This window comes from Rattus rattus, chromosome 2 (assembly GCF_011064425.1).
Source record: "Rattus rattus isolate New Zealand chromosome 2, Rrattus_CSIRO_v1, whole genome shotgun sequence".
In the NCBI taxonomy this organism is placed as follows: domain Eukaryota; kingdom Metazoa; phylum Chordata; class Mammalia; order Rodentia; family Muridae; genus Rattus; species Rattus rattus.
The window spans coordinates 74,618,031-74,686,011 of NC_046155.1; the positions used below are offsets into that span (position 1 = coordinate 74,618,031).

Here is a 67,981-nt window from a genome sequence, read left to right on the forward strand (position 1 = left end):
AGCAAGCTTCCAAGTTGGGGAAAAAACTCAAGGGAAAGAGACAATTCAAGGGTAACATATGGGAAAGAGGAGGTATCTACAAAAGGGTGCTTATAAAAGACAAAATACCAGGATCTGGAAGAAAAAAAAAAAAAAAGACAAAATACCAGGATCTGGAAAGCTGAACCCGCAGTGCAGCAAGAGATGATAAATGGGAGAGGCTATCAGAAGACAAAGTTCCTAAAGTAGATGTGTAACAGACAAGGAAAACATGAAAATCAGGAGGGCCAGCAGCCCTGGGGAGCTCCAGTCACAACGCTGGTGGAAGAAAGAAACCTACCAGCCTGCTCTACAGAGTGATCCAGGACAGCCAGGGCTGTGAGAAAGACTCTCTGTGTGAAAAACCAAAGGAAACAAGAAATGTATCAGAGAATAATGCAAGTGTTCTCAAACTTAGAAAGCTGAACGCGGGCTGGAGACTGCTCAACAGCTAAGACCACTGGCTGCTCTTCAGAGGACCCAGGTGCCGTCCTCAGCATCCACACGGTGGCTCCCAACCATCCGCAGCTCCAGTTCCCAGAGATCTGATGCTCTCTTCGGAACTGAGGGCACCAGGCATATGGATTGTGCATATACATACACGAAGGTAAAACACGCAGACATGTAAAAAGCTAAAAATAAAAAGGGGGTTTCTTGTTTTGGTTTTATTTTTCTTAAGTTGAAAGTAGCAGGGGTAAAGAGATGGCTCAGCGGTTAAGAGTGCTGTCTGCCCTTACAGAGGTCCTGAGTTCAATTCCCAGCATCCACATGGTGGCTCACAACTATTTGTAATGGGATCTGGTGCCTTCTTCTGGTGTGTCTGAAGACAGCTACGGTGCACTTATATAAATAAAAATTAGTTTAAAAAGAGAGAGAGAAACAGAGACAGAGAGACAGAGAGGCAAAAACAATTTTAAAAAGAAAGGAAGGAAATAAGGAGGGAAGAAAGAAAGAGAAAGAAAGACAGACAGACAGACAGAAAGAAAGAAATGAAGGAAGAAAGAAGCTAAGCCTGGTGGTACATACCTGTAATTACAGCACTTGGGAGGTGGAGACAGAAAGATCAAGGGTCCAAAGTCCCCTGTAGGCTTATATTTCTCATAGCCTACTTTAATAAGGGTTCAGCCTCCCTTCTAGCCCACCACCCTACAGCGGTAGTGGAAAAAAAGATTAGGTTACCGGGGAAGTGGACCTGTTTAGAAATACTTCTTCGGGGCAGTTCCAATCTTCATTGTTCTCAGTCCAGCCCACTTGGCAGGCATCACACACAAATCTGCAAGGGCAGTTCAGTCCAGTCGGACCAAGTCTGTGGAACCACAATAAGCCACAGGAATCTCACGGGAAAGTCTTTGATGAGTTTCTCTCTATGAAGTTACCACAAGGAAACCTCAGCAAAGCAATGGAAGGCGAACCAGTGCCTGTAGTCAGCAAGGTGGGGCAAGGCTAACCACTGCTCCAGCTGCCACTGTCTGTGGGTCATATTCACATTCCTCCTACGTCACACATCTTTTCATGTGTCTGCTTTAGCAAGACATCCTTTCACCTGCGTGCCCCAGCACAACGTCATTTGACATGACTGACTTTCCAAAGAAACCAGAAGTTCCACTTCAGTCACCCACATGTGTGTAGAGAGATCCAGACAAGCCAGGGCTATATAAGACCCTGTCTTTAAAAACAACGACAAACAAAACAAAAACAGAAAATGAGTTGAAAATCACATACCTCTTGAATTTCTAGCATACTACATTTTGTCATTACTGTTTGCCTTGAGGCAGGGGTCAGATTTGATAGCCAGAACTACTCTGGAACTCACTATGAATGCTACGATAGCCTTGAACTTGTGGCAATCCTCCTGCTTCAGTTTCTCAGGGACCAAAATTATAGGTTTGAACCGCCATGCCATGCTCTACTTTAGAGACTACTAACTTTTAACTTTTTTAAGTTTTAAATTCCCAGGGTAAAGATCCCAAGTTCAAAGGTGGTCAGAGTTATACAGTGAGATCCTTTCTTAAAACAAAGACATTTTGAAACATGCAAATTATCAAAATGGCTTCATCTCAGACAGACTTTCTCAGGCAACTACTAGAAGGGCTAAGAATGTGTTTCAGTGGTGGAGTGTTTATCTAGTGTGTGTTGGGGCTTGTGTTTAGTTCTCGGCACCATAAAAACCAGACAAGCGGGTCGGAGATATGGCTCAGCGGTGAAGAGCACTGACTGCTCTTCCAGAGGTCCTGAGTTCAATTCCCAGCAACCACACGGTGGCTCCCAACCATCTGTAGAGAGGTCTGATGCCCTCTTCTGGCCTATAGGTGTACATGCAGGTAGAAAACTGTATGATATATACTAAATAAATAAATAAAAACAAAAAAACAAACCCATGGCGGGAGGAGAGGACAGACCCCCTAGAGCTGTCCTCTGACCTGCACTTGTGTGTACGAATGCATACACTCATTCACACTCACTCATTCACACGCCAATAGTAAATATAAACACTTAAAATAAAACAAAATTGCTCCCCAGTATATATAACCTTCAAGAGGACAGGGATAGTCACACCCTCAGACTGATCAGTGCCTGAGTAGGATTCAGAACTGATGGAGGGAAGGGAAGAAGGAAGGAAGGAAGGAAAGAAAGGAAGGAAGGAAGGAAGGAAGGAAGGAAGGAAGGAAGAAAGAAAGAAAGAAAGAAAGAAAAGAAGGAAAAGGAAAGAAAGAGGAAGAAAGGAGGGAAAGAGGGAGGGAGCTTGAGAACCCAACACCCTTTTACATTTTTCTAGTGCTTAAGTCTGGCTGTCTCCTAGCAGTGGAAGCCAGGACCACTTATCCACAAAACAAATATTTGGAGAAGAAATTCAAGTCTTGGACCTGTTTGTCCACTTAAAGGGCCTCCCTGTCTGTCTGTCCATCCATCCTTCTGTCTGTCTCCATCTCTCTCTGGATCTCTTTTGTTTTATGTATATGTGTGTTTTGCCTGCATGTAAGTATGTGCACCCCATGTACGCTTGGGGTCGATGTATAACAGAAGAAGATGTCAGATCCCTTGGAACAGTTGTGAGCCATCATGCGGGTTCTGGAAACCAAACACGGTTGTTCTGCATGAGCAACGAGTGCTCTTAACTACTGAGTCACCTCCCCCACCCCTTAAAGCTCTCATTGGTTCATTTCCCAGACTGCATTTGACAGTGGAAAAGGAAAGAGAAGTGGCTAGAGGCTTGCTCTGGGTGCGTGGGTCCTCTACTTAACCTAGGCAGAGTTAAAGGTTGGTGATAAAGCAGCACCCAAGCCGGCCTTGGGGACAGGCTGGACACACATGTGACAGCAGCAGGTGACAGGGGGAACAGTGTCACACATGGAAATGGAAAAATGGCTCAGTAAGATCGCTGGCTGCTCTTCCAGAGGACCTGAGTTCAGTTCCCAGCACCAACATGGCAGTTCACAGCTGCTATAACTCCAGTTCCAGGGCATCTGATGTCCTTTTCTTACCTCCGTGGATGCAGCAGAAGTTTTGAAAAGCCACTGCACCTAGGGTTTACTCTGGAGTGATGGCCACTTAGCCTTGAAGTAATCTCTTGTAAATATCAGTAATTGTTTTCTGGAACTTATGGGGTTGCTCTTTCTTGGGAATTTCAGAACTTTAGCATAACCTCAGTCATAAGACACTCCTGGCAAATCTGGAATCTTCTAATGCCTGTGTAATGGTTCCTCAGGACGTCTCCCAGCTCTGACAAGATATTGTGGTATGTAGGAATTGAGTTGCTAAACTGCTGTTTGTGTGACAATTAGTAAAGCGTGCTTCTGGGAAGCTCTGGTGCTCATTCAGAACTGATCCCACTCCTGCTGATGAACTCATCCTTCAGTGTCCCTTTTCTGATCTGCCCATGTAACTCATGTGGGCACCAGGCACATGTGTGGTACACAGACAGGCAAACAAAACACTCACAGTTTTTTCAAACAAGCAAGTTGTCCAGGTGGTGTTGCACACCTTTAATCCCAGCATTCAGCACGGCTGAGGCAAACAGATTTCTGGGTTTGAGGCCAGTCTGGTGTACACAGTTCCAGGACAGCCAGGGCTACACACAGAGAAACCCTGTATTGAGAAACAAACAAAAAACAAACAAACAAACAAACCCAGGAACAAACAGGTTCTGGAGGAGAAGAGAGATAAAGAGCAGGGAGAAGATGGTGCTTATAGGAGAATGACGGACAGAACAGAAGGGAAGGCTATGCAAGACAGCCTGGAAAGAGCAGCAGAGAGACGTAGGCCTGGACATGCTTGCCTGACCCAAGCCATACATTGTAAAATATTCATTGGCTTGTGTGGGAGAGTCACCCTGGCTGTGAAAAGACAGTCTCCTGGGAGACTAGGTAGGTAGCCTAGGTCGGCCGCGCTGCCACAGCATGGCTAAGAAGACTGGAGAAAGCCAACTGGATATGAGGGGTGGAGGGAAGGGCTTGGGAATAAGACCAGCTAATGGGGCCACGTGTACACGCACCCCCATTCCATCTGTTTAGGACCAGCCTGTTCTTCAGAGGATGCTGATGTGGACCAAGGACCGTGGATGTTTCTGCCAGGTGCTTTACAAGATAGCTCACTGTGGGCAGGCCCTTGCCCCATAAGCCCATAGACATGAATTCAATTTCTGGGACCCAGAGCGGCAAGAACCAACTCCACAAAGTTGTCCTCCAACCTCCATGTGCCCACTGCAGACCCACTTATAGGTGGGGTCTCCTGGGGAGGATACAGAGATGACCCCTGAGACTCCTCCAGAGGACCTGGGTTTGATTCCCAGTCCCTACATGGCAGCTCACTATTTAAGTCCCTGGTGACCAGACACCCTCTTCTGAGGACCAGCCTGTTCTCAGACATGCAGACAAGACACCTGTATACATTAAATAAATATTGTTTAAAAAACAAAGGAGAAAGATCGACGGAAAGGGGCTTGACTAACAAAGGCTCTTATTACCTTCCAGAAGCTAAATGCTAAAACTGTGCGACTCTGCGACTTAGAAAGTCTTGACCATAATGCCCACTAACCCGCACGCCACTCAATGTAGGAAATATCGTGGGCTTTTTTTTTTTTTTTGGTTCTTTTTTTCGGAGCTGGGGATCGAACCCAGGGCCTTGCGCTTCCTAGGCAAGCACTCTACCACTGAGCTAAATCCCCAACCCCCCGTGGGCTTTTTTTATTTAAGACAAGATCTCACAGCTGGGCAGTCATGGTGCACAGTTTTAATCCCAGAAGGCAAATCTCTGATTTTGAGGCCACCCGGGTTTACAGAGTGAGTTTCAGAACAGCCAGGTATGTTACACAGAGAAACCCTGTCCCCTACCCTACCCCCACAAAAAGTATCTCACTATGTAGCTCAGGCTGGCCACAGACTCACCCTTGCCACAGTGAGATTACAAGTGTGTGGCACAGTGGTGGTACCCCACAAAGCAGGGAACACTGCTCAGACATCGGCTTCAGCCCATAGTCTTTATTAGCCAGCCAGCAACTACACTGGGTGTTCAGGATCCCAGTGTCTGAACTGGAGAGATAGCTCAGTGGTTAAGAGCACTGACTGCTCTTCCAGAGGTCCTGAGTTCAAATCCCAGAAACAACATGGTGGCTCACAACCATCTGTAATGGGATCCTGTGCCTTCTTCTGGTGTGTCTGAAGACAGTGACAGTGTGCTCACATACATGAAATAAATAAATCTTTAAAAAAAAAAAAAAGACTTGTCAGGATCCCAGTGTAGCCCTGAGCCTTTTAATAAATTATCTTCTGAATTGTAGACAATTTCCCAAAATCGAACAGACAAAATGATAAACCATGCCTTGGATGAGTCTCAAAGGCTGCACACCATCCTCTCTATCTGAAGGATGAATCCCCAGAGTGTCCAGTCTTTGTCCAATAACTTGATGGCAAGGTTGTCCAGGGTCACCAACCACACCAGGAGAGCCACTACCACCTCTCATTTGCTGATTCTTTGGGCCACCCAGTCCTGCTGGCGCAGAGGGCAGCGATTGCTCTGTTTCACGCACAGGGACACACAGCAGTTATGGAAGGAATGGTTACATTCTCCTCAGACCACAGCACAGTGCTCCGTTTGTTTTCAGCTTGACAACTAAGACAGGCATCCATCACCTGGACCCTGCAGATGGGGCAGGTATCACCCTCAACGTCCCACACAGCTACTGTGTTCCACTTCTTTTTTTTTTTTAAATTATTTATTTTTATGTATAAATACACTACAGCTGTCTTCGGACACACCAGAAGAGGGCATCAGATCTCATTACAGATGGTTGTGAGCCACCATGTGGTTGCTGGGATTTGAACTCAGGACCTCTGGAAGAGTAGTCGGGTACTCTTAACCACTGAGCCATCTCTCCAGCCCCTGTGTTCCACTTCTTGAGGCAGAACATCTTGTTGCCTCCTGACTTGGAGCCTGCGCTCCCAGAGTGGCAGGTAGGGTGAGCTTTTAAGCACAAGAAAACATATCCTGGGCTGACAGACCTCAGTTAACAAGAACGGTTAGCAAGCAGCAGAACTGCAGAAGCCAAAGAGAAAGGTTAGTACATTTAGAGACTTCCCCAGGTCTATGGACTTTTCCACCAAATTAGGCCTCCGGTTTCAGTTTGGCAGGTGGTACTGTTTACTTGCTAAGTTTTGCAGCCCGAATGGAGTCAGTCATGCTAAGGTCTGGGGGGCCTGTTGCGGTCATCACACCCTGCTAACCCAACTAACCAATCACCTTTCTATTTTAGACAAGTTATGACGTCGCTAGTCTGGACTCACCATTTAGACCAGGCTGGCCTCAAATTTAAAAAAAAAAAAAACATTCACAAAAAAAAAAAAAAAAGGGGGTGGGGGTTTGGGGATTTAGCTCAGTGGTAGAGCGCTTGCCTAGCAAGCGCAAGGTCCTGGGTTCGGTCCCCAGCTCCGGAAAAGAAAAAAAAAAAACATTCACCTGCCTCTGCTTCTTAAATGCTGGGACCAAAAGTGCGCCCCACCATGCCCAGCACCAATCTTTTCACAGAGTTTTTAGTTGTGGTTGTGAGGCAGCGTGGAAGATCAAGTTCAAGGCCTGTGCAGGCGCTGCATGCATGGGTACCAACAACACAGCCTTCAAAGCGAAAGGGAGGAGTTTGGAATCTGGCGTTACTAAGTTACTAATTGTTTAAGTGGCTTAACCTCTCAGTTTCCTTCTCTGTAAAGCAGGGATAACCACATTACCTGCCTCCTAAGGGTTGCCGTGGTTAGATATGTGAACTGCTGGATCTCCTGCTGAGATCCAGTCCATTCCCCAGGCCAATCTTTACCCAGGAGTCATTCTTCTGCCCTCATAACAAATTTTGTTTACTTAGTAAACTGTTCTTTTTTTTTGTTCTGTGTCGCTGAGGCAGGGTCTCAAGTAGCCCAGGCTGGCTTTAAATTGTCTCAGTGTAGCTGAGGCTCACCTTGAACTTCTGATCCTCCCGTCTCAGCCTCCCAGGTGATAAGGATTACAGGAATGCCCCACGCTTGCTTCAGATTCCCTTGCCTTGTTTAAACCAGTTCAGAATTGTTTCTGTGGCTCGCACTCTGGGAACTGCTAACAATGCCCATTGTGTACGCAGCCCTCCTCGCCTCGGTACTGAGAGCTCTCACCTTTCTCACGGCCACAAACAGAACTGCATGACCTTCATGCCTCTGTGTCTTTAGATATATGCACCGGCTTGCCAGAGGCATCTCTCTGTACCAGGGAATCACTACACCTTTGGGATTTATTTAGGAATTTGGTGCTAGAGCTTGACCCAAGGCTTCCTACATGCAAACCTCTACCACTGAGCTACACCCAGCCTCCTCTCTGATCTCAGTGTCTACCATCTGGCTCTTTCTTCCCCGTCCTTTTTCTTTCATTTCTACAAAAATGCAAGCCCTCTCTGAAGTGAAGGATGGGAAGAGTGACTATAATTGACAAACAGCCCTCTGTGCAGCTGGCCGCACACATCAACAGCTGGCGCCGTGCCTGGGGCCTGTAATATCAGTGCTTGGAAGCGAGGCAGGGGGGGGTGGCATGAGTTTGACAGGACCCCGAGCTACGTAGTGAGTTCCAGGGTTAAGGGTGATATCCTGCCTCAAAAACTCAAACCAATCACACCGATAAAACAACCCTTCTTCTTAAGTAACTCCACTCCTGTCATGGTCAGTGACTCCGTGATTGCTCAGATTGGAAAATCTGAAAAGTGTTAGGGTAGCTCTGTGGACCAGGTACAGAACTTGCCTAGCACGGTCAAGTCTCTGGGTTCAATTCTGGAACCCTTAAAAATTGAAAAGGGAGGGCTGGAGAGATGGCTCAGTGGTTAAGAGCACTGGCTGCTCTTCCAGAGGTCCTGAGTTCAGTTCCCAGCAACCACATGGTGGCTCGCAACCATCTGTAATGGGATCCGATGCCCTCTTCTGGTGTCTGAAAACAGCAACAGTACTCACAATAAAAAAAAAAAAAAAAAAAAAAACTTTTTAAAAACGGGAAAGGGAGCACTGTGCTGACAGCTCAGCAGTTGGGAACCTTTGTTACTTGCCTGGCAGTGGTGGCCCACTCGGGAGGCAGAGGTAGGCAGATCTCTGTGAGTTCGAGGCCAGCCTGGTCTACAGTGAGTTCACTGTATAGAATAGTTTTGCTTCTCTTGCTCAGGGATCAGGGTTTCATACCTCAGAACCACTGATAACTCTAGCTTCAGGGGATTCCTTTGCCAACAACTGCACTCATGTGCACACACCCAATGCACATACCCACACATGCACACACATAATCTTTTTGTAGATCTTGAGGAAGAAAAATTTTACCGGTCTGGAAAGGTGGCTCCAAAGATAAGACCACCTGCTCTTGTAGAGGACCACAGTTTTATTCCCAGTTCCCACTGGCATTTCACAGCTGTCTGCAACTTCAGTTCCAGGGGATCTAACATCTTCTTCTGGATGCCCTGGGGACCAGGCACACAAGTGGTCCAAAGACATACTTGGAAACACACACACACACACACACACACACACACACACAGAGAGAGAGAGAGAGAGAGAGAGAGAGAGAGAGAGAGAGGGGGTAAGGGGGGGAGGGAGAAAGAGACAGAAGGGGGGGAGAGAGAGAGAGAGAGAGAATAAAAAACAAGTCTTTTAAAAAGTCTTTAAAAGGGGCTGGAGAGATGGCTCAGTGGTTAAGAGCACCGACTGCTCTTCCTGAGGTCCTGAGTTCAAATCCCAGCAACCACATGGTGGCTCACAACCATCTGTAATGGGATCCTGTGCCTTCTTCTGGTGTGTCTAAAGACAGCTACAGGGTACTCAAACAAAACAAAATAAATCTTTTAAAAAATGCTTCAAAAACTAGCCTATGTAAACGAGTTTGGTGTCCTCTTGTGCATTGTGTAAGGCTGTTATAGTCACCCATGGGGCAGCGGCCATACCTTATCTACCTGCCACCAATTGCGGTGTCATGTATTCTATGCTGTAGGTAAAGAGGAGGAATGTCTTCCTCTCCCTGTAGGACAAAGATGGATCAATTGCTTCCAATCATTGGAATCCACTGGGGTAGGACGCTGAAATGGGTTACAAAGCCTGGATTCTCCTCCTCTCTAGAAGCCTGCACTTTTTCTCATCAACCTTTTTCAAATTGTGTGAAGACTGGAACCTTAAACAGCGTAACTAAGTGGCCACGCACAAGCTGTAGGGTTTTTGCTCTGAGTGGACCCGCCTCCTCCGCGTCTGCTATTTCACTTTGGCGCCGTCTGGCGCCCATTAAGCAAACAACGTCACATTAGGCTTCTGTTCTGTCTCTTTCCCAGATTGATTTCCTACCTTTCCCTTTAAGAGTTTCGCCTGGCCGAAAGAACTCGAGGGCACCGAAAATACACTTGAAACTCCCTTCAGATTGGTCCAGGCCGGAGAAGAGGCGGTGCGTAGCAAAAATCCGTTTATATGATTGGGTCCCCCTCCGGCTCCGCCCCGGGGACGCAACAGAGAAACCGTGATTGGTCGGAACCCTAGAGGCGGCTCTGAACGTGGCGCGGAGTTTGCTCCCGCGCGGCTGGGACTGGTGGGCGGAATGTCCCAAGCTGGTACCGGTGCGTGCGGTAATGGGGGGCAAGAAGACTCTGCTGCTGCCGGCCCGTTCAGCTTCAGCCCAGAGCCCACGCTTGAGGACATGTAAGCAGTCCTTATCCAGCCTCGGTTGGAGATATTGACCTTTTTGTTGTAGTGGGGAGGGTCCCTCCACGTGGTCCACAAGAAGAACGACATACCCATGTCCACCCAGGCCCTCCTGGCAGTTCTCTGGAGAGCCCAGCCAAACCTTATGTGTACAGTGCGCACTTGAAGCCAGGGAAATTGGGTGACGCCCCTGGGCATGTTAGTACCAATTTTTAGTACAACCTTGGAGAGGTAACAGAGGTCGGATAGTACCTCTGCACCCCAGGAGTGATGGGCAGTTGAACAGGGGAAGCTGAAGCATAGAAATGTTTTATTTTTTTTTTCCTTGCAGAATGTCAAGGAAGGCCCCAGTGGGCAATGTCTCAAAATTACATCCAATGATTTAGTTAGACCTAGGTGTGCGGGAATAGGGGCGTTAAGGTTGAGTACCAGAAGAACTAGCAGTAAAAAAAAAAATGGAATAATAAAGGGTGTTGTTGCTAAATTTGACTTGAGGGTAAAATCTGTACAGGGGCACGTTTATTTCCCGACAATAAGAAAGTCTTATTAAAAGGTAGTAACTTTGGGTTCGGTCCCCAGCCCTGAAAAAAAAAAAAAAAAAAAAAAAAGGTAGTAACTTGGGGCTGGAGAGATGGCTCAGTGGTTAAGAGCACTGGTTGCTCTTCCAGAGGTCCTGAGTTCAATTCCCAGCACCCACATGGTGGCTCACAACCATCTGCAATGGGATCCAATGTCCTCTCCTGGTGTGTCTGAAGACAGCTATAGTGTACTCACATAAAATAAATAAATCTTTAAATAAAAAAAAAAAAAAAGGTAGTAACTTAAGGACATCCAAGAAATTGACTGTTAAGATTCCTAGGCCTGTGTCCTTATAGATGTAGGCTGGGTACCTGCATCTTGTCCTCTAACCCTGAAACTTGAACCTCTACTCCTTTATTCCAGCCGACGCCTCCATGCAGAGTTTGCTGCTGAGCGGGACTGGGAGCAGTTCCACCAGCCTCGGAACCTGCTCCTAGCCTTGGTGGGAGAAGTGGGCGAGCTGGCAGAACTCTTGTGAGTAGATGGGAGGCTTCCTGGAAGAGGCTCTTTGGGGGTGGAGAGAGAATGTATTTGAGCCTCAAAAACTGGGGTTTGTTTTATTTTCCTTACAGCTGTATTCTGTGCTGCTGCTGAAGTCACAAGGGCGACAGTCCCTGTAGGGTGCCAGGAAGTTTCCAGGGAGAGAATGAAAGTGTAGAACAGTGAGGTAGACTGAGGTCTAAGAACAGTCAGCAGGGCTGTAGTGGTGTGCAGCATGAGTCAGGCAGGCAGTGGATATGTAAGTTTGAGGCCAGCCTGCTCTACAGCGGATTTCAAGACGCTGGGGCTATGCAGAGAAACCCTGTCTCAAAGGAAAAAGAGTGAGTGTGTGTGTGTGTTGGGGGTGGCAGACAGTTGTCACAAGCATTTTACCTCTGTGTAGAGCTGAAATAAGGAATTTTAAAAGGTAGCCTGCCAGACAGGGAACTTCCTTTGCAGAGGCAGTGGGGCTGCTGAGATTTCTCAGGGCTTAAGAGCACTTCCTGCCCTTGCAGAAGTGCGAGTTCAGTTCCCAGCACCCCTGTGCCAGGTTACAACCTCCTATAACACCAGTTTCACGGGATCCCACACTCTCTTCTGGCCGTGGAGGCTCTGCATATACATAGTGCCCATACAAACAGGCACTTACATCTATCTGCAGAATAAATAAATCTGTCCTTAAAAAAGTAGTAGTGAGGTGAGAAAGGGCAAGTTAGATTCTGGGAGAATCTAATTCAAAATTAGCTTTCCCAAGAAAAGGGGGCGTTTTGTATCTGTTTTTGTTCTCTTTGTGGCCCAAGTATCTAGCCCACTGTAGGCGTTACATAGAAGTGGGAACTGTGGAAGATAGAGTGTGAGGCAAGCCCAGGCGGATAAGATTGGAGTTAGAAGGTGTTGGAGTTCAGGCAGAAGGCCTGGTCTAACCTCAGTAGCAGAAAGATTTCTGTGCCTGCAGGGCAGATTGGACACCTGAAAATTGGATTAGAGCAGGCTAGTGAGCAGGCTGGTGTGGACCTAACTCTGGGCAGCCATTGTGGGATGAAGACTAGAGGGCATATAAAATGCACTTGAGGGTGGGCCATTCCTTTTGTACAGATGAATTAGCATCAGTTGTGAGCTAGGTCATCTGTAACAAAGGCTGGGAAGCCGTGGACCACACAGCCTCCACTCCTGGTAGAAGAAGAGTAAGGACACAGTTTTAAGTGATCTGGAACTCTGACAAGGGCTAAGGGGAAATCAAGTCAGATGTGGTGGTGTGTGATGTAACCCCAGGGCTTGAGAGGCAGAGGCTGAGGGGCTGGGGAGGTAGGTGGTCGTCCTCGGCCACAGGGAGACTGAAACCTTAGGTACACAGGAGCCAGTCTCGGGAAGGGGATAAGCAGATGAGAGAGTAAGGGTTTCTGAGATGGTAAGCTGTGAATTGAGACCGAAGTATCAAGAAAGGGAAATCTAGGAGGATGGGGGGTGACGTTCATAGTAGAAGGAACAGTGACCACAAACAGAAGAGGTAATGGTGGCTTTGGGTGGGAGAGCAAGTGGGTAGAGAGGAGTTAACAGGAAGGTGAATTCCTGCACTGATCAGGTCCGGGGTTTAGTATGGAGTGACAGCAGCTAGCACTAGTGAAAAGTAGATCTGAACCTCGGAGTGTCTCAGCAAGTGTTCTCTTGGTCACTCTGTGGCTGAGGTAGAGTCATGGGGGGTCTGGCTGTTATCCGTTAACACACATGGTTCTGCCCAGGGCCCAGGCAAGTAGATTATCCCTGGAGAGATTTTTCTGGGCTGTGGTAGTGTGAAACTTTATAGACAGGCCCAAGAAACTAGTAAGCTTGTATGTCTGTCCTGTTCTCTTCCCAGTCAGTGGAAGTCTGACACAGAGCCTGGTCCTCAGGCATGGCTGCTAAAGGAGTGAACAGGCCTTGAGGAGGAGCTTAATGATGTCCTCATCTACCTGGTGGCTTTAGCAGCCCATTGTCATGTGGACTTACCTTGAGCAGTAATCTCCAAAATGGACACCAACCGACGTTACCCAGTCCATCTGTCCCTAGGTTCTGCCTGTAAGTATACAGACTTGCCCTGTGGGACCTTTCTGAAAACCAGGCTATGGGGGCTGGAGACCCTGACTCTGAGTTGAGAAACCAGGCTTCTACCTAGAAACACAGTGCTAGTCTGGTCTTTTTTAAGTCATAGATCTGGGCCTGGTGTTTTCTCTCTCATTAAAATAACGTAAGGCAACAATGTTTGGATTTTTCTTGAGAACCTAGACAAAATATCTCAAATCCTGCAGAGAAGCAGGGCTCTGTCCAGTGTAACTCACAGTTGCTGTTCTGCCTTTTCATAATTTAAAACTTGCAAAAGCAGAGAGCAGGAAGTAAATATGGGCTGCAAGTCTTTGATAAGTACAGAATACAGCTTCCGTTCCTTGGTCCCTGTGTACAAGGAAAGACCACCCACCTCTCTAACCTGGCCAATCTCTGTTCTTCCTTTCTAGCTAGATGGTGTTGAGTGAACAGTTGATATGGTGTGTGAGCACATTATGTCCCCTGAGGCACCTAAGAGTCCTCCCAGAAAGTGAGGTAATGATGAGAAACCACGATGTGGTGATTGTCTGCCTCCTTCTCTAATGACCCTTCATGCCTTCCCAGGTAAAAGAATTCTTCTGATTAAAAATGGCTGTTTTACATTCCTGCCCATTGAATATTATAACATTTAATTTTATCTTTTATCCCCTCCTTTGTCCCTGTATTTGATCAAATCTGTAACCCCCCTCACTGATTTTCTCTGGAGCTCCAGCTCCTTTTCCTTCTCCGAGACAAATCTTAAGAAATCTTCTGGGGACTGGAGAGATTGCTCAGCACTTAAGTGCACTTCCTGGTCTTTTTTTTTTCTTCCTTGTCTTTGTTAAGACAAGGTCTCTACATATTGTTGGCTAACCTGGAACTTGCTATGTAGACCAGGCTGGCCTTGGACTCACAGAGATCCATCTGCCTCTGCCTCCCAAGTGCCGAGATTAAAAGCATGCACTGTCACACTTAGCACTTAATGCTTTTGCAGAGGCAGCTTACAAATGCCTTAACCCTAGCTCCAAATCTTCCTGATTTGGCTGGCGCCTGCATTCATTTATACAAATCCACACACTTATCAAATATTACTTCCAGGCTTATGAGATGGCCCAATGACCAGTGTCCCAACTCTATCCCAGAGATCCACATGATAGAGGGAGAAAACCAATTCCTGCAAGTTGCCCTCTAACCTCCACACATAACCATGGCTCATGCCCCCCATCCCATTTCCTAATTTTTAAAATTACTTTGGGGCATGGTGTTGGATACTGTGACACCTGTGACCCCAGCATTAAGGAGGCGGAGACAGAAGAACATAAGTTTGAGGATAGCTTGGGCCACAAACCAAAACTATTTTTTGTGTGTATGTTTTGCCAATAATGTGTCTGTGTACCAGGTCAGAAGTCAGGGCTTTGGGTCCCCTAGAACTGGAGTTATGGATGGCTGTTAAGCCACATGGGTGCTTAGGATGGAGCCCAGATCCTCTGCAAGTGGTTTTTTTTTTTTTTCCCCTAAATCCTGTGATCATCAGTTTCCTTGACCAATGGTCTATTTCCTGCTGTACCATTCACTAGCTGTCTGCAAAAGTGGAGATGAGGTTTGGAGCTAGCTGTGGTGGTGCAAGGTGCACGCTTGTAACCCCAGAATTCAGAAAGAAGATCCCTGAAAATGCAAGCCTGGTGTATATAGTGAGTACTGGGTCAGCTTAAGGTTAATTAAATAGGGCTGGAGAGATGGCTCAGTGGTTAAGTGCACTGACTGCTCTTCCAGAGGTCCTGAGTTCAAGTACCAGCAACCACTGGGTAGCTCACAACCATCTGTAGTGAGATCTGATGCTCTCTTCTTGTGTGACTGAAGACAGATAATAAATCTTTTAAAAAAAATTAAATGGGGCTGGAGAGATGGCTCAGTGGTTAGGAGCACCAACTGCTCTTCCAGAGGTCCTGAGTTCAATTCCCAGCAACCACATGGGGGCTCACAACCCTCTGTAATGGGATCTGATGCCCTCTTCTGGTATGGCTTGTGGATGGCTATAGTGTACTCATAAAAATAAATCTTAAAAAAAAAAAAAAAAATTAAATGGTGGTGGGGCACTAGTGTATTTACATAAGGAAGTACTTAAACCTCTTTACACAGCCCCATTTCTCTCCTTTGCCACACCGACCCTCAAGGACTGCAAAACACAATAATCTAGTCAAGAACATGTCCTGTTTATGCCTCTTTTCAGAACTGAGATTGAGGCACAGCCAGCCAGGTATGTGTGTCTCCGAGTTCCAGGCTATTTTATAGCCCCATTTGGTTCCATACCTAGTGTTCCCCTTCCCACCCACCTCACTTAACAGGCATCGTGAGGTGAGGATAGAATACTTTATTCACTCAGAAGGGCCAAGGAAATGTAGCTGGGGACGAGGCATGGTTCTAGGGATCCCCGGTGGGACATTCCCTATCGCCCAGTCCCAGAGCACCCCCGACCCAGGTGCAGGCATGGAAGGAACAATTCAGGTGCAAGTCCCAAGTGCCCCTCGCTTCCCCGCCGTGGCTCAGCTGCCCTCGCACTCCGGGCAGCGCTCGGTGGGCGTGGCGGCTGTGGCACTGGCGGGTAGCTTGAAGTCTCGGCCGCAGCCCGCGCAGATGTAGAGACGGCGCCGCATGTGCGCGCGACGGTGGCGGATGAAGTGTGAGCTGAGGCGGAAGCGCCGGCCGCACTCCGTGCACGGGTAGGGCCGCTCGCCCGTATGCGTGCGCGCATGCTCCGCCAGGTTGGAACGGTGGCCGAAGCGCCGGCCGCACACGGCGCAGCGGTGCGGCTTCTCGCCCGTGTGCACGCGCCGGTGCTTGGCCAGCGCCGAGCTCTGAGCGAAGCGCGTGCCGCAGTCGGCGCATGCGTACGGGCGCTCGCCCGTGTGCGTGCGTCGGTGGCGCGCCAGGCACGAACTTCCGCCGAAGGCTCGTCCGCAGTCCGGGCACGCGTAAGGCTTCTCGCCCGTGTGCACGCGCAGATGCTGCGCGTAATTGGAGCTCTGCGCGAAGCGCCGCCCGCAGTGTGCGCATGCGTACGGCTTCTCTCCCGTGTGACGCCGCCGATGCTGCCGCAGGTTCGAGGCGGCGGAGAAGCGCTTGTCGCATTCCGGGCACTGGTAGGGTCGCTCGCCTGTATGGGTGCGACCGTGCTTGGTCAGTGCCGACTTCTGCGAGAAGCACCGGCCGCACTCCGTGCACGCAAAGGGGCGCTCGCCCGTGTGCGTGCGCGCATGTTTGGCTAGTGTGGAGCGGCGCGCGAAGGCGCGGCCGCAGTCTGGGCACGCGTGGGGGCGCGCCGGGTCGGCCGACGGCGCTGGCATCTGGCTGGCAACCTGCAGGCAAAGGGAGGATAGGTCAGCCTTAAAAGGCCCCTGCAAACTGCAAACTCTTTGAGCCTCAGTTCATCTGTGAAACAGGGAACTGTGCCTGCCTCCGTGATGGTGCGCCTTACAAGACTTAATACATCACTTCCAGCTGACATTACAGTTACCTGTATTAATTCACAAAATTTATTGGGCACGTTATAGGTTATATAGTTAGAGACACTGGGGATTTGATATTAGATATAAAGTACCAGGTATCTGTAATACTGGCATCGTAGAGGTGAGACAGGCAGATCAAGAGATCCAGGCCAACTTAGGCTACATATGGAGACCCTGTCTCAAAACCCAAGTGCTGGTAATGTAGTAGTGACAGAGAGCTTGCCTACAAATTTCCTCAGCCCTGGAGAAATCCTACCTACTACCAGAGTAATGGGTTAATGCAGGTATTGCTGGAATGCTGCAGATACACATAGGGCTGGGAAGACACTGTTGTGATGGCGTAAGGTATTGGGGGGAGGGGAAGGAAACAGGAGGTCATAGTCAAGGACCTGGGAAGGAGGACTTCAGCTTTCAGTATAAATGAGATAGAGAAGCACTATGAGGGATTTCTGAGAATTCTGATGAGGAAAATGACGATCACACATTCTAAAGGCTCTTTGGGAACCCAAATGAAGGAGAAGAAAAGACAGAATGAGGAGGCTACTGATTCATCTGATGGAAGACTAGTTGGTCTAAGCCCAGGAAGCAAGTAGAAGTAGAGCCAGTGAGATGTTGGTTTCTTTCTCCACTTTACAGGTTGAGATAAGAGATGGCAACAAACTGGCTTCCAGGTATGAAGACTCAAAATGACTATCGGATTAAAGGTGTGGGCCACCATCCCAGACCCCAAGTAACTAAGGTTCAGAAACTGCCCAGATGGGAGTTGCCATGTACAGAGGGGAAACAGGTAAGAAGTAAGATCTGGGGCTGGAGAGATGGCTCAGAGGTTAGGAGCACTGCCCTTCTAGAGTTCAATTCCCAGCAACCACATGGTAGCTCGTAACCATCTGTAATGACAACTGGTGCCCTCTTCTGGCCTGCAGGTGTACATGCAGGCGGAACAGTGTATTCAGGCATGATAAATAAATCTTTTAAAAAGGAAAAAAAAAAAAAAAAAAAGATATGCTTGGGGCTGGCTGGCTGGAGCTCAGAAGGAGCCAGGGTGGAGATGAGAGGTGTTCGGCCTATAAATGGTCATTAAAGCCTAGAGACAGAAGAGGTCTCCCAGGGAATTGCAGAAGGAAGCTGGAGCAAGCAGCCAGTTGGCAAGTGTGGGCGGAAGCCCAGACTCTTCAGGTTTTCGAGCAAGCACTTTAAGCTGTGCAGAAAAAGCCAAAATGTTGCTCTGAGTCTTGAAGTTCTGAAGCTTGAGTCAGTCTGGACTTCTAGAGATAAACTCAGGAAAAGGAAGAATGCTGTGTAAGAAGCAGGTGAAGGGGAAACATTTTGAACTAAGTGATGAGGAATATTAAAGGCACATTACCCTCTTCTCATAAAAGGAGAAATGCCATGTTTACATAGCTGAGAGCATGGCACAACTTTCTATCCATGAAGGAAGTTTGTGAATGAGGTGCAGTTTCCTTTCTGAAGGTGAGGAGGACTGGGGGAAACAGGTGGGGGTGGGGTGGTCAGTGAAGTGATCCCCTAGTAAAACGGATGAGTACTGTCAACCAAGCAGTTAAGAACATTAATTCATTCTGGGTGTGGTGGTGCAGACCTTTAATCCTGGCACTTGGGAGGCAGAGGTAGAAGGATCTCTGTGAGTTTAAGGCCAGCCTGGTTTATAAAGCAAATTTCAGGACAGTCAGGATTACAAAGACCTCTAAAAATAAACAAACACACACAAACAAACAAACAAACAAAAACATTAATTCATGACTAAAAAACCACCTGACACACAGGACAAGACACATGCTGCCTCTCCTGTATTCAGTCCAACACCGTCCTTTTACAGAGAAGGACATACCACCGGAAAACGTTAAGTGACAAAGAGTAGGACCTTCCCTTTCAGGAGCTGTCGAGCACCTTGAAGGCCATCAGCCCTTTGTCATAAGAGACTGGCTCTGGGGCCAGGTAGGTGGTACATTACTTTAATCTCTGCACTCAGCAGGCAGAGGCAGGTAGGTGCATCTCTTGTGGATTTAAGGACAACCTCGTCTACATAGAGTTCCAGGCCAGCCAGGGTTGCATAGTGAGAGCCTATCTCAAAACAAAACAAAAAACAAATCAAAAAGAAAGTGGCTTTGAACTAGAAGATATAACAATTTGGGAAATTAGCAATCAGCCCAGAAAACTCTGGTTCTAATAATAATAATAATCTTCCCTTAACTGTGCCTTGATTTCAACTGCCAGCTGCCATGGTCTGAAAATATTAAATGGAAAATTCCAGAAATAAACAATTTGTAAGTTTAAAACAACTTTTATTACAGCATATAGTTATGGTTCTATTTTATTACTGTTAAATTCTTACTGTGCCGCCTAATTTAGAAATTAAATTATAAGTATATACCTAAAGGAAAAAAATACAGTCTAGGTGTAACTACATGCCTATTATCCCAGCACTCAGACTGAAGCAGGAGGATCACAAGTTCTCAACCAGCTTAGAGAATATAGCAAGAACCTGTCTCAACAACAACATAATTAAAATATGTGTGTATGTATGTATGTGTGTGTGTATGTATGTGTATGTGTGTGTATGTATGTAGTGTATGTGTATGTGTGTATGTATGTATGTGTGTATGTATGTATGTGTGTGTACATGTATATATGTGTGTATATATGTATGTGTGTATATGTATGTATATATGTATAAATATGTGTACATGTATATATGTGTGTATATGTGTGTGTGTGTGTATGTATGTATGTGTGTATGTATGGAATTGTTTTATGTATGCTATTAGTCAGGTGGGACAGTATCTTAATGTTTAGCTCAGGTTAGCCTTATACTTACAGACAATCCAGCCTCTGCCACCTGACTGCTAGATTAAAAGTGTGTTCCACTACACAGGATTATTCTGTTTTTGCTTTTTTGTTTTGTTTTCAGAGTTTCTTACCTTGCCATAATAGCCCAGGCTAGCCTGGAACTTGAAATCCTCCTACCTCTGCCTGCTGAGTACAGGGATCACAGGGTTATCTCCAGACAGCAGAGAACTCCAAGGCTTAGAGAGACTGAGTTGACAAAGCATAACAAGGTGCAACTTTCCCCTGAATTCAGAGCAGGGGGGACAGAAGCTCCTCTCTAAGTCTCTATCTTTCTCCAAGAAAGCCTCCCCATTAAAGTAGATACTGTGGGGAGGTCCAGTCTGAAGTACTCCAAGGCCACACTTTCTCCCTTGCCCTGGTTGTGACATCTCTGAGTCTGTTCAACACAACACCACAGTGGAGATGACCTTTCTTGTAGACCCTTCCCCAGCACCTTCTCTAAGTTGTCACTGCCCAGCCTGGAGACCTCCTCACACTGGCTTCACTGACTTCTGAGAAAGAAATCCTTCCCCTTGGTCATCCCCATTGTCTCCAGCCCAGGAGAAGGGGTCTTAGGCACTTGGAGAAGAATCTTGGTAATGGTCTGAGTCTAGCAGCCCCCAGACATGGATAAGGCCAGGGTAGTGATCAGCATCCTAGCATTTGGGTAGCTGAGGCAAGAGGATCATGACCTTGAGACCAGCCTGGGCTGTATAGAGAGACCCCACCTCAAAATAAGCAAATGAAAACTTCACAATCCTTTGTGTTAAGTGGTCCAGCCACTTAGATGAAGAAATAAGACACAGACATCAACTGATTACCTGAGCCCATACAGCTAATAAATGGCAGAACCAAGGACTGAACTTGTCTGTTATGATGCAACTGTAGCCATGGGTGTGAGGTCACATGGCGAACTTGTCTCCTCCCCAAACCTTCACCAATCCTCACCTTTTCTTACAGAATATAAAACACAACCTCCGAGAGTGAGCTCTCTACAAGACTAGCCACATCAGAACCCCTGGGCACTTGTGAAAGACAGGCAGTCTCAGGTTGGGGCTGTAGCTCAGCTGGCACAGTGGTTCCTTAGCGTACAGGAATCCTAGGCCTAATCTCCAGCCCTGCATGGGCCAGCCATGGTGGCATGCAACTGTAAGCCCAGCACTCGGAGGTAGACACAGAAAGCAGAAATTCAAGGTCAGACTCCACTAGATAGTGAGTTCCAGCCAGCTCCAAGTCTATAATTTCAGCACTTGTGAGGCAGAGGCAGGAGAATCAGGAATTCTAGTTCTTCAGTTATATAGGGTTCAAGGACAGTGTGAATATCATGCCTCACTCAAGATTTATTGTGCTATAATCCTTTTAGAGGTCAAAGAGATTGCTCTGTGGTTAAGCGTGTTGGCCACTGTAGCACAGGACCTAGAATGAGTTCCTAGAACCACATGGTAGTTCACAAGTATCTAAAACCTCAATTTCAGGAGTTCCAACACCCTCTTTTGGCCTCTATGGGGACACACATATGTGGTACACATATCTTGCAGGCAAAACACTTGTCCACATAAAAGTAAATCTCTTTTTGGTTTTAGTTTTGTTGTTTGTTGTTGTTTTTAAGAAAGGGTTTCTCTGTGTTTCCCTGACTGGACCTTACTATGTAGACCAGGCTGGCCTCAAACTCAAAGATCCACCTGCGGGCTGGAGAGATGGCTCAGCGGTTAAAAGCACTGACTGCTCTTCCAGAGGTCCTGAGTTCAAATCCCAGCAACCACATGGTGGCTCACAACCATATGTAATGAGATCTGATGCCTTCTTCTGATGTGCCGGAACAGCTACAGTGTACTTATATATAATAAATAAATACATCAAAAAAAAAAAAAAAAAAAAAGATCCACCTGCCTCTGCCTCCCAAGCACTGGGATTAAAGGCTGTGCCACCACTGCCTCGCAATGAAAATAAATCCTAAGAATTTTTAAAATTTCATCTTATGTTGGTGATATAGCTTAGTGGTACCCTAAGTTTAATCTCCAGCATTGCAGAAACAAAAACTTTTACTTTATCAAGTTCCCAATGATCTGCCTGCATGTTTAACATTAAGTCCATCCCCCTGTGGTGGAGAGTGGCAGCGCACTCCTGCAAGCCTCACAATCTGGAAGCTGAAGCAGGAGGATCACAAGTCCAGAGTCAGTCTAAGCACCATACATAAGGAAGAGACCCCATCTCAATAAACAAGAAGTGTAAAGTGAAGCCGTCCGGTCTGCAGGTGAGAAGAGCTACACCAGAGAGAGCAGGTGCACAGCGGACAAAAGTTTGTGGGCTGGGGCTGGAGAGATGGCTCAAGGGTTAAGAGCACTGTCTGCTCTTCCAGAGGTCCTGAGTTCAATTCCCAGCAACCACATGGTGGCTCACAACCATCTGTAATGAGATCTGGTGCCTTCTTCTGGCCTGCAGGCATACGTGCAGGCAGAATGCTGTATACATAATAAATAAATAAATCTTTAAAAAAAAATAAAAGTTTGTGGGCTGAACCACAGTTTGGTTCAGGGTCATGTGTTTCTGAAGCTGAGCATGAGGTGGCTGTCAGGCTGGTGAGGGCACTTGGTGCTAAGTTTGATGACTTGAGTCTAATCCCTAAGACCCACCCTGGTAGAAGGAAAGTTGTCCACTGGGCGCCACAGGTGCCATGATAACCCCATACCATGGCAATCACTGTACCCCATACTCAAACTCAAATACATATAATTGAAAGTTCAGACAGATCATAGTTTGACAGGCAGACAAAGCCTACTCCACACTCTGAGTGTAGCATCACTAGAGACCATTTTCCTCTAGGCCTGGGAACTGAACCACACAGTAAGGCCAGCTTTACCCATGAGCTATACCCACAGCCCCTTGACGCCTATTCTTAACAAAGAACAGCCACTGTTGACACTGTCAATGCTGTAATAATCACCATCTACTGGTACTGGATGTCACAACCCAGACAGGCACTTGCCATGTAGACCATGCTGGCCTGGAACTTGTAGTCCTCCTACAGGAATGCAGTACGATGCTGGCTGGAAGGCACTTTTGAGATAGTTAACATGTGCATGGACAAAAGAGGCTAAGGGAAGCCACGAGGCAGGTCATTGTGCTATTTTGTTGGCCGAGGGCCAACTGTGCCTGTCTATAACCTCCAACTGGTTCACCCTCCTCCATATCCACTTACTCAGATTCCAGATTGACGCTTTCATCTGTCTGTCTCAGACAGAGGCTGTCTATACAGTCTTGGGTGTCCTAGAATTTGATGCATAGACCAGGCTGGCCTTAAACTCAGACAGCGTCCTGTCTCTGCCTCCTGAGTGCTGGCACTAAAGGTGTGCATCATCACCGTGCCAGCACACTCTGTGCTCACTACTGAAGAAGCTGAGGCAAAGTTGGTAGAGCTAGGATTTGCTCACTACCTGATACTATACCATCTGACCCAACAGAGCTCTGATGACTTTCACGATGAACCTTCTCTTTATCCCTCTGTTTAATCTGTTTCAGTGGGGGTGTCCAAACACCTCTCTCTCTTACTGCTGCTACTTCAAAGCAAGCCACTAACCTTCAAAACTGTTGTTGTTGTTGGGCTTTTCATTGGTTGGGGGTTTTGTTGTTATCTTTGATACAGGGTTTCAGGTAGCCTAAGCTGGTCTCAAACCCACTACATAACTGAGGATAACTTAGACCTTAAAAAAAAAATTCTGGGCTGGAGAAATGGCTCAGTGGTCAAGAGCACTGACTAGTCTTCTAGAGGTCCTGAGTTCAATTCCCAGCAACCACATGGTGGCTCACAACCATCTGTAATGACCTCTTCTGGTGTTTAAAGACAGCAACAGTATGTTCCTACATTAAATAAATAAATAAAAACAATTCATGATGTGTATGAATATTTTGCCTATATGCTTGGTGTCCCTGGAGGCCAGAAGAGGGCGCTGGATCTCAGAACTGGAGTTACAGGTATTGTGAGCCATCATATGGGTGCTAGGAATTGAACCTGGGTCCTCTGGAAGAGCAGCAAGTGCTCTTAACTCCAGAGCCATCTCCGTGGTCCCTACCCCAAATTCCTAATCTTCCTTCCTCTACATCCCTAGTCCTGAGACCACTGTCTATGCCACCATGCCTGATGACGTGGCCCTGGGACCAGCACTTTCTGCATGCAACTGCTCTACAGACAATACATCCCTGGCTCCCTGCCAGGGGTTCTTTTAAACAGAAAATCTAATCATTTTTATCAGTTGGCTTAAGACTTCCTATGTCACAAGACAGAACACAGTATGCCCAAATTGCTACCCTGTCCTGCTTAACAGCCTTTCACACTCTGGCCCCAACGAAACCTTCTAGCATTACCTTCTGTGAGCCTTGGCTCTTGCCTGCCCTTCCTCACCTCTACCAGCCACCTCCCTCCCCACACAAGCCTTCAAGGTCCACACTGAATGCCCTCACTGAGAGAGCCTGGCAAGGGAAGAAGGTGGACAGTACTGGAGCGGGTGCCTGCTGTCCCTGCCCAGCTTCAGCACAGGTAGGTTCACATATTCACATATACCACAAACCCACAGGGACAAAGACAAAATGGAACTACTTACACACTGCTATGTGCAAGGCATAGCTCTAACTCACTCAATCCTTACATCTCCAAGAGGAAGTGCTGCTATGCTGGCCTTTGACGAATGAGGAAACTGAGGCACAGAGACGATACGAAGCCAAGTGGCTTTGCTCAAGCCTGAGACCCACTCAATTAATAGGAAGGCCAAGGTCAAAGGACAGCCTGCCTGAACCATAGAATAAGTTCTAGACCCACATGGGCAGCTTGGCTGAGACCTGTCTCAATAGAAAAGGCTTGGCTATCGTACATAAAGCCTTGGTCTGATCCTTAGTACTGCAAGAAGAATTAACAAGGCCAAAACGTTGTCAGCTGACAGGGAGGTGATGGGAATGGAAGTCCATCTTAATTAAGCTCTAGAGCACTAGGTCCTTAGTGTTCAAACCAAAGGGTACACAGGGTCTGAAAGTCAAGCTGGGTGAAGATGACAAGACAAGAAGGCTGAGAAGAATGGGACTTCACAGTTAAGAGTGCAAGAGGCCTAGCAAGGTCTCCTTTCCCCAACAACTCATCAAGTCCACTAGGGGGAGCTAGGCTTTAATCCCCTGAGGTGTAGGCCCTAAAACCCAAGGCAGCCAGAACCCTCCGGCTGAACTCAAGTCTACTGACACAGGGACGGTCCAGGGTTCTGACAGCTCTGGGAAGTAAAATAGCTGGTGATAGTTAAGGTCTCAAAAGGCAGGCTCTAATTCATTCTGATGTCCTGAAAACCTTCAGAAGAAAACCCAGATTCCAGCATGGTCTGCCAACCAACCTGCCTGGAGCTGGGCAGCAGTATGAGAGAATGGAGCTGGGCAGCAGTATGAGAGAATTGCTGTCCCATAGCTCCCGACTGACAAAGCCATTCTTTCTGTCTGGGGCAGTCACTTAGGTCAGTTACCAAATGTCTTAAGACTCAGTTCCTCACCTATAAAATGGAGTGAATACTACCTACAAACTAGACTGAGGTGCTTGGCATCAGGCACACGGTAAACTATGCATAAGGTAGCTGTTGTTATTGTCGCCTGACCTCGTCTTCCCTGACCTCTGGCCTTTGCTACTCCTATATCTGGACTCAGGATACAGGATTGTGAGTTTACAGACATCAAGCTGCATAGAGACTGAAACCACTCAGCACGGTGCCTCAAGCAGGACTCAGCATGGTGTCTGGCTTTCACGGTGGGCCAAACGTCTATCCAATCAGGTCGGAGGGTAGAGGGCACAAGGATGGGCCAATTCTGAGTTTCTAGATCTCGGATCCAGGAGAAGACGGGGCAGGATTTCTGACTTCTGTCTGAGGGACCGTGAACCTAGTACAGGTTCGAGGGTGGGGGTGGGATCAGGGTATAACACGTACCTCCTTGTTGTCCACAGGGCTCTTGAGTTTCACCACCTCATACTTCTCCTCACCCTCCTCCTCCTCACCCTTCACCAGCAGCACCATCTCCTCCTGCATCTCTTCCTCCTCCTCCTCCTCTGCCTGCTGTTCGCCAGGCATCTTGGTGTCCTGAGGCGGGGCGCTGGATCAGAGGCTCAGGACCCGCCCCCCACCCCCACCCCCACCCCCACTGTGGCCCCGGCCCAGACAAGGCGGTGCAGCCGTGGCTTCCCCCGCCCTGCCCAGGCTCGGAGTCTAGTCCTCTCCCATCCACCCTAACCCAGCCCCACGCTCCGGCACTGCCCAGGGCCCAGCTCGGAAGACACCCGTTCACCCCACTCATCCCGACATTCAGGGCCCTGAACAGTTCGAATCTCCAGCTCCCGCGAGTTGCCACCCTCCTCGCGCTGAGTCACTCCCCGGAGCCTGGGTCGGCGACCCGAGCGCTAAGGGACCGGCTGAAGGCCCGCTGGAGCTGAGGCCCTGGGGTGGAGTGCGCACTCACCAGCCCGAGGTTCGGTGCTCGTGCGGCCCCGGGCCTGGGCGAGGGGCGGTTGGGTGCTCTGCGAAGGCCGCGGCTCCGGAGGCGGGGGCGGGGCGGGGCCCCAGGGGCGGCCATTCATTGGCTCGAGCGTCTGGCCACGCCCCTAGGGGAGAGGCCTGAGGCCTGGGCTTCTGTGCCTAACCGCCCCGGGAGGGGGAGCCGGGACTCTGAGGTATCGGCGACCCGGAAACTCCTAACGAACAGAAGATGCCTAACCCGGCCTTCAAGGCCCTGCAACCAAGTTCTAACCACCCTCAGTCGGACTCCGCCGCTGCTGGGTCTCGACGCCCCACCGAGATTGCTGTGCCCGCGTAGGCCACGTGCGCTCCCGCGGGTCTGGGCCTCTCGCTGGCACCCGGCCTGGAGAGTGGGCCCTGTCGCCTCCTCTCTTCTTTCCCCTCCTTTTTCCTTCTTCGTTCTTTCTCGCGTCGCCTTCCCGTCCACTGGCCTTCCTGGCAGCTTGCTGTTTGCCCGCTTGCGGCCCAGCTCCACCACCGCCCAATCTGTCGCTTTCGTTTACCGTTTGTTTTTTCTGACTTGAGTCAAAGGTTCACTAGATGTAAACCTAGCTCTAGTTCTGCACCCCCACCCTCAATCCCGAGGTATAGGCAGGAGTTGCCACGCCTGGCTTGGGTACCTGTTCTTGTAAGTTTACTGTTTTACACACTTGCACATTTGCTCAGCACAAAGGATCACGGCCTCACTTTACATACGCGCTTCAAGATAGTTCAGAGAGGACTGATTTGCCTAAATTATACAGTAAGGAAACCTTTCCGACAACTGGTAGTGTGGGTGGAAATAGCCCAAGGTCAAATCCACTCAATATTACCGTACTATCTTGCCTATCACTCTATTTTTAATGGGCATGGTGCCACTCAGCATAGGGAAGGCAGAAGCAGGTGGATTTCTGTAAGTTGAGGCCAGGCAGGCTTGCGTAGTGAGACTCTATATAATTTTTTTTTAATAAAAAAATAGTAAGGGGGGGGGGATTTAGCTCAGGGGTAGAGTGCTTGCCTAGGAAGCGCAAGGCCCTGGGTTCGGTCCCCAGCTCTGGGGAAAAAAAAAAAAAAAAAAGAAAAAAAAAAAGAAAAAAAAATAGTAAAGGAGCTGGAGAGATGGCTCAGCAGTTAAGAGCACTGACTGCTCTTCCAGAGGTCCTGAGTTCAAATCCCAACCACCACATGGTGACTCACAACCATCTGTAATGGGATCTGATGCCCTCTTCTGGTGTGCACAAAGACAGCAACAGTGTACGCATATACATAAATAAAATCTTTAAAAATAAAATTAAAAAAAGAAAAAAGAGGGCAGGAAGATAAAAGCAGAGAGGACAGTTTGTGTTCATAAGACACACTTCTGATACTACCAATAGTGTCTAGTGACTCCCTCCCATGGGTATCAGCTCCAGATAGAACTGGGAACAGAAATTTGAAGTTAGATGTGGTGGCTCACATCTGGAATCCAAGCTACTTCGGAGGATCCTGAGTTCAAAGCCGCCTGGGCAAAAGATAAAAACTTCCATTTCAAAAGGAAAGAGTTGGAGGACTAAACAGACTGCGTAGGGGAGCAGGGCATGAGGTAGCAGAAGAGGCTTGGAACTGCCTTCTGATGGTCAGAACCTCCTTTGCAGTTAGATGCTTTAAGGTTATTGTTTTTTTAAACAATACATGTCTATGTGTGCCCACATGCTTGCAGATGCCCAAATAGGCTGAAAGAAGATGTCTGACCTCCTGAGGCGGACTCTAGAGCAATTGTGAGGAATGCACATGCACGTGGGTGCTGGGAACCAAACTCTGTGCCTCTGACAGAGCAGCTAGCCTTCTGGCTTGCTTTTTTTTTTTTTTTTTTAAGATTTATTTATTCTATATAAGTACACTGTTGCTCTCTTCAGACACACCAGAGAAGGGCATCAGATCTCATTACAGATGGTTGTGAACCACCATGTGGTTGCTGGGAATTGAACTCAGGACCTCTGGAAGAGCAGTCAGTGCTCTTAACCACTGAACCATCTCTCCAATCCCACTCCAGCTTCTTAAAATGTCTTTTTTTTTTTTTTTAATGTGTATCTGTGCACACCTGAATACATGTTTGTGTGCCACATTCCTGCAGGAGCTCCACGAAGTTAGGAGAGACATCAGATCTGGAGCTGGAGTAACAGATGGTTGTAAGCCATCATATGGGTGCTGGGAACCAAACCAAATCTTCGGCAAGAGCTGTAAATGCTCTTATCGATTGAGCCCTCTTTCCAACTCTAGTTAAATATTCTTAAAGTGGCAGTTAGGGTTTGGTTTATAAGAAACTATAGCCCTACAGCACTTTGCCATCCATATGCACCAAGGAACGTCTGCCTTCTCAAAGACTCCTTCATTACTGTGGCTTTGATTCCTCCCCCCTCCCTGTTTGTGGGCTTTTCAAGAGTTACATGGAAAGAAATAACCTAAAAGGATCTGATCTGTTGAGGCTTGTCCCCTCCCCAGCAGAGCTGCAGCCATTTTGTTCCATGCCTGCCAACTATTTCATATTGCTGCTGTAATATGCCTGCCAGTCATTGACACAGAGAAATAACTCACAGCAAGGTTGTGCTGATCACGTATCTGTTATGTTCTGTATGAGGTTGTTAACCTTGAGGGATTCCACAAAGCTTTACGCAGGACCCATCAAATCAAAGGTCCATATGAACTCTTCTGTCTAAAGTGGCTTGAGTCAGAGCTGACCACTGGGTAGCCCTTCCTGCACCTGCATATGGACCCATTGTGGGTTTTGCAGTTTTAGCCTTTGTAAGTTGAGAGAGAAAAATCAGTTTGAGGGTGTGCGTTCAACCAACCATCCCTGTCTTTGAGGTCAGTGTCCGTGTGGTTTGTGGGCATCAGCTCCTGATAGGACTGAGAACAGAAATTTGAAGATTGGGCGTGGTGGCTCATCTCTGGAATCCAAGTTACTCTGGAGGGACTTCTGAACCCCAACATGACTCATCCTAGGGAAGGGAGAGAGGGAGACGTCTTACACCCATAAATATAATACACCTTCCACCTCAGAATCTTCCTTAAAACTTAAAAATCCACAAGACAGGACACAATGGGCTGTTTATCTCAGTTGTTTTGGATCAGTCCTCTTCAAATCTCTGAGTCTTTAACTGTCTCAGCTGAATTCTCAGCCTTTTTACTCTGTAAAAAGCGATGTTAGTGGAAGGCCTAAGGCTAACGGGCGTTGATGAACCAGCTGCCTCCATCCTAGGCTTGAAAGCCATTGTAAAGACAAAACTAGGCTCATTCCTGATTATGATTAAATCTGTTTCCCAAGGACTGGGCCACCTGTAACCTTAACTACAAATGGTTCTGCACTGCCTGTTCCAGGAAATGGCAACTATGTCTTTGTTGCAAAAAAAATTGCTTATCACCATTTTGGAACCCTACCTTTGTTTCAAAAGGTTGTTATGACTACCTGGAGTTATGACTACTACCCTGCCTCCACTTTAGGCTTAAAAGTCATTTTATAGTGAAGACAAACTAGATCCATTCCTGCTTTTGATTAAACCTGTTTTTCAAGGATTCAGCTGCTTCACCTGTAACCTTAACTACAAATGGTTCTGTACTGCCTGTTCCAGGAACGGCAATCATGCCTGTTTCAAAAGGTTGTAGGACACCTATGACCACCTTGTTTCTTTGGTTCAAGAGGTCCTTAAGGACTTCTTATGCTTCTGTAATGCTTCTGTGACCCCACCCATTTACCTGCCAAATCCTCCATTTGGAAACCCCTTACTCCTGAACTATGAAACCTCGTCTTCCTCACATCCTGCCTTAGGGGGAGGCAACCCATGTACACAAATAAAAGCTTTGCTTGCTTGAATTTGGCCACAGTGATCTGGGTTGATGGTCTTCCTCCTCTAGTCTTTGGAATTAGCATAGGTTTCCATCTTTTAAAAAGAAATATTTCGGGGTTGGGGATTTAGCTCAGTGGTAGAGCGCTTGCCTAGGAAGCACAAGGCCGTGGGTTCGATCCCCAGCTCCGAAAAAAAGAACCAAAAAAAAAAAAAAAAAAAAAATATTTCAAAATTTTGTGTGTATGTTTGCGTGTATCTACACACACCACATGCATGTCTGGTGCAACAGAATTGAGGGTGCCAGGTCCCGAATGGAGCTACGGCTGGTGTGTAAGCCACTGTATGGGTGCTGGAGACAGACAGGTCCTCTTCAGCACTGAGCCACCCATCTGGCCCAGGACTTGTGCTTTACACAGTGTGTATGTAAGCAGCAAGTTTTCAGTGGAACAGTCAAGTGGCACGGCCTAACAGAAATTCACAAAGTTCACTGGGGTTAGAGAAAGGAGACAAAGCATCAGGGAGAACCTTCCTAAAGTCCCTCAAAGGGCTCCATTCAGGGCCAACAGGATGCCCATGCACTGACATACACAAGTCTCTAAGGCCCCTTGGACAAAGTTCCAGGATTTCAGGGATGCATTCAGCTTCGCAAGGGCCTGATTTCTGGGGAGAACGCCTGTGACTTCCTGAACAATTAGCTGAGTTACCAGGTCTGGCACGAACTTGCCAAACAAGATGACTGGAGCTAATGATTTCTGCTATTGGCCAATTAGGTCGCTCCTTTCCCTGCCTAGACAGGAACCTGCTTCCTGCTCCTGAGAAAGCTCCTCTTCTGGGGAAATAGTTGACTTTTTAAAGGTCTGGGGTCTCCCAACATCCCTTGCTGATGAATTAGCATCGCTTTGCCAGGCTCACTGATCACCAGTCTCCCGCTTCCCAGTCACTGGTCCTCCCTCCTTGGCACCTACCTTACAACCTTTTCAAGGGTCCATATTGTAGCTAGGTTCTTATGGGTGACCAGACCTTGGCTTAGGGAATCAGTTGACAGACCTGAAGACTACCCAGCCTGTCTCAGACCCCAGTGATCCTCCTGCCTCATCCTCCTAAATTCTGGGACTACAGGTATGACCCCTGACACTTTCTTCCAATGAAAGCAGTTTAGTTGTCTAAGACAATCTCTTTTATTTAACAGACTTAAGGCATGGGACCCATTTAAATATCATGGCTGAGGGCTTTGCCTATGGCAGCCTCTATACCTATTTCAGCCTCCTGGACTTTGTACTCACCCACGTACACCATATATATACACTCATGCACAGCAAACCTCAGACAAGGGGCTATTTATTAATAAGGAGACAGACAGACACTTAGCCGTGGAGACTTGAAGCTTCTCTGGCCTGCACTGGCCCTGCCCTTGCTCAGCAGGCTGGTCTTTGCAGATGTCCAAGATGACCTAGGCTTTGCATCCAGACTGGAATCTCAGAGTGCTCCTGCTGGCTCTTGTTTCATCAGTGTCCCAGTGTCTGAGTGGGAAGGACCCTCAAAAGCATCCAGGTATAAGCTCTTTCCCAAAGTGCCCTTCTTGGATAAAACCATGTCCTGTGACCCACAGCAGAGGTGAAAACTGCTTTCTCCACAGCAATACCTCGCCCTCAGGGGCGTCAAGATGCCTCTGCCTTGCCTTGACACCTAAAATTCCAACAATCTGTTCTCCCAGACTGAGGCTGGAGGATCAAGGTTTTTGTTTTCTGTTTCACCATGAAGTTCTGGCCTACCTGGAACTCTCTAGATCAGCCTGGCCATGAATTCAAGAGATCTGCCTGCCTTTGCCTCTTGAGTTCTAGAACTAAAGTTTGGACACAAATCTGTCCAGCTGAGGGGTGTGTTCTTAACAGGAGGCAGTAGGATTTTAGAATTGAGGCCAGCTTATCAATTTTACAACGATCAAGGGCCTAATCTGTGCTAGAAGCTGTGACACAGCTCATACTGGCAAGGTCCCAACACCTAACACAGTTTCCTGAGCATGAAAGTTATGTAGTCTCTAATCTGTTTCTAGCTACTCACGTCCTCCTCACCCCCCACGGTAACCCTGGGCTTCTATCCTCCCTACCCTCCCCGTCACTCCATTCCTGCTGGTGACTCCTCCTGAAGGGGCATTGGCAGACCATCCCCTACCCCAAAGGGCCTTAAGGCCAGATGCCCACGCTGGTGCTTTATCCGAGCAGAGCTGTCACCGAAGCCCTTGCCACACTCGGCACATTTGTATGGCTTCTCCCCAGTATGTGTACGCCTGTGTTTGACTAAATCTGAGCTCCGGGGGAACTCTTTCCCACAGAAGCCACACACATGAAGCTGGCTGGGTCCGGAGGGCTGGCCCCGCACGCGAGACTGAGGGACTATGGGTACAGAACCAGGTGGATTATGAGGCCGCAGGAGAGTAGGTGGTGGTGGTGGTCTAGTGCGCTCGCCCTGGTGGGTACGGAGGTGCTTGACTCGGGCAGAACTGTCAGCAAAACCCTTGCCGCACTCAGGACAGAGGTAGGGTTTCTCCCCTGTGTGAACACGATGGTGTTTCACCAGATCAGAGCTTCGGCGGAAACCTTTGCCACACTCAGGACACTTGTGGGGCTTGTCACCTGCCAGTGGTGGGGGTGGTTCCCCAGCCTGCGGGCCCCCAGGCTCTGGTTCCAAGCCAGGCAGGCCGAAAGGCCCATCGCTGGACTGTGAGGGGCTTCGAGGCGTCAGTGAGGGGCTAGTGCCAAGAGGAGGCGGAGGTGGGCTAGGGATGAGCGGGGCTACTGGGTAGGCTGAGAAACTGAAGTCCTGGGGCTCCATGTGGGTGAGGCGGTGCCGGAGGAGAGTGGAGCTGAGGCTAAAGCTGCGGTTACATTCTGGGCAGGCGTGAGGCCTCTGGCCACTGTGGGTGCGGAGGTGCTTCACCCGGGCAGAGCTGTCAGCAAAGCCCTTGCCACACTCAGGGCACAGGTAGGGCTTCTCGCCCGTGTGTACCCGCAGATGCTTCACCAGGTCCGAGCCCCGTGCAAACTCCTTTCCACATACATCACACCCGAAGGGTTTGGGTCCTAAGTGACTGCGTTGGTGGCTCAGTAGGCTGCAGCTTAGCACAAACCTCTTGCCACAGTCAGTGCAGATATATGGCTTGTCCTGGGCCTTAGGTCTGTGTGTAGCTTCTGGAGCTGCCTGAGAGGTCTGCCGTCGGGGAACCACTGGCCGGGGGAGCTGGTCTCCTCTGTGTGTTCGCTGGTGCTTTATTCGGGCAGAACTGTCACCAAAGCCCTTGCCACAGATGCCACACTTGTAGGGCTTCTCTCCTGTGTGTGTCCGCTGGTGTTTTACCAGGTCAGAGCTCTGCCGGAAGCTCTTGCCACATTCACCACAGATAGTGGGGCGTTCACCAGCAGGAATCCGAGACCGAGGCGTCTTGGGAGGACCTGGGGCTGGTGGCCGAACCCTATAGGGCTTCTCACCAGTGTGAGTTCGTTGATGTTTGATTCGGGCTGAGCTATCCCCAAAGCCCTTGCCACAGACACCACACTTGTAGGGCTTCTCCCCTGTGTGAGTCCTCTGGTGTTTTACCAAATCGGACATCTGCCTGAAGCTCTTGCCACACTCACCACACACCGCAGCTCGGTCATTACTGCCCTGTCCCCATCTGGGTTCTCCCAGGACCCGGGGAACCGCATCTCGAGGCTGATGCTTTCCAAGACCCTCTCTGCGGACCCATAAGTCATCCCAGCTCTCAATGCCTTCAGGTTTTAGAGAAGCATTTCCTACTTCATGACCCGGGCCTAACTGCTCCTCTTCCTTGAACTCTGGGCCATCCCTCTCCTGTGGTGTATGTTCAAACTCATCCACTGGAGAAGCCTCCATATTCTCAGATCCTAGAATGAGAGAAAGAAAACAGAATTATAAATCTCACCCTTTGGCTCAACCTCACCTTTCCTTTTATTTTATTGCCTTTGGAGCACTACCCCTAGTGGCAACCTCCAGTAACTTCCCCAGTAGGACTTCTTTAATGATGCATGACCTCCTGAATTTTCTCCCTCCGCTGAACTTAGGAGCACGATTATCTGTCTCCCACTCCTCCTATGTACTGCTGTGCTGCAATCCTCAGCTGAGACAGGGGCGTTGATAACTTGCCCAGGCTGGCCTTCAACTCTCAGTTGCCCCACGCCATGGCACATGCTTTTAATCACAACACTGGGGAGGCAGAGGCAAGTGGATCTGACTTCAAGGTCAGCTACATAGTAACAACCTGTCTCAAAGTTTTCTGAGCCTACCAAGTCCTGGGACACTAGGTATGCACCAGCATCCTGGCTTACAGTTTTTAACCAATAATCAGTAAACGAAACAATAAGGGACCTTCAAAGTCCTAGTAGTAATATTAGTCTCTTTGTTTAACACTCATGGAAACAAAGAATTAAAGCAATTTTTTTTCTTTCTTTTTTTTTTTTTTTTTCTCCAAAAACAAGGTTTTTCTGTGTAGAGAAACTGTCCTGGAACTCTGTAGACCAGGATGACCTAGAACTCATAGAGGTGGGCCTGCCTCTGCTTCCTGAGTGCTAGGATTAAAGACATGCCACCACCACATGAAAGTTAGAAAATGGGGGTTGGGGATTTAGCTCAGTGGTAGGCGCTTGCCTAGGAAGCGCAAGGCCCTGGGTTCGGTCCCCAGCTCGAAAAAAAAAAAAAAAAAAAAAAGAACCGAAAGTTAGAAAATGACCAAGCTTCTAATTCCTATCTACCCAAGCCTATATTACAGTATCTCTATTTAGAAAACCTTGTATGTGGTCTTTTGATTGAATTTCCGTGGTTTTTTTTTTCTCCAGTTTTTGAGACTGTCTTACTCTGCTGCCCAGACTCTGAATTCTCCACCCCACTGACTCTATTCTGTCCCAGTAACTTCAACGATCTTGTATGTACTTATTTCCCTACAGATATACAGATATGGAGTGTAGGAGAAAAGACAAAGTAGCAATGATTCTAACTGTGGATTCCGAGCAACCCTGCTGTCACAAGAGGCAAGCGATAAGAAGTCAAGGACCGGCATTACTCTGCAGCAAAAACAAAACTAAGGGAAGGATCGCGGGTATTTGGAAAAGGATACTGAGACTAGTCTGCGCACGCAAGGTCTGTACTTAACACTAGGTTCACAAAAGCTTTTAAATAATAAAAATAAGAAAGCTAAGGAAGGTTTTGAGAAGGGAGCCAGTATTAGAGCTGGATTATACCAGACTGGCTGCAGAACGACGCTGAGGAAAGAGCACCGGAGGTTACCACAATTGAGCCTGGAGGCCTGCAGTAGGGCTGAGTGAAGGGGGAGGGGAGAGCGTTAGGGAGGATGCCCCTCACGGCCTGGCACACAGTAGGTGCTCAGAAACGTTGGCTTCTTCCCTTCGGATTTGGCGCCCGCGCCCCTTCGCCCATGTCCGACTTTCCGGAGTCCCCAAGCATCCATTACCTATCAGCGCGGCGCCGCCCGCCGCCCTCACCTGTGCCGCTGGCTCTCGGCCGCTCCAAGTCCGCTGCGCCGCGAAGCTCGGCGCCCCAGGGCTGTGTAGCGCGCTGCACCGTCCGCCCACGACCGGGACGCGGCCCCGGTGACTCCGAGGGCACCCGCTGCCCTGTTCCCTGCAGTACAACAGGGACCCAGCAGCCAGCGGCTCGGGTACAGGCTCCACGCCACGCCGGGAGGGGGCTCGGCCCACGTCCCGGGCGCCGCGGGGCGGGACGGGAAGCGGAAGCACGGGCCTCGGCGAACCGCTCTAGGACCCGGAGGAGCCGGGGGCTCGGCGGCGGTGGCAGCGGCGGCGAGCACCAGTTCTAGCCGTGCCCTGCGGCGTTAGCGGCGTGCCTCCTCGGCTGGTCAACTGGCGCGGCGGGGTCCGACTGCCCGCGTGGGACAACGGGGAAAGAGCCTAGGGATGGAGTGGGAGAGACCGAGGCAGACAAAGGGAAACGGAGGGCCGGCGGGCGGGGCGGGGCGCCGAGGCGGGGGAAACAAAGCACAGCTCGGAGTGGGGGCGGGGCTGGGCTGGGGGCACGCAGGTCGAGCTGGAGCCTGCCAAGTTCTAGCCTGAGAGCCACGAGTCAGGGCACTGTCGGCGAGCGACGATGCGCAGGGACAGGACCAAGAAACTGAGTACCAGAGACAAAGAGATATAGAAACAGATAAGAAAGGTCAAGTCACCCAAGCGGAGTCAGGGGCCCTAAGAGGCGGAGATCCTGGAGAGAAACAGGCGGGAGACAGAACAAAGGACGACAGGCGGAGACAAAGGTAGAGAAACAAAGACAGGCTGCCAGCTTTGCAAAGGCCATGCCCAGGGAGGGACTGAAGAATAAAACCCTGCCTCCATCTTGGTGGGGCCATGTTCCAAGGGTCCCAGGCCCTAGAACCATAATCCAGGGATTTTATGTTGTAGGCAGATTTTCCTTTATAGAGGTGAGTACCCAGAGTCTTCAGTCCACTAAAGCGAGGGCTATCGGGGTTTTTATTAACCCCGATTATTAGCGTCTCACATTAAAGCAGAAGTTAAGAGATAAAATTTAAACACGCATCGTCTGTCTCTTGAGTGCTGTCAGTTTTAAAGAAAAGCATACAAATCATTAGACATAGAGAATCGGGCCAATGATATGCCTCGGTGGGGAAAGGTGGTTGTCACCAAGCTTGACAACCTGAGTTCTATCCAAGGAACCCATGTGGTGGAAGGAAAGTGCACGTTGTCCTCTGACCTCCACATGCACTGGTGCACTGCGCCCCCTCCCCGTTGCTCCAAATTTTAACTGGAAAAAAAAAAAGAAGAAGAAAGAAAAGAAAAGAAAAAAGATTGCGGGTCCTGTTAATCCCAAAGCTGGGAGAAAAACCACTGACCCAAATCATCATGGCCAAATTAATTAAAGCAAGCTTTTTTATTCGTGTACTCGGGATGCCTCCTAAGATGGATTCAAGAGGTCAGCATTGGACTAGGGAAGATGAGATTTTTATAGCTCCGGGTGTGGGGGGGTGTCCAAATGGGGGATTTGGTGAGCAAGTAGGTGGAGTTGCAAGTAGGTGGAGTTACGGAAGTGAACGTAACAAGGTGGTCATAACAACAGGTGGCTAATCATTTGAAACAAGTGTAAGCTTGCCAGATGGTCCTAACTTTTTAGAACAAAGACACGGTTGCTGTTTTCTGGAACAGGCAGTATAGTACCATCTGTAGTCGAGGTCACAGGTGGGACGTGTGTTAGGAACTGCCCACATTCCAGAACCAGGGGTGCCCTCAGCGATGTGTTTATGAAAAGATAAAGAGAGAGGAGATATGGAGTTGTTCCATGGAGGTGTGGGGGTAGGGGATGCCTCTGCACACCCATGCTGAGGCATTCCCTTCCCCTGAGGGACCAGCCATACTGTGATAGAATAGAGTTTATTCAGGGCATGGGGAGGGGAGTTAAGAGTTTAGTAGGGGCAGAGAGAGAGGAGTAGAGGCCAGTCATGAGCACTTGGAGAGAGAGGGGAAGGGAATAGAGAGCGGGGGCAGGAAGGCAAGAGCAAGAGAGGAGGGGGCAAGTAGCCCCTTTTACTGTGTCATGCACATCTGGTTATTGCCAGTTAACTGTGGGGCAGAGCATACCTCGCTGTTGCCAAGTAACTATGAGGGTGGAGCTTGGACAGAATGCTAACACTCAGCCTGCCTTCAGCAACCCAGCACCAGCAGCCCTGTCATCACCAGCTGCCGTACCCTTTATAAAGTCCATGCCATCGATGGTTCATTTTCTTGCTCTCATTCCTGCTCAGAATCAGCCTTTTTGTGCCCTCCAATAAATCTCATTATTATAGGTCGATTATGTGGTGTGTTCTCTGCACATTCCTTGGCCCCATCCACCAAGATAAATACAAAAAACCCTAACATTGGAACCCCTTTCAGGGATCAAAGCCACTCTGGGTCCTTACCCACCAGCTCTACCTGCAGCAGATCCACCTTCTAGCCCACTGATGCTTGGCCCTACTATCCCCGGTGATTGGTAGATGATCCCTCTCTGTTGGCATAAATGCTTCACCAAATATCTGGTATTCCTGGAGGCAGAAGTACCTATCCTGCTTTGAACCCTTTCCCTTTGGGTCAGGCTTTATTTCTGAGCTCCCCATTTCTGCCTTGTGGGTTCCCTCAAAAGTGTGGTACTATTCTCAGGGTTTTAACCCTTGCCCCATTCAGTGAGATCATGAGCCACTGGACAGCTGTCTCCCAGTTCTGTCTTCCTTGTATACTGAGGATACTTTGAACTTCAGGCCTAGGACCTCCCCCTCTTCCTCACCCATGGGAATAGCTCTGCATACCTCTTGGCTCGCCTTTGGGATGCCTCTTGCCAAACATCTGACCTCTCCTTACCTGGCCCCTGAAGGACTCCAAACATACTGGCTTTTGCATATCCCTTAGTCAATCCAAGTGCAGCCAACCAGTGGTATCCTAGACCTCAGTATTCAAACACTGCAAGCAATGGAGGGGAGTAGAAAAGAGAGTCCTTCCCTGTTTCTCTGTTCTCTGCTCCAAGCCTGTTGTTTTGGTCTAGTCTCCCCTACACGCTGTGTAAATGTCCTGTCTCTAAGTTACAGCTGATGGGTCTATAGATCTTCATCTGCTGCTTCCTCTACCCACTGTGCCCCTCTGGTGGGTACCTCTCTCTGGCTCCCACAGCCTGCTATGACTCTAGCCTGCTACGCCCACGTGGACATCTTCCTTTTCCCCTCTACTCGGAGCTACCTGGTCTATTTTTTTTCTTTTTTTTAAATTATTCTTTTAAAGATTTATTTATTTAATGTATATGAGTACACTGTCTCTGTCTTCAGACACACCAGAAGAGGGTGCCAGATGCCATTACAGATGGTTGTGAGCCACCATGTGGTTGCTGGGAATTGAACTCAGGACCTCTGGAAGAGCAATCAGTGCTCTTAACCACTGAGCCATCTCTCCAGCCCTACTTGGTCTTTCTTTATGCCTTCCTGGGCCTATAGTTTGCAAATTTCCTTGTCTTCCCTAGGAGCTGCCTGTTAAGTCTTGCAGCTTCTCCTCACCCTTGTGGTTTCTGTGATGTTGGAACCCTTCCTTTCTGGAGTCCCTGCTTGTTTCTCCCTTACCCTTAACTGATCCACTTCTGATCTACATCGTAAGTGTCTCTCAGGATCCTGGAGCCTGCCATGCCCTTGGGGTGCTCACCACTGGACATCAACTTTTTCTCCGCTCTGGCCTGCTACATCCGTCTGGTTCTTTTTACTGAAGTACTAGTTCACTTTCCCCCTGCACTCTAGGCTGTCTCTCCTTCCAGCCCATAGCCCCTCAGCTTCATCTCTCTGCTCCCTCTTGGAGTTTATAGGAACACCCCAACCCACGCCCACACAGAGAAGCCCTAGCAAACAAAAGTATTTCAGACAGACTGGCTTTCAGACTCTGTTCTTACACCAGTGCTCTAGACCACAGGTCCTTAGGTGTTTAGCTTGGTTCTGGGGCCAGGCTGTTGCTGTTGGACTGAGCGATGCTACTGGCACACACAGTCTCCAAAAGCCAGTCTTGGGACTCTAATGGAAAGCTGAGCCAATTCAGTTGAATCCCCAAGCTACAATGACAGATTTGGAGTTGGGTGGAATTAAAGTCTGGAAAGTTTCAGAATGCTAACCTTCAGAATGCAGATGATTCTCTGGGTGAAGTGCCCAGAGTTCAAACATTAAGACTTGGGTTTAGGGGCTTGGGGATTTAGCTCAGTGGTAGAGCGCTTGCTTAGCAAGCGCAAGGCCCTGGGTTCGGTCTCCAGCTCTGAAAAAAAGAAAAAAAAAAAGAAAAAGAAGACTTGGGTTTAGGTCCCAGCAACCATGGTAAATCCAGGAGCGGCAGCACATCTCTAACCCAAGTGTTGACAGAGAGACAGGCAGCTACCAGATGCTGGGGGCCCACTGACCAGCCAGCCTAATTAAAGCTGCGTTCTCCTGGTTCAGTGAGACCCTGTCTCAAAAAGTAAGGTAAGAATGGTTGAAGAGGGGCTGGAGAGATGGTTAAGCATTCTTCCAAAGGTCCTGGGGTTCAATTTCCAGCATCCACTTGGCAGCTCACAACTGTAACTCGAGCTCCAGAGGATCTGACAGCCTCATACAGACATACATACAGGTAAAACACTAATGCAGGGTTAAAAAAAAGTTTGAGGAAGACATCCATGGTTATTTGGGGCATCCGTCATGTATCTGCACTGTGGTTTGGTCATGTATCTGCACAGGGGAGTGCACACAATCAGCACATAGATAAGAAAATCATTCAGCCCAAAGCATTTGGTAGGAGATGCAGATAATACAGCAAAAAGGAATACTTTCACCTTAAAAATGCAACACTGTAGGGGTTGGGATTTAGCTCAGTGGTAGAGCGCTTGCCTAGGAAGCGCAAGGCCCTGGGTTCGGTCCCCAGCTCCGAAAAAAAAACAAAAAAAAAAAAAAAAAAAAAAAAAAGGCAACACTGTGGGCCACAAGATGAGTCATCAGGTAAAGATACTGACCACCAAGTCCAACAACCGGAATTTGATCCCTGGTACTACCACATGGTGGCAGCAGAGAGCTGACTCTGACAAGTTGGTTCCCCCCCACCCCCTTCCTTTTACTGTGCCTTGCACACACCCCACGATAAATAAAAATAAATAAACGGGGAAGGGCAGTGATGGCACACACCTTTAATATTAGCACTCAGCAGACAGAGGCAGGTCTCTTAGTTCCATCCCAGCCTGGTTCCAAGCCAGCCAGGGTTACATAGAGAAACCCTGTCTTGAAAAAAACCAAATAAGTAAATAAATATTTTAACAGAAAGAAACAAGGCAGTCATGTTAGTTCCTTCCTGTAATCGTGAGCAACAGAGGCAGGGAGATCTCTGTGACTTCTAGGCTAGCCTGGTCTGTATAGAATGAGCTCTGGGCCAGCCAGATACACTCGGTGAGACACTGTCTCAAAAAGCAAAACAAAAGCTGAGTGGTGATGGCACACACCTTTAATTCCAGCACTGAGGAGTCAGAGGCAGGCAGATCTCTGAGTTCGAGTCCAGCCTGGTCTACACAGAGAAGCTCTATCTCAAACAAACAAAAAATAGAACAATAACAACAACAATAAACAATAAATACCTATGTATAGACAAAGGAAAAAATCTAGAAGAATACATAGTAAAATGGTATTATATTAATACAAGATATTAGATTAATATCTGATAGTGTATAAGCTGACAGGTTCTGTACTGACTGGTTTTGTGTGTCAACTTGACACAAGCGGAAGTTATCACAGAGAAAGGAACCTCAGTTGAGGAAAAGCCTTCATGAGACCCAGCTGTAAGGCATTTTCTCAACTAATGATCAAGGAGGACTCAGCCCATTGTGGACGGTGCTGTCCCTGGACGTGTAGACTCGGGTTCTGTAAGAACTCAAGCTGACCCTCCCCCTCCCTTCCCTTCCCCTCCCACCTTCCCCTTCCCCCTCCCTGTCTTCTCCCCATCATTGCTTTCTCCCCACCTGATCCTGGGCCAGTCTCTTCTCTTCCTTCTCTCTCTCTCTCTCTCTCTCTCTCTCTCTCTCTCTCTCTCTCTCTCTGTCCCTTTCTTTCTCTGCCTCTACTCCCTCTCCCAGACCCTCTTCTCATGTCTTAAATAAACTTCATTTTATACTAGCCCCCCACCCCCACAAAAGAAAGAAAGAAAGAAAGAAAGAGAGAGAGAGAGAGAGAGAGAGAGAGAGAGAGAAAGCTGAGCAAGCCAGGGGAAGCAAGCCAGTAAGAAACATCCCTCGTTGGTCTCTGCATCAGCTCCTGCTTCCTGACCTGTGTGAGTTCCAGTACTGACTTCCTTTGGTGATGAATAGCAATGTGGAAGTGTAAGCTGAATAAACCCTTTCCTCCCCAACTTGCTTCTTGGTCGTGATGTTTGTGCAAGAATAGAAGCCCTGACTAAGACAGGTTCCTAATGGTATTTTATACACTTCATTGGTGGATTCTCTTACATATTCACCGTCTCTTCTCCTAGTGCCCCTCCCCCTTTGACTCCAGTGCCCTCCTTCCGCTTTAATAGCTCATGTATTCCATCAGCTTTCCACCCTCTTGCTTTTTAGAAACAATTTTATTTACTTTGGATTTATTAGACAGGGTCTCTCTACAAAGCCCTGGCTGTCCTGGAACTTACTCTGTAGACCAGGCTGGTTTTGAATTCACAGAGATCCACCGGCCTCTCCCTCCCAAGTGCTGAGATTAAGGCGTTCGCCACCATGCGAGGTGAAAAGATGTTATTGTTATTATTATTATTATTATTATTATTATTATTATTATTATTATTATTATATTGTTATTTAATTAGGTGTGTATATGTGCATCTCTGTGTGGGTTTGTGATATGACTACCACAGAGGCCAGGAGAGGGTGAGGGATTCCCCTGGAGCTATAGTTACAGGCATTTGTAAGTCACCCTGTGTGAGTGCTAGAACCTATTCTTTTTTTTTTTTTTAAAGATTTATTCATTTATTATATATAATTACACTGTAGTTGTCTTCAGATACACCAGAAGAGGGCACCAGATCTCTTTACAGATGGTTGTGAGCCACCATGTGGTTGCTGGGAATTGAACTCAGGACCTCTGGAAGAGCAGTCGGGTGCTCTTAACCGCTGAGCCATCTCTCCAGCCCGCTAGAACCTATTCTTAGGGCCTCAACAAAAACAATGAGTGTTCTTAACGGCTGAGCCACCTCTCCCGCCCCAGCCCTTCCCTTAAAACCGTTTCCCCTCATCTCCTGGATCCATTCCTACCTTCCTGGCCTTCACCCACTCATCCAGATACACACATTTAACAATTAGAAGCTAGGATCTACATGGGAGAGAACAAATGGTGTTTGTCTTTCTGAGTCTGGCTTTCCTCCATTATGTAATGTCTCCAGTTCTGTCCCTCATTCCTGAAACTTTCATGGCTCCATTTTTCTTTTTTATTTATTTTTTTTTTTATTTTTTTTTCCAGAGCTGAGGACAGAACCCAGGGCCTTGTGCTTGCTAGGCAACCATTTTTCTTTAGAGCTGCATAAAACACCATTGTGTATAAGCCCCACACTCCCATTGCCCGTTCACCGTCCAACCTCATTCCCCACGTGTAAAGACAGCGTGCAGGGAGCAGGTATCCCTGTTCTTGGTTGGATTTTGTCTTCTCAGAATGCAGCCATGAGTGGTGCAGCTGGGACGTAGGTGGGATCTTTGTTCTTGGTTTGTTTTGAGACAGGGTCTGTCTATGATATACATACTAGAGTTGTCCCACCTGGCCTGGACCTTGGTACATAGACCAGGCTCATCTAGAATCCACAGAGATCTCTGTGCCTCTGCCTTCCTAATGCTCTGAGTAAAGACATTGGTTACCACATGTAAGACTCAAGAAAAGCCCACTGAGTCCTGTGTCCAGGATGTCCCACTCACAGACACAGAGACGGAGATCGATGTAACAAACAAGAGGTTTTCCTAGTCCAGTACACTAGGGTTGTTCTGCAACCGAGGCAGAGGCGACCCCCGGGAACAAAGGCACATACATTTTATACCATTTTAGGGGTACAAATTACATCAGTAAGGTTACAGTCTAAACTTATTGGCTTAGCATATTGACCTTTAAATCTATTGGCTAGTAAGTATGACATACATTCAAGCTCCGGCAGGGAGACATCTTTGGCCCTGTAGGGGGGGTAGTGGGAGATCCCGCCCCTATTGTGGTTGTGGCACTTCTAGAATGGGGTGTTTACTCAGCAAATTCTTGTGGGGCTCCCCCAGAAGTGCCCAACACCTGATGTTTTCTAAGATAGCTTTTGTCTGCTTGACCTCCACATTACACACACACACACACACACACACACACACACACGTGCTATCTTTAGGGTTTAAAAGGAATTTATCACTTTATTTACATGAGTGTTTTGCCTGTATATACATCTGTGCACTACGGGTATGCCCGGTGTGCTCAGAAGCCCACCGTAGACTCCCTAGATTCAGAATTAGTGATGGTTGGGCACCACCCGTGTGGGTGTTGGGAACTGAACTTGGGTCCTCTGCAAGAGCAGTGAGTGCTCTTAACCACTGCACCATCTCTCCAGCCTCTATTTTTAGTTTTTTTGAGACATCTCTACACTGATTTCCATAGTGGCTGTACCAGTTCACACTCTCCGTTTCTCGATGATAACCATCTGACTGGGGTGAAATGAAATATCTGTTAATTTATTGGTGTGTGTGTGTGTGTGTGTGTGTGTGTGTGTGTGTGTGTGTGTGTGTGTGTGATGGAAAGGACACGCCAAGGCATGCTGGGAACTCAGAGGACAACTTTACGGAGTTGTCTTTCTCCACTCATATTTTTGTGGGTCCCAGGGGTTGAACTCCCTGCGAGCAGCGAGTATCACTCTCCTGCCCTCCTCCAAGCAGCTTTCATTTGCGTTTCCTTGATGGCTAGGATGCTGGGCACTTTTAAGAGTATTTATTAGTGGGGTTGGGGATTTAGCTCAGTGGTAGAGCACTTGCCTAGCAAGCGCAAGGCCCTGAGTTCGGTGCCCCAGCTCCGGAAAAAAAAAAAAAAAAAAAAAAAAAGAGTATTTATTGGCATTTGTATTTCTTCTTTTGAGAACAGCCTGCTTAGTGCATTCTTCTGTGTGTTGACTGGCAGTTTTGGGGCTTAATATTTAGAGTGCTCTGTCTCTATAACCGGATCGTCTCTGAGGTGCCAGCTCTCGAATAATGACATGGAGATCTTTTATAAATTATGAAAGCTTGGCCTTAGGTTGTTCCTAACTAGCTCTTATAATGTAGTTAACCCGTTTACTCTAAGTTCTGGTTACCTCTCCTTTAGTCCCAATGTTTGCTTCTCCCTCCGTGTCTTACTGGCAAATCTCCTGCCTTAGACTCTCAAGAGTTCCTAGCTCTGCCTGGAAGTCCCGCCCATTCTCTCCTGCTTTGCTATAGGCTGTTCAGCTCTTGATTAAACCAATCAGAAGGTGATGGAGAAAGTTTACAAAACACTGCGGCAGGTGATGCTTCATACTAATACAAAGACAGCCTTTACTCAGTGCTGAAAGAGATCACCCTAACTTCCTCTCTCCCACCCTCACTTTCTCTGTCCCTCCGTCCCTCCCCTCCATCGTCCCCACTACACTCCATAGGTGTGCGTGCATGCCTTCCTCTGTGGCTCTCTGCCCTACTCTTTTGAGACATGCTCTCTGATTGAACCTAGAATGTGCCGTTTGCCAGCCAGCCAGCCTCAGTGATCTTCCTGTCTCTGCCCTGCCCTCTCTCCAGCACTGTGTGTGTGTGTGTGTGTGTGTGTGTGTGTGTGTGTGTGTGTGTGTGTGCGCGTGTGCGCGCGCGCTTGCTTTCCACCTACTGTTGGAACGGAGGCTTTTACCTACTAGACCATTTTGCCAGTCCAAAAAGCACACGAGTGCCACCAATCTGAACTCTGGTCCTCATGCTTGCACAACAAATGTTTTAACCACGGAGCCGTCTCCCTGTCTGCCTCCAGAGTGCTGGTATTAAAGGTGTACCATTTCCTATTGTTTGTCTTGTTTTATTTTGAGACAGGGTCTCACTATATAGCTGTCCTGGAACTCACTATGTACACCAGTCTGACCACAAGATCTGTCTGGGTCCTCTGGGAGAGCAACTGGTTTTTGTTTTTAAGATTTATTTATTAAATATAGGTATACTGTAGCTGTCTTCGGACACACCAGAAGAGGGCATCAGATCCCATTACAGATGGTAGTGAGCCACCATGTGGCTGCTGGGATTTGAACTCAGGACCTCTGGAAGAGCAGTCAGTGCTCTTAACCACTGAGCCATCTCTCCAGCCCTAAGCTGGTGTTCTTAACCTCTGACCCATCTCTTCCACCTCATGATTTTTTTTTTTTTTTGAGATAGTGTTGTATAACTTCAGCTAGTCTGGTATTCACTATGTATCCCAGGCTAGTCTCAAATTTTGGACAATCTCCCTGCCTCAGCCTGCCCAGTGCTCAGATTATAGGTGCAAGACACTGCAACCGGCTACATTTTGCTTTTTGAAACTATTGAATCCCTCACTGAGGAAAGGAGACCTGCTTATATAAAGGATAGCTGGGACTTGGAAATCAGCTGGACATATTCATGGAGGATGAGAATAAGAAGAGTCTAGATTTCTTTCTTTACTTCTCTCACTCTCTATAATTTAATTTAATTTAATCTAAAGACAGGTCTCATATGCACCTCAGATTGGCTGGGGACTTGAAATGCCCTGGCCTCAGCATCCCTAAGTACTAGGATTGCACACAAGTACAGACATTCATAGCCTGTTCTTTCCACTTTCTGTCTCTCCCTTCCTCCCTTCCTCCCTTCCCTCTCAGTGCCAGGAATAGAATCCAGGGTGTCACGCTTCACACTCCAGCTCCCCACAAGTCTGCTCTGTCTGATAAGAAATAAAGGGGAGGGATAGCGGTGTCGCGTGGAAGGATATAATTACCCCTTTTTTTTTTTTTTTTTTTTTAAAGATGGAAGGATATAAGTACACTGTAGCTGTCTTCAGATTCGGATCCTTTTACAGATGGTTTGAGCCACCATGTGGTTCTAATTGAACTCATGACCTCTTGAAGAGCAGTCGGGTGCTCTTAACCGCTGAGCCATCTCTCCAGCCCTAATTACCCCTTTCTTTTACTTGCATCTAAGTACGGTTTCTCTGCCAACACTGTCATCATGGCTGCTGCAAGTCACGCTCACGGCTGTCTCTCTCCTCAATGACTGTGATGCTAACTTAATTCCCGCTTTGTTGTCTGGGACGTCAGAGGTTCTCACAGAAGAGCAGTTCCTAGCTGTAGCTGATACCCCACTGTACCGCTGAGCTTGTGAGAGAATGAGCGACTTCTGTGAACTCATATCATACCCTAGGCACTGTTCTGAGCGTTTCATGTGTGCACTAGCCTATATGCTAACAATTTCATTAAGCGTGGTCTTGTTTTGTTTTGTTTTTCTCCAAGACAGGGTTTCTCTATGTAGCCCTCGATGTCATGAAACTCATTCTATAGACCAGGCTGACCCTGAACTTAGAAATCCACCTGCCTCTGCCTTCAGAGTGCTGGGATTAAAGGGATGTGACACCACCACCCAGTTTTCATTATGTCTTTATGGGGGGCAATTATTAATGAACCCACTGAATAGATATAGAAATGGAGTCACTGAGGTGTTACAGAAAGATGTCCAGGGTGACACAGCCCTGAATGACCAGTTTTGCCTTCATCGTATTGGCCTGTAGGTGAGTCTGTTGGGGTATATTCTTGATAATGATTGATGTGGAAGGATAGGAGGGCCTGAGGAACTGTCTTACTGTTCTATTGCTGTGAAGAGATACCTTGACCAAGGTAACTGATAAAAGAGAGAATTCAGCTTTGTGGATTCTGTTCATGGCCATCATGGTGTGTAGTGTGTTGCCTGCCAGCCAGCCAGGCATGGCACTGGAGCAGTAACTTAGAGTTTACATTTGATCCACAAGCAGCAAATTGGCCTGGCCAGGGCTTTCAAAATCTCAGAACTCACTTTCATTGACACACCTCCTCCCACAAGACCACACCTCTTCCCACAAGGCCACACCTACTCCCACAAGGCCACACCTCCTAATCCTTCCTTAATAGTCCACCAACTGGGAACCAAACATACAGATATATGAGTTTATTGGGGTCCTTCTTATTCAAACCACCAGAGGTGTATCAGATAGCAAGCTGTGCCTTTAGTCCCTGCACTCAGGAGGCAGGGGCAGGTAGATGTGTGTGATTTCAAGGCCAGCTTGGCCTGCATAGTGAGTTTCAGGATGCCAGAGCTCCATAGAGAGACCCTGTCTTAAATTCAAAATCAAAACAAAAGTGAAGACACAGAAACAGCAAAAGGAAAAGAAAGGAAAGAAAAACAAACAAACTGAGTGAGCCTGGAGCGGCTTCTCCACGGCCTCTGCTTCAGCTCCTGCCTTCCAGCCCTGCCCTGTGTGAGTTCCTGACTTGACCTCCCTCAAAGGTGGCTGTGGTTGGGACATACAAGCCAAATTCACAGCCCAGGACCTGTGTCCTGTGAATATGGCAAGAGTCTTCAATCCCGTTGACAGGTAAGGAGCAAAGAGCTCCTTCCTCTCTCTGTGTGTGTGTGTGTGTGTGTGTGTGTGTGTGTGTGTGTATGCCTACAATCACATGCGTGTGCATGGGAATTGAACCAGGGTCCTCACTAATACTAAACAAGAAACCCCATCATTAGCCAGGTGTGGTAGCACCTATCCCAGCACCCAGGAATCAAGGCAGGAGGTTAATGGTTTCTCCATAGCGAGACTGAGCAGTGACTCTGTTGTGCTGTACCTGCTACCCTGAGGCGGTTTTTCTAAGGTTATGTAAGGAGAATAGTGCCAGATAGGTGGCTGCACTAGTAATTGGGTATGCACAGGATAGCTGAGGATGCAACTCCATCATAAGGAACTGCAATGCCCAGCATCCACAAGACTCTGGAATCCATCCCAGAACCCTCCCCAACCCTCTAAAATCATTATGTGTCTTTGAGATGTGTGTACATGAATGTGCAGGTGTGGGTACCCACGTGTGTGTGCAGAGGCCAGACCTGGTGTGTCCTTATTGCTCTCACATTATTGCCTTGAGACAGGGTCTGACACTGAACTGGATCCTTGCCCCCGCTGGCTAACAGACTCCGAGGACTCACTTGTCTCCACTGCCCAGAGTTGCTATGATGCCAAATCCCGAAGCCCGAAGCACTGGGTCTTTGACACAGAGTGCCCGTATCAACAGGACACGTTCACACAGGACTCCACTTACTCTTTACGCATTCATTCGAGGCTCCCCGTACTCCGCACAGCATTGGGGCATACCTGTGATCCAAGAATTTGAGAGGCAGAGGATCACAGCAAGCCTGAGGCCAGGCTGGGCTACATACTGATATCCTATCTCACATAAGACAACCACCGCAACAAAATACCAAAATAAAACAAACAACAAACCCATCAATATGCACAGCCACAACAACTGAAAAGAAAGACACTTTGAACATGCTATTGAGGCCACCTTAGACACGGATAGGGGACGGAGGGAGCTGAATGGTAGACAGGCTCCTGGAGACTGTCTCAGTCACTGTTCTACTGCTGTGAGGAGACACCATGACCAAGGCAACTCTTATAAAAGAAAACATTGGGGCTGGAGAAAGGGCTCAGTGGTTAAGAGCACTGACTGCTCTTCCAAAGGTCCTGAGTTCAATTCCCAGCAACTACATGGTGGCTCACAACCATCTGTAATGGGATCTGATGCCCTCTTCTGGTGAGTAAAGGACAATGCAGTCATATACATTAAATCTTTAAGAAAAAAAAAAAGAAAACATTGAACTGGGTCCTGGCTTACAGTTTCAGAGGTTCAGTCCATTGTCATCCTGGCAGGAAACCTGGAGGCAGGCAAGGTACTGGAGAAGAAGCTGACAGCTACATCCTGATCCACAGAGAGAGAGTGATGCTCTGCATAGTGTGGGCTTTTTTACCCTCATTAGCCCACCCCCAGTAACACACTTCCTCCAACAAGGCCACACCTTCTAATCCTTCTCAAATAGTGCCACTCTCTGAGGACTAAGCATTCGACTATATGAGCCTATGGAGGCCATGCTTAGTCAAACCACCACACTTTATAACAGGAAATCACAGACCGGGTGGCATAAACAACAGACGCTTATATTCTCATAGTTCTTCAGATTGGAATTCCAAGATCAAGGTGTAAGCAGGGTCAGTATCTAGTGAGGCTCACTCCTTGAGTTGCAGATAGCCACTTTCCTGCTATAGCTTTACCGAGTCTTTCTATGTACATGGGTGGGGAGGAGCATATTTTCCCCTCTTATAAGGACATTAGTTCTATTTGATTAAGCCACCAAACTTGGGCTGGAGAGATGGCTCAGAGGTTAAGAGCACCCGACTACTCTTCCAGAGGTCCTGAGTTCAATTCCCAGCAACCACATGGTGGCTAACAACCATCTGTAAAGAGATCTGATGCCCTCTTCTGGTGTGTCTGAAGACAGCTACAGTGTACTTATATATAATAAATAAATAAATAAATAAAGCCACCAAACTTAATCACCTCTTTTCTTACTCTATATGCAAATATAGTCACATAGGGCTTCAATGTATAAATGGGGGAGAGGAGCAGAGTCATAAAGTCCAGTCCATAGTTAGAGACTAAAAAGGAATATAGTAAATAAAGCAAAAAGAAATAGAGAAGCCAGGCTAGACTACACAGGCCTGTAATCCCAGCATTAAGAATATGGAGACAAGAGAATGGGAAGTTGGGCTGGAGAGATGGCTCAGTGGTTAAGAACACTGTTCTTCCTAGAGGTCCTGAGTTCAATTCCCAGCAACCACATGGTAGCTCATCACCATCTGTAGTCAGATCTGGTGCCCTCTTCTGGCCTTCAGGTATACATGCATTTATTTTAAAAAATAGGGGTTGGGGATTTATCTCAGTGGTAGATCACTTAAGGCCCTGGGTTCGGTTCCCAGCTCCAAAGGAAAAAATAAATAAAATAAATACTTTTTTAAAAAAGAGAAAGAGAGAACAACGGAAAGTTCTAGGCCATCCTGGGATACTTAGGGAGACACTAAAATAGTATTAAATTGGAGGGTGAGCAGGTTCCAGATCATAGGGTCTTGTAGACTATAAGATGACTAGTTTTTAAAGTTCAGAGGAGTTTATTTCCATGCCCAAGGTCACCCAGCTCAAATGTTACGAAGTTTATAGGTCATAGACAACCTGGAATGGTCCTGAGGACTTGCTAAAATACACGTGGTGTATTTCCTTTTACCTTGAGAAAGCTGGAGTTGAGAGAGGTCAAATGACTTGCTCAAGGTCACACAGCAAGACAGGGGTACATCTGGACTTTGTGGGGGCTTCCTTCTGACCCCAAAGCAAAAGTCTTTATTTATGTTCAGCAGACTTTTAGCCTTCATTCTGCCTAACTTCATTTATTCATTCTTTTTTGTTTTGTCTTTTTCAAGACAGGGTTTTTCTGTGTAGCCCTGGCTGTTCTGGACCTCACTCTGTAGATGAGGCTGGCCTCAAACTCAGAGATCCACCTGCCTCTGCCTCCTGAGTGCTGGGATTAAAGGAGTGAGCCACCATCCAGCCCATTTATTCATCTCCTGTGCACATGCGCCTAAGAAACAAAGTGTTATGGAGCACCCAGAACGTACAAATTAGGAAGACATAGCCCCTATTCCCAGGGCATCAGACACAGACACCTACCTAGGCCAATGTGAGCATGGAGGGGCCTGAGAAAGATGTTAGTTTAAAACAGAAAAGGCTCTGTCCAAGTCAGTGGAGGAAGGTTTCACTGCAGAACTGGTGCAGAGGAAGAAGTTAGAGCTGATAGTATAGCTCAGTGGTAGAGCCCTGCCTGGTGTGCTGGCTTGAATTAAAATGTCATCCATGAGCGTTTGCCCCAGTCGCACTGCTTGGGGAGGTGGGGCAACCTTGCTAGAGGAAGTACATCTAGACGGCTCCAGAGGTGGGCTTTGGATGTCTGTAGCCTGTCCCAACTTCCAATTCACTCTCTTTGTTTTTCAGTGGTTGAAAGTGTGATTTCTTAGCTTCTTGCCCTGGCTAACCGCTACCATACCCTTAATGATAGTCTCTTATCCCCCCGGAACCATGAAACAAAATAAAAATCCTTTCCTCTATAAAGTACTCTTGGTCATACAGTTTTGATCACAGCAACAGAAAGTGGCTGATACACTCGACCTGCTCAGGATTCCAGCCCCAGCCCTGCCAGGGTGAAGGTGGAAGCTTAGAGGCTGGAGAGACAGCCCAGTGGTTACGAGCACTGGTTGCTCTTCTGGAGGACCTGGGTTCAATTCCTACCAGCCACATGGTAGCTCACAGCTGTTTGTAACTCCAGTTCCAGGGCATCTGAAGTCCCTTCTGGCTTCCGTGGGCACCTATGTGGTCATTACATGCTTGTGGTACACGGACATATGTGCAAGCAAATACCTATACAAATAAAACAATAAAATAAAAGACCCTTTAAAAGGGCTTCAGAGATGGCTCAGCGGTTAACAGCACTGGCTGCTCTCCCAGAGGTTCTGAGTTCAAATCCCAGCAACCACACGGTGGCTCACAACCATCTGTAATGGGAACCGATGCCCTCTTCTGGATGTGTGTCAAGACAGATCACTCATATACATCATATACATAAAAATAAATAAATTAATTAAATTTCAGCCACAGATGCTTGAAGAGTGAGTGAGATAGGTCATCAGGCAAAGAAGGGCAAACCTTGCCCACCAGGCCAGAGTACAGACTGTATTCTGGTATCACCAGCCTAGTGGGGCGGCAGAGGTGGGGTGGGGGGCTCTTGAGTTTGAGTTGGGACTTCCTGGGTCTGGACCTTGAGGGTCTTTCTGATAGTTATAACCCGATACCAGCGGTGGTGGCACACACCCGTAATCCCAGCACTGGACAACCAGAGAGGAAGGCAGGGCAAGGCAGATAACGAGCTAAAGGCCATCCTAGACTGCAAAGTGAGTTTGAAGCCAGCCTAGGCTACGCGAGATCCAGTCTCAAAAACAAAACAACTACAATTCAGGTTCCCTGACACAGGCCTGTAATCCTAGGTTTCAGGAGGCCAAAGTGGTAGGTTTGCAAATTCAAGGCCTGTCTGGATAGGCAGTAAGACCGGTCCTGTCTCAAAATATCCAAAATCCGTTGGGAGCTGGGAGTGCAGAGGATTTAAGCATGGCCGTACCCATGACTTGACTTCAGTTCAGGTATTCCCACCCTCCAAAAGGGAGCTGGGAGCTGTTAGTCAGGGCTACCTCCAATCCTACCATTTTTATTTTTTTGCTCACACCCCGGGAGCTTTTTTTTCTTCTTTCAAATCATCTTGCTAAACCCTTATCAGACGTGCAAAGGAGAGCACCTTGCTTCCTTTCTTTCTGTCCATACCCACCTCTCCCCATGATGATGGGGGCTGTGCTGGGGCTCGGCTTGTGGAGAATGAAGGGGCTGAGGCTGCGTACAGGGCGATAAGAAGAGGTGCATCAGGGCTGTGCGCTGGCTTATCAATTAAGACTGTGCTACTCTTACAGAGGACCTCAATTCAGTTCCCATCGTCTATGTCAAGCAGTGCACGGCTACCTGTGACTCCAGGGCCAGGGGATCAGATGCCCTGCTCTGGCCTCCACTCGTGCACACAAATTCCTGCTCCCCAAATAATTAAAAATAAAATCTTTGAACTAAAAGAAAAGGGATGCGCCTGGGTTTCTCACCTCTCTTTGAGCAGCTCAGCTTCCTGCACTGCCCCCTCCCTCACTTCACCCCCCCTTTGTTTGACACATTCAACTTCCTGCCCTACCAGAGGAAGTGGGGAGCAATACCAGGTGCAACGACAACCAGCAGAGCCATGGTGAGTTCTCTGAGATCTTGGGCCCAGGATCTAGGCATCTGGGGCCAGCCTTCTCCCCGAGGGCCCCCAATTCAAAGTTAACCCACAGTAAGTGGACTTGCTAGCTTTTGGGCTCCAGTGGTACTGGGGCGTTCCCTGCCGCGCCCAGGAACCTCATACTGTCTCTCTTTACCCCCACAGGACAAGGAATATGTGGGCTTTGCTGCCCTACCCAACCAGCTGCATCGAAAGTCTGTCAAGAAGGGGTTTGACTTCACACTCATGGTGGCAGGTCTGTGGGTTCTGGAGAGAGACTCAGAGGGTGGTGATGTTCTCATGGCCGCCCCCCCGTCTGACCAGTGGGCCTGTTCTGTGCACAGGGGAGTCAGGCCTGGGGAAATCCACCCTCATCAACAGCTTGTTCCTCACCAACCTCTATGAGGATCGTCAGGTGCCAGATGCCAGTGGTAAATCTACTCCTTGCCTCCTCCCCTGCAGGCTGCCCACTCATTGCTGTCCTGGTCATCCCTCTATCGTGTCCCAGGCCTCTTCCTGTGTCATCAGGCTGTGTTCTTTTTCTTTCTATCTGGGGACTTTGATGGTCACTGGTTTTCTCTGAGACTGTTTCCTCCCCTGAAAAACACATGGGGGCAGCTGCGGCACGAGGAATGGAATCCTGCTTCAGAGCCTCATGCAGCCAACTTCTGTCTCCATAGCTCGCACCACACAAACTCTGACCATTGAGCGCCGGGGTGTGGAGATTGAGGAGGGAGGTATCAAGGTGAAGTTGACCTTGGTGGACACACCTGGCTTCGGGGACTCTGTGGACTGCTCAGACTGGTGAGGAGGGGAGGGAGAGGAGCTAAGCCTCTCTTCCACTATGGAAGAGCAGGGGTCAGTTGTAGGTTGTCATATAGGCACTTGACTTTAAAGGAGGTGCCTGTTTCTGGTAACAATCTGGCCCAAAGTATCCAGTGTTTCTTGTTTTGAGACAAAGTTTCTCTATGTCCCTCAGGGACCTCAAATTCACTGTGTAGCGCAGACTGTCCTGAAGCTCAAAGTCCTCCTCATGGGATTACAAGTTTATGCATGCCTGGCTTATTCAGTGCTTCTGTTGTCATCGTGGCTTGTTTTGTTTTGTTTGTTTTCTGTTTTTGTTTTTTTGTTTGTTTGTTTGTTTTTTTTGAGATGGTGTCATATTAGCCCAAACTGGCCTGGAACTCACTATGTAGGCCATGTTGGCCTCAAATGTGGCAATCCTCCTGCTTCAGCTTCCTGAGTGCTAAGATTACAGGTGTGCAGCCACCACATTTCTTGATGTTCCGTTGCCAGCTGTCCCTGATGGCTTTGGTTAGGAACAAAGAAATTACTTTGCGCTGCACAGCCCTGGCTAGCTTCATCCTGTCCCCTGCCCTGTGATCTCAGACTACATATCTCCTCTCCACACTGCAGCTGGCTGCCTGTGGTTCGCTTCATCGAGGAGCAGTTTGAGCAGTACCTCAGGGACGAGAGTGGCTTGAACAGGAAGAACATCCAAGATTCTAGAGTCCACTGCTGCCTCTACTTCATCTCACCCTTCGGCAGGGGGTCTGGATAGCATCCTGGGAAGTGGGATGGTGCGGAGGCTGGAGAAAGCTCAGTACTTGAAACTCAGTCCTGACCAATCAATTCCTGATACAGGCTCCGGCCCCTAGATGTGGCTTTCCTCCGGGCCGTGCACGAGAAAGTCAATATCATCCCGGTCATCGGCAAAGCAGATGCCCTGTTGCCTAGGGAAACTCAGGTCCTTAAGCAGAAGGTATGGCTGACTGTGTGAGTGACTGGCAAGGACCACTAAGTGACATCAAATACCATGTCGGAATCTCATCTGTCTTGACTTTTTTTTTTTTTAATCTTGGAGTGGCCTTTTAAGAGCAGGAGTCATTAGGCTAGATAGGGGTGGAGTGAGCAAAGTTGTGTATGAACGTGCCACAAGCAGCCATGTCCCTAACAGCTCAGAACAGAATGATCATATAGCCCTAGAACTAGATGTTTGACTCTGAGGAAAGGGGGAAGGCCACCCCAACTCCTGCCATCTCTTTGTGATAGTGACGATTGCCTGTATCACTGTCTTTAAAGTGCTTCCCCACTGTACCACTCCCTAGGATCTTGATATTTGTCCTATCTGAGTTTCTCACCATCACATTTCTGAGGCTTTGATTTTGGTCATCTTGTGTGACCATTTCTCAACATCATATCATTCTTTCTTCCTGATCACCCCACTATACCCCACTGTCTCTGGCCATGCAATGTCTGAGGGTCATACCTCCGTTTTTCCCTCTATCTGCTCTGAGATCCGGGACCAGTTGAAGGAGGAGGAGATCAACATCTATCAGTTTCCAGAATGTGACTCTGATGAAGACGAAGAATTCAAGAAGCAAAATGAAGAAATGAAGGTTTGACAGGTGGCGGTGGAAAGGGCAAGGAAGCAGGAAGTGGAGGTGAAAGCTGAGAAAGAGGGTTAAGCCCAGGATGAGCCAACGTGACTCTGACTCCCGTCCCTTAGGAAAACATCCCTTTCGCAGTCGTTGGTTCGAGTGAAGTGGTGAGGGACGGAACCCGACCAGTGAGGGGACGCCGCTATTCCTGGGGTACCGTGGAGGGTAAGGCCAGGCATGCTTTGAGAGCAGCGAGGGAGCTCAGTCTGCATCCATATGTGAAGCTTGAGGCTCTAGTCTTGGGAGTTCCTAGAAGCCACAAGAAGGGTCCTTGGGCTGCAAATCGTGGGTCCCTCACTAGAATAGCGAAGTACTCCCAGAGAGCAGACCATAAGGGTGGAGTTGAACCAAAAGCTACCTGTTCCGCCCTCTAGTGGAGAACCCACATCACTGCGATTTCCTGAACCTGAGGCGGATGTTGGTGCAGACACACCTTCAGGATTTGAAAGAGGTGACCCACGATCTGCTCTACGAGGGCTACCGGGCTCGCTGCCTACAGAGTCTGGCTCGACCTGGGGCCCGGGATCGAGCCAGTCGCAGGTGAGAGCAGGGCTATTTTGGTGCTTCCATGGCGCCACCGTTTGGGCAAGCCTTGGTCCTGCTACCTTCTTAAGTCAGTTTCCCAGGTCCAACTAAGCCACTCCCACTTTGTCCCTAACCTCAGGGACAAGGCCCCGCCTCCTACACGCAGAATTGACCCTAAGGCTAGACTCATAATATCAGACCTCACCCTGTTTTCTGCACGCACACAATTTCTCCTTCTATCCTTTTAGCAAGCTTTCCAGGCAGAGTGCCACAGAGATCCCGCTGCCCATGTTGCCCCTGGCCGACACTGAGAAGTTGATTCGCGAGAAGGACGAAGAGGTGAGCAAGCACTTCTCTTTCCCTTTAATCAGTGCCCTAGAACGTCTTCTAGATCCCATTCCGGCCTTGCCGGGTCCCACAGCCTGCAATCTTGCTCCGCACAGCTGCGCCGCATGCAAGAAATGCTGGAGAAGATGCAAGCCCAGATGCAGCAGAGCCAGGCTCAGGGCGAGCAATCAGATGTGCTGTGAGATGCTCACCGCCGCCTATCCTAGCGTCTGCTCACCGCTAATCTGTCTCATCCCGGCTCTAGACTGCCCAGCGCCCAATCCGAAGACCCAGAGGGTAGGCCGGCCCTTGTACTTAAATCAGGTGCCTCCAATCCGGAAGTTTAAGGCCCAGCGAACTCCGCCTTCTATACTGTTCTGAGAGGACTGCCCTCCAAACGCCTAACGGCAGGTTCCACTTGGGTTTTAGCGTTCCTCCAAGTTCTCCATCTAATAAAACTGCTCCCTGCTTCCCCCCAGTTGCCCGAGTCTTCTTCCCAGCAGGAATGGAACTGCACTTTGGAGGCCTCCTGGCCACTAGTCATTCCACCTGTTAGCCACTCCTGTCTTGCTGGGCGGTGCTTCGGCCTCCCACCTGAGTTCGCGCGTGAACCCACTGAAATTGCCACCAATAAGAAACAAAGACCAGTTGAGTTTTATTGGGGGGTCAGGGTGAGAGTTGGTGCGGCTACAAGCCTATCTGGGTCTTCTGAGACCTTGGGTCCCCTATTCCTGGTCCTTAGCGTCACCGTGTGTGATGACATAGCAGATGTTCTTGTAGTCCACGTTGCCGCCCACATCTGGAGGGAAGGCTGCCCACATATTCTTGATCTGTAGGAAGACAGGAGTAGGTCTAGAACCGGTCTTCCGACTCCCACTGCTTTCCTCCCTTCCACTTCCTTCCACTCCGAGTCCTTTCCCTCCCTGGGCTCTCCCCTGCTCACCTCCTCTTGGGAAAATCGGTCGCACTGCGTGGTAAGCAGCTCCTCCAAGCTGAGAAGGTGACATTCAGGGAGGTGAGATTGGGTTCACTCTTGTTCCCATCAACCTTCCCTGAAACATGTTTGGCGCATCTCCCAAATGCTGTGTCCGCTTGTCTCGAATTTCTTCCCTTAGTTATTATGAAAATGTAACCTGGCCACCCAGACCCTATTGCTCACACGGTCTGTCAACCTGTCACCCTTATGCAAGGATTTTAGAAGCCTACAGTAGAGCCACTAGAGGGAGCCACTCACAATTGCTTTTTGATGGTGCCCTTCCCTTCTGGGTCCAGGACCTTGAAGGCTCCAGTGATCACATCCTCGGGGTCCGCACCTGCAGGGTCAGAGGGCACATGAGTCTAGCAAGTCCCTGAAGTTCTGGGAGGAGCAACTACGGTCTTGGACTGAGAGCCTTTTACTCACCCTTCAGCTTCTCCCCAAACATGGTCAGGAAGACAGTGAAGTTGATAGGCCCACTGGCTTCCTTCATCATGGCGTCGAGTTCCTCATTCTTCACATTGAGACGGCCTGAATGGGGTGAGCACCAGGGGTTGCAGTTGGGTGCTGGGGACCAGAGCTGTGCTTTCCATAAACTTATATCAGCTCATTCATTTTTCATCTGGGCAGATTAATGCCTGAAGCCACTGGATTCCCCTCCGATTCCATAGCTTTCAACATTTACAGATGGGAGTAGGGAGCTCACCCATGGCCGCAAAGGTGTCCCGAAGATCCTCCTTGTCAATAATGCCATCCCTGTTCTGATCAATTACAGTGAAAGCCTGTGGAAGGGTAGGGGTGGGGACAGATGAAGCCAGGAATTGGCCCAAGGCAGATCAGATTCTGGCCCTGAGCCAGCTGTCTCCCTCCACCCTTCCGCAGGGAGGGGAGGAATTCTAAACCCTCCTTCTCCCTCAACAGGTGCACTTTCTGGGGAGGAGGGGTGGGGAGGAGGGATGGAGAGGAGGGGTGGGGAGGAGGGTGGAGGGGCTTTCCTTAGCCTCTCTCACCTCCTTGAACTCCTGGATCTGAGTCTGGTCAAACATGGAGAAGACATTGGAGCTCCCTTCTGCTGCTGCCCTTCTCTTGGCCTTCTTGGGTGCCTGTGAGGGTAAAGGTTGAGCAGGAGAGTCTACAGGTCAGTTCATGTACCTCTCTCCTGGGAGCAACAAACCAGACTTTTGTTTCTGTTAAAGGGGGGTTCTCACCTAACCCTCAAACTTGCTACTTAACTGAGGATGACCTTGATCTGCTCATCTTGCCTCCATCTCTAACCTTGATTGTGCAAGTACCAGGGTTAGCATCTTGTGCAGCCACATCCTATTTTATTTGGTTGCTTGTGCACGCTAGGCTAACACAACCAACCGAGTTACATCCCGACCCCAATCTCCCCACCCCCTGTAGACACAGTCTCATGATTTAGCCCTGGGACCTATTATGTAGACCCAGGCTTTCCTTTGAGATTAAAGATATTCCTTACCACACCTGGCTTCTCCTCTTTTTCTTTTTTTTTTTTTTTTTTTTTTGCAACAGGGTCTCCTTACATCCTTACATTGCTCATGCTGGCCTTGAACTCCTGGACTCCAGTAACCCTACCTCCTCAGGCTTGAAAGTAGTTGAAATTATGGGCATACCCTCCATACCTAGTCAGATTAAGATTCAGAGTTCTCTGAGTCCCTTTTTCTAAAACAACTCTTCTTTTTCTTGGCACCTCTTGGCTAAGGGGCCTCATTTTGGCTGCATCTTTAAACTCCCAACTATAGCTCCCAGATCGCTTCATCCTGGCTGGCAAGTGCCCTTCTCAGGACCCTCCGCCTGCCAACTTGGCATCCATCATTGCTAGCTTAGTCTACTCGTTGACCCTAACTGAACCTCTAGTTTTCACTTACAAAATGTGAGCAGGGTCATCTCACTGGTCTGAGCACTTTAGGAAAGTACAGAAAGGGACGGAACAGACTTTGATCACGTCTACCCCCGACCCCCATACATCACGGCTGGATATCTGAGCATATTAACCTTGGCTGAACCCTTCAGCCCATCACTCTATCTGGCCTCATTCTGCTGCTAAGAGAGACAGTTCTCATTTTATCTGTAGCTGGAATAAGAAGCAACAACTTTTTTTTTTTGAAGGTGAGGCTATCCTGAGCTAACTCTGTGTGTGTGTGTGTGTGTGTGTGTGTGTGTGTGTGTGTGTGTGTATTGGGGGGGGGTCTTCACTTACCATGTCTTAGATCCTCTGAGGGCAAGGCAGTAGCTCCAGATGGAAAAAGGCAGAGAATCTGCTTGGGGCAGTTCTTCTGGGGTTATATAGTCCTGCCCCTTAACATACTGTGGTAACCTTAGCCCTGTGGATACCCACCCCAGATACTAAAATAGCCCAGCTCAGGGGCCTCTCCTTTCTTGGAGGCCTGCAGCAGCTGGAGTCCAGGAAGGGAGGGGGGAGGAGGTCTTGGGATGCAAGTCTGTTAGGACCTAGGTAGGAAGGGATGTTCTTTCTCCCAAAAGGGGACTGCAGTGTGCCAGAATTCAGAGGGGCTCATGGAAGCCCACAGTTCTGGAAGAGATGAACCGGATGTTTGAGCCCCTGAGGGGCTAGGCATAGATCTAAACTCAGTAAGCACTTATTGCCAACAGACAGTATGCTTGGTTTTGTGGGTTCACTTTAGCAAGCAAGCAGGCAGGCAAATGACAACAGCAAAACTCAGCAGAAAGCTAAGGAAGTGAGTTAAGTGAGGGCTTGCGAGCAGACATGCAGACAGAAGGTGCAGCTCATGGGCAAAGGCCAGGACAGTGAAAGTCAGCTGTTGGGCTTGCAAGAACTGTGATGGGGCTGCATGTTAAGGTTGGTGACCAAATACTGTGGGGTTCCCAACAACAAGTGGAGACAATGGTGAACTTGGATAGGCTTGAAGCAAGAGAGGTTTAGATAGGCTTCTTGCAGGACCTCAGAGGAGAAAACACAAAGACCCCAACGACCCTCTCCCACATAAAATAACCAGTGGCTTCTCCCTTCTGGGGAGAAGCTAGCTTGGCTGACATTGTGACTTTCATAATGTTCTGGGCCTCAGTGGCCCATGTTGCTCTATGAAGTGGAAATCTAGAGAAATAGCAGTAGAGGAAACCCCAGGTTGGCAACGATACACATCTCCTCCTGCTCCCTTTAGGACCTGATGTCCTGAGGAATGTGTCCCCTCCCTTCCCGTCCTCCAGTCCATGCCAATGCCACTAAGACATTTTCTTTTCTGGGCACTGGGACCCAGCCACCTGTTGTCTCTAAGAAGAGAGAAGGAGCCACCCTAAACTTAGCAGCTGCCCTTGGCCTTCTGCATGGCCCCTCCCGGCTTTAGTTGGCAGTTGTTTTGCCTTATATGGGTACCATGGGGGGCTACGTCATGGAGGAGCCCACTCATTAGTGGATTCTAGGAGGTGAGAAAGACTCCAAAAGGGAATGGGATTTGGGGAGTTCTCAGGAAACTTGAATCAAATGGAAGACAGAGAAGCTTTAAAAAGAAGATCTGACAGGTCCTCACGGGGTCTGGCTCTGAGGTGGGAGCAGGAAAGTGAGATGACAAGACTGAGGAGCTTCAGAACTCAAAAGACAACAAGGACTAGGGAAATTGAGAGCTAGGTCTCACTAGAATTCTGAGAGTGGCAGATGCTTTATGGATTTGGTAGTCCACCCATCCTAGAGCTCAAGAAAACAGAGAACTGAGGAAGCAGAATTTAGAAGTTGTAAGGTTCCTGGTTCGGTGGTGGTGCAGGCCACAAAACTTAGGAGGCAGAGGCAGGCGGATCTCTGAGTTCGTTGTGGCCAGCATGATCTACAGAGTGCGTTCCAGGACAGCTATGCAAGGCCACACAGAGAAACCCTGTATTGGGAAAAAAAAAAAAAAAAAAACTTAAAAAAAAAGAAGGTTAGAGCTCATAAAGTCAGGTCTTGTGGTTTTGGTCTTGGGGCTACCTTGAGGGCTCATGAAGTTGGAGTCTAAGTTAGTAGCTAATGAGTAGTAAGAGAGGTGATAACAATAGGGCTTGGCTGTTCTTGAATCCCCCAAAGAACAGGAACACAGAACATATGGAGGCTTCATGGTATTGAGGATTCATGGATTTGGGTTCTGAGGTGGGGCCTCCACCCACACGCCCCGAGAGTGAAGTAGGACTCAGAGGTATAAAGTTTCAGAAATTTCAGCGTTTGGGGGAGAAGTTCAGTTTATATATGAGAACTTTGAGAAACCTGGTCTAAGTTCCTGCCTGGAGTTCAGAGAGATGAGTCTTTTAGAGGACTGACCATAGTCTAACTAGACACATAGTCTAACTACACAACTAGGTAGAGAGAACTGATGAGGGCACTGGGTTTGTGGTGCATCTCAGGAGCTGAATGAACTGGGGGCCTTTTGGAAACCCAAGAAGGCCAGCACGGCACTCTTATTGGCTTGGAGCCGCACCGACGCTCCAGGCCCTTTCTCAGTGATGTCCCCAGTTGTCACCTCTTCTCGCGCTTGTCTCTGGTTGTCACTGACTATTCTTGCTCTGGCACCGCCTGCTGGCAGCATCCCTGCCCCTCGAAGCTGAGAATGTTATCTATCTTCCTACCCTTATGCAAAGTGGAGAAAGACAGTCATTGGCTAACAAGTTAATCACAAATTAAGCCCGCCTCTCCCTAGTTGTCATTCTTTCCTGACCATCTCAGGAAGTCTAAGAATCCTTCGGCTCTTTCTATTGACTGTTGATGCTGTCATTACGGAAATAGACGTGATCGTCGGTCAATTTGACTGCCTAGCCCCCTTTTCATTGGTTCCCTTTTCACCATTTCCATTGGCTAACAAGTTCCTAGTCCCTGCCTCTTACTGCCCAGCACCAGCCTTATTCCCCGCCCTTCTGCGATCACTCACTCTTCAGTTGTGTTTATTGGCCTGGAGGCTCAGAATCCCTCTTTTCTATTGCTTGTTTTCTTCGTCCTGCCTCCGCCTTCTTCATTTCCTCTTTCTAGAATACCGACCCTCTTCCCGCCTCTAATCCCTCCCACCCTTCCATCGATTGGTTGGAACTCAATTTTCTCTCTCCCTATTATCTGTCTTGGTCCTACGAAGGGGGCGGGAGGTTAAAAAAAAAAGAGGGGCGCGGGAGGGCCTTCCCTCGCGCAGGCGTAGTTCGCCGAGACATTGGCGGCTCCTCAGCATCTGCGCAGGCGCGACGTCGGCAGCCGGCCCCTCGCAGGGAGGGGGCGGTGCGAGCGCGCGAGTAGGGTGAGAGGCCGGGAGACCCCTGCGCGAGCGCCGTCGACCCTTGCCCCGCCTGCGCGCGCCGCCCGCCGCCTGCCGCCCGGTCCCGCCCGCCCCCGGCGCGCGCCGAGCCGCGCCCTTCGCCCTCTCTGCAGCCCGGGCGGGCTGCTCCGGGCGGCCTGAGGGGCGGCGCCTTCTGCGGCCTCCCCGGCGGGGGGATGTGAGGGGCGGCCCGCAGCTATGGAGACGGGCCCGGCGCCCCTTGTGGCCCCGCCGCGCCGTCACGGCGCCTCCGCTGCCCCTTCGCCTCCGCCCCGGGGTTCCCGGGCCGGGCCGGTCCTAGTGGTGGCACCAGGACCGCCAGTGACTACGGCCACTTCGGCCCCCGTCGACCTGGTGGCCCCTGGGGGAGGCTCGGCCTGCCTGGGTCCCAGGATCGTCACAGACCTCGGCCTCGACACCCACGACAGCTACAGGCAGCACGGTAGAGCTAACCCTGGAGGCCTCACCCGAAGCCGCGAAGACGCAAGAGTTCCCCGCACCAGCGGCAGAGGCAGGAGCCGAGACGTCCGTGGCCTTGGTTTTGGGGACAGACACTCCAAAGACGGAAGAGGCTCGAACCTCGCCTGTCCCAGGACCAGGGACCCCCACTCGGACCCCTTCCAGAACGGCGTCTGGAGCCCTGACTGCCAAACCCCCGCTTGCCCCCAAGCCGGGAACCACAGTGGCTTCAGGAGTGACTGCACGGGGTGGAGCAGGGCAGGTGGCAGGTGGACATGGAGCTGCTACATCAGCATCAGCAGGGCCGGTGCCTGAGGACCCTTCAGGGCCTGTCACAGGCCCTCCCGGGACGTGCGAGGCTTCGGCTCCGGTGGCTAGGGTGACAGTGACCCCAGCTCCGGAGACTACTGAAAACTTTCAAGACCTGGGTTCCACGTCCAGTCTAGGACCTGGCATCTCTGGGCCTCGAGGGCAGGCCCCGGACACCCTGAGCTACTTGGACTCCGTGAGCCTCATGTCTGGGACCTTGGAGTCCTTGACGGATGATGTGAGCTCCGTGGGTTCAGACTCGGAGATAAATGGGCTGGCCCTGCGCAAGACGGACAAGTATGGTTTCCTTGGGGGCAGCCAGTACTCAGGCAGCCTGTGAGTACACAGTGGGCACCCGTGGGGGCTGCCTGTGGCCGCGGAGGTGGGGGCAGGGGAGGCGATGCACCTGGCCAGCCCTGACCCAGGGAGTCATTAGCAGGAGCTGCAGTGCTCAAAGCATCCTGGGGTTTCTGTGACTTCAGAGTTGAGGATCAGGGATCGAGGCAGTTATCTCGGTTTAAGCCTAGACCTTTCGTAGGCCGGTGTCCTTGAGCTAGTGGTGTCCCTGTTTCTGTGCCTCAGTTTCCTCTGAAGGAGGGGCTGAATGAAGTGGTACCTACTAAGCAGCTAAGATACCAGCTGCTTGGTCTGAAACTTTACTAAAAGGGCCAGACATTCTGGAAAGTTTCTTCCAGTAGAAATCTTAGGTCTCTGAGGGCAGACACCTTCAGAATAGCAGTCGGGGTATCAGTGGGCAATAGGCAGAATGGTGGGGTGAGGAATTCTGGTTGATGGAGGAGAGACCCTGAAGACAGGACTTTTGGGAGAGGGCAGTTTTGTATTTTCATTGAAGGGGAAGGGTGGGGGTGGCCTCTTCCCCATTTCCTCATCTCCCCTGCTCTAGTCGAGCTTTCCTAGTTCCTTCCAGGGAGGGGCCTGAGTCACTCCTAAGGTGGGGGTGTGTGTGATTGGCCTGACTTCTTCCTTCTCTCTGGATCCTGACCATTGCTTCTGTGCTCCCTAACCTGCTTGCTACTCTGTAACCTGGTTTGCTCAGCCTGGAGCATCGCCTAAGGACACTGCAGCCTGGCTCTGTACTAAGCACTGACTGAAGTCATTTTTAAGGCTCTCATCTGGAGGGGTTGCCTAAACAGCTTCAGTGTGATTGGTTGGGTTGAGCCTAGAGATCAGAGGGTTCCCGTGAGCACCTGGATGTGAAAAATCTGCTGGAGGGGATCTGAATCAGGAAGATGGGGAGGAAGGGTAGGTAGTACAGGCAGGGCTTGTAAGCTGACAACTCAGAAGACTTGATTGGGCACCAACCTTCAGTCTGAACTCTAACTGAAGTCTGACCCTGATCTTTTCTCCTGCACTTCTTTTACCTCATAAGAAACAAAACTGGAGTTGCCTCCCTCATCTAACATGGATGTGTGACTAGGGCATTCCTCCATATTGGTCTCTCCAGAGGAACTTGGTTCAAATTCGGTTTTAGAATGTCACTCCTGTGTAAGGTACTGTGCTGGGTGCTGTTTTTCTGCTTTATAACTTTGACACTTCAGAATCTGTCTCCCCTGCCAGAGGCATCACCTCTGAGGCAAGGCCGATTGTCACATACTAGCATGAACACTTTGCCCCTACAGGGTAAAGTCCAAGTTCCTTTGCCAGCATACTGCTCCTATTGCCCCACTGTGCTAGACTCTTTGGTGTGCCAGAGTGTGTATTAAATTAGCAGTGGGTGGGATTCAGGCCTGTCCTGCCAGGGATGCCCTTCGTTTCTCTTCCTTCCTTTTGGTACACTTCTGATGTCCTTTTTCCCAGGGAGCCTTCCCTGTTACTTACTGTCCTTGTAATAGTGACTGTGTGAATCTTTTGCCATTACCTCTCTCATCTGGTAGTGGATGTTCCTCCCCTTTCTGTTTGCTTTAAGATTTAACAGTGTTTTACTTTATGTATATGGGTATATCTGTGCACTATGTGCATATAGCGTCCAGGAGGCAAGAAGAGAGCTTCAGATCCTCTGGACCTGGAATTACAGACCATAGTTAGCTGCCACGTGGGAACTGAACCCTGGTTCTCTCCAAGACCTTTCAGTGCATTTACAGCTGAGCCATCTCTCCTGCCCTTCCCTTCCTTTGTAAGCTGTAATGTTCCTTGGGACAGGAAAAGTACCTTAATCTTTCCAGCCCTGAGAGTGTAGAACTGACATTAATGTGATAAGAGATGATGTCTCTGTTTAAGGAGTTTCTACACAGAATAAATTAACATCTGTTACGCTCCTATTTGAAAGTCTTTTGGTGTATTTTTCTTACTTGTCCTTATAACTGTAGGTAGTGACATCCCATTTATAGCTGAGGAAGAGACTGAACTTACATGTCGAGACTTCGTAGCTTCTTAGGGACAGAACTGGGCTTTAAGCTTTGTCTATGGAATTTTTTTTCTTACTTTTTCTTTTCTTCTTCTTTTTCTTTTTTTCTTTTTTCTTTTTTTCGGAGCTGGGGATCGAACCCAGGGCCTTGCGCTTGCTAGGCAAGTGCTCTACCACTGAGCTAAATCCCCAACCCCTATGGAATATTTTAATTTTTTTTATTTTTTTTTATTTTTTTATTTTTTTTGTTCTTTTTTTCTTTTTTTTCGGAGCTGGGGACCGAACCCAGGGCCTTGCGCTTCCTAGGTAAGCGCTCTACCGCTGAGCTAAATCCCCAGCCCCCTATGGAATATTTTAAACCCATGGTCTTTCTTCCATTTTGTTCTCCTGTAACTGGCTCCTGTAAGTAACCAACCATTTCCAGACAGATGGAGCACCTTGAGCATGGAGCTGACAGAATATCATCAGGGCAGAGAAATTCATTTTCTTTGGAATCTGGGGAGGTTGCAAAGAGGAGGAGGAGAGAAAGTCACAGATGGTCCAAGAAACCTCATGTGTCTTAGAATAAAATGGCACATCTAAGGTCATTTGTATGACTCCTGATATAGGCTGTTTACAAGTTCTTTCAGGTATATATTGTTACTCTCTCAACTTTACAAATGAGGAAATTGGGGCTTAGAAAAATTAAGTGACTTGTTCAAGGTCACGTAATGAGTAAAATGGTAAAACTAGGACTTAGATCCAGATTGAATACAAAATGTGGCTTATAGTTAATTTTTTTTTTTTTTTTTTGCAGTGATGGGGCTGAATTCAGAGCCCTTCACGTACAAGAAAACGCAGTACCACTGAATTACATCCTCAGTCACAATGTGTCTTTTTAGTATGACCAAAATTGGATGTATCAGAAGTGGGATTTAAATTATCCGTGTAGGGGTTGGGGATTTAGCTCAGTGGTAGAGTGCTTGCCTAGGAAGCGCAAGGCCCTGGGTTCGAACCCAAGCTCCAAAAAAAAAAAACAAAAAAAAAAAAAAAAAAATTATCCGTGTAGAGATTCTGTAGGGAAAGAAGCCTTCAAAGTGTGATGGTCTAGGCTTTGGATGATCAAGTCTTCAGACATTTTGATCTCACACATTTCTAGTTTCTCAGTTGAGCCTGAGGGAACTGGCTGGCTCAGATTCCCCAGCAGCCTGGGGCCCTACACTACTGCCACTGACTTCTTCCATACATGATCCGATTCTGCAGAGAGAGCTCTATTCCTGTGGATGTGGCTCGGCAGCGGGAGCTCAAGTGGCTGGAGATGTTCAGTAACTGGGATAAGTGGCTGTCACGGCGTTTCCAGAAGGTTTGAGGGCTGTATAGTGGGCTGGGCAATGTGCAAGGGTGGGAGTGGAAACTAATACTGTCTGCCCTCCTAGCACATTGAGGATCAGTGGGACTTGGGCATTGGGAGGAGGAGCTTTAAACTGTAGCCAGACCAGGTCCAACGTTGTCACATCTGGCATGTGGGAAGAATGTCTCTGGGAGCCTGATGGCTGGTGGGGAAAGCTTAGAGAATGTTCCAGGCCTGAAGCTTTCACCCTAGATGTTACTCTACCTTAGGTAAAGCTACGTTGCCGGAAAGGAATCCCCTCCTCTCTCAGAGCCAAGGCCTGGCAGTACCTGTCTAATAGCAAGGAACTCCTGGAGCAGAACCCGGGCAAGTTTGAGGTTTGTGCAACTCCAGGGTGTGGGGCTATGTGGCACTGTCTCTGCAGGAGAAATCAGTTCTCCCAGACCCTGAGGTAATCCCTGCTGTCCACTGCAGGAGCTGGAACGGGCTCCTGGGGACCCCAAGTGGCTGGATGTGATTGAAAAAG

General features: G+C 48.7%; 6 protein-coding genes across 9 annotated transcripts in view; 3 read left to right on the forward strand and 3 right to left on the reverse strand.

Moving 5' to 3' along the window:
• The first annotated feature begins 10,009 nt into the window (after window positions 1-10,009).
• Window positions 10,010-13,482, forward strand: Dctpp1 (dCTP pyrophosphatase 1). The gene is made up of 3 exons (XM_032895619.1): window positions 10,010-10,184; window positions 11,130-11,240; window positions 13,102-13,482. The coding sequence occupies exons 1-3, from the start codon at window positions 10,084-10,086 to the stop codon at window positions 13,154-13,156; spliced, it is 267 nt and encodes an 88-aa protein (XP_032751510.1). The 5' UTR covers window positions 10,010-10,083; the 3' UTR covers window positions 13,157-13,482.
• A 2,177-nt stretch (window positions 13,483-15,659) lies between these two features.
• Window positions 15,660-26,475, reverse strand: Znf771 (zinc finger protein 771). 2 transcript variants are annotated; one of them, XM_032892582.1, is made up of 3 exons: window positions 26,132-26,475; window positions 25,606-25,755; window positions 15,660-16,660 (listed from the first exon to the last, which is right to left on the reverse strand). In XM_032892582.1, exons 1-3 carry the CDS (start codon window positions 26,243-26,245, stop codon window positions 15,848-15,850), a joined length of 1,077 nt encoding a protein of 358 aa, XP_032748473.1. In that variant the 5' UTR covers window positions 26,246-26,475; the 3' UTR covers window positions 15,660-15,847. The 2 variants fall into 2 exon arrangements, with proteins under 2 accessions (XP_032748473.1, XP_032748474.1); XM_032892583.1 differs by having other exon boundaries at window positions 25,606-25,768; window positions 26,132-26,199.
• Window positions 26,476-31,291: 4,816 nt separating this feature from the next.
• Znf48 (zinc finger protein 48) lies at window positions 31,292-36,553 on the reverse strand. The gene is made up of 2 exons (XM_032892585.1): window positions 35,501-36,553; window positions 31,292-33,889 (listed from the first exon to the last, which is right to left on the reverse strand). The coding sequence occupies exon 2, from the start codon at window positions 33,876-33,878 to the stop codon at window positions 32,106-32,108; it is 1,773 nt and encodes a 590-aa protein (XP_032748476.1). The 5' UTR covers window positions 33,879-33,889; window positions 35,501-36,553; the 3' UTR covers window positions 31,292-32,105.
• Window positions 36,554-53,401: 16,848 nt separating this feature from the next.
• Window positions 53,402-58,250, forward strand: Septin1 (septin 1). 3 transcript variants are annotated; one of them, XR_004386840.1, is made up of 12 exons: window positions 53,402-53,444; window positions 53,625-53,715; window positions 53,804-53,890; window positions 54,140-54,263; window positions 54,876-55,010; window positions 55,104-55,221; window positions 55,757-55,858; window positions 55,969-56,065; window positions 56,275-56,440; window positions 56,674-56,764; window positions 56,869-57,049; window positions 58,162-58,250. XR_004386840.1 is itself a non-coding variant. In XM_032892586.1 (11 exons), exons 1-11 carry the CDS (start codon window positions 53,442-53,444, stop codon window positions 56,953-56,955), a joined length of 1,101 nt encoding a protein of 366 aa, XP_032748477.1. In that variant the 5' UTR covers window positions 53,402-53,441; the 3' UTR covers window positions 56,956-57,228. The 3 variants fall into 3 exon arrangements, 2 of the variants coding, with proteins under 2 accessions (XP_032748477.1, XP_032748478.1); XM_032892586.1 differs by lacking the exon at window positions 58,162-58,250 and having other exon boundaries at window positions 56,869-57,228; XM_032892587.1 differs by lacking the exon at window positions 58,162-58,250 and having other exon boundaries at window positions 53,444-53,531; window positions 56,869-57,228.
• On the reverse strand, window positions 57,384-62,701 carry Mylpf (myosin light chain, phosphorylatable, fast skeletal muscle). The gene is made up of 7 exons (XM_032892588.1): window positions 62,621-62,701; window positions 58,739-58,831; window positions 58,435-58,510; window positions 58,155-58,259; window positions 57,987-58,065; window positions 57,696-57,744; window positions 57,384-57,582 (listed from the first exon to the last, which is right to left on the reverse strand). The coding sequence occupies exons 2-7, from the start codon at window positions 58,772-58,774 to the stop codon at window positions 57,478-57,480; spliced, it is 450 nt and encodes a 149-aa protein (XP_032748479.1). The 5' UTR covers window positions 58,775-58,831; window positions 62,621-62,701; the 3' UTR covers window positions 57,384-57,477.
• Window positions 62,702-63,190: 489 nt separating this feature from the next.
• The window catches only part of Tbc1d10b (TBC1 domain family member 10B), an 11,545-nt gene continuing 6,754 nt past the window's right edge, over window positions 63,191-67,981 (forward strand). Inside the window, 5 exon segments of the mRNA XM_032892589.1 lie at window positions 63,191-63,355; window positions 63,357-64,096; window positions 67,368-67,467; window positions 67,725-67,832; window positions 67,930-67,981. The exon segment at window positions 67,930-67,981 is cut by the window's right edge and continues 55 nt beyond it. Of these exon segments, the coding sequence (XP_032748480.1) occupies window positions 63,191-63,355; window positions 63,357-64,096; window positions 67,368-67,467; window positions 67,725-67,832; window positions 67,930-67,981 (1,165 nt within the window).

What these genes read in the sequence shown, in the direction of transcription:
- Znf48 (XM_032892585.1), bottom strand. Translation starts at nt 33,878, where the DNA reads ATGGAGGCTTCTCCAGTGGATGAGTTTGAACATACACCACAGGAGAGG.
- Mylpf (XM_032892588.1), bottom strand. Translation starts at nt 58,774, where the DNA reads ATGTTTGACCAGACTCAGATCCAGGAGTTCAAGGAG. An exon ending in GTTTGGGGAGAAGCTGAAGG is followed by an intron (nt 58,066 to 58,154) that starts GTGAGTAAAAGG and finishes CTGACCCTGCAG; the next exon opens with GTGCGGACCCCGAGGATGTG. An exon ending in GGCACCATCAAAAAGCAATT is followed by an intron (nt 57,745 to 57,986) that starts GTGAGTGGCTCC and finishes TCACCTTCTCAG; the next exon opens with CTTGGAGGAGCTGCTTACCA.
- Septin1 (XM_032892586.1), top strand. An exon ending in CTTCACACTCATGGTGGCAG is followed by an intron (nt 53,716 to 53,803) that starts GTCTGTGGGTTC and finishes TTCTGTGCACAG; the next exon opens with GGGAGTCAGGCCTGGGGAAA. An exon ending in CTCAGGTCCTTAAGCAGAAG is followed by an intron (nt 55,222 to 55,756) that starts GTATGGCTGACT and finishes ATCTGCTCTGAG; the next exon opens with ATCCGGGACCAGTTGAAGGA.
- Znf771 (XM_032892582.1), bottom strand. Translation starts at nt 26,245, where the DNA reads ATGGCCGCCCCTGGGGCCCCGCCCCGCCCCCGCCTCCGGAGCCGCGGC. An exon ending in GAGCACCGAACCTCGGGCTG is followed by an intron (nt 25,756 to 26,131) that starts GTGAGTGCGCAC and finishes GCCCCGCCTCAG; the next exon opens with GACACCAAGATGCCTGGCGA. An exon ending in GCCCTGTGGACAACAAGGAG is followed by an intron (nt 16,661 to 25,605) that starts GTACGTGTTATA and finishes CTTTGCCTGCAG; the next exon opens with GTTGCCAGCCAGATGCCAGC.
- Dctpp1 (XM_032895619.1), top strand. Translation starts at nt 10,084, where the DNA reads ATGTCCCAAGCTGGTACCGGTGCGTGCGGTAATGGGGGGCAAGAAGAC. An exon ending in GAGCCCACGCTTGAGGACAT is followed by an intron (nt 10,185 to 11,129) that starts GTAAGCAGTCCT and finishes CCTTTATTCCAG; the next exon opens with CCGACGCCTCCATGCAGAGT. An exon ending in GGCGAGCTGGCAGAACTCTT is followed by an intron (nt 11,241 to 13,101) that starts GTGAGTAGATGG and finishes TTCTCTTCCCAG; the next exon opens with TCAGTGGAAGTCTGACACAG.